Source organism: Papaver somniferum, chromosome 3 (assembly GCF_003573695.1).
Source record: "Papaver somniferum cultivar HN1 chromosome 3, ASM357369v1, whole genome shotgun sequence".
Taxonomy (NCBI): domain Eukaryota; kingdom Viridiplantae; phylum Streptophyta; class Magnoliopsida; order Ranunculales; family Papaveraceae; genus Papaver; species Papaver somniferum.
In genome coordinates this window covers 66,959,004-67,023,543 of record NC_039360.1, presented here as the reverse complement: position 1 = coordinate 67,023,543, position 64,540 = coordinate 66,959,004, and the positions used below count along the sequence as shown (strand labels likewise).

At 38.9% G+C, this 64,540-nt stretch overlaps 2 protein-coding genes and 1 pseudogene across 2 annotated transcripts; all 3 read right to left on the bottom strand.

Moving 5' to 3' along the window:
• Positions 1 to 9,110: 9,110 nt before the first annotated feature.
• Positions 9,111 to 13,891, bottom strand: LOC113356389 (annotated as a pseudogene).
• A 12,986-nt stretch (positions 13,892 to 26,877) lies between these two features.
• Positions 26,878 to 33,150, bottom strand: LOC113356387 (E3 ubiquitin-protein ligase WAV3-like). The gene is made up of 7 exons (XM_026599501.1): positions 33,013 to 33,150; positions 32,730 to 32,869; positions 32,131 to 32,385; positions 31,790 to 31,930; positions 31,390 to 31,704; positions 30,987 to 31,121; positions 26,878 to 28,848 (listed from the first exon to the last, which is right to left on the bottom strand). Exons 2-7 carry the CDS (start codon positions 32,739 to 32,741, stop codon positions 26,893 to 26,895), a joined length of 2,814 nt encoding a protein of 937 aa, XP_026455286.1. The 5' UTR covers positions 32,742 to 32,869; positions 33,013 to 33,150; the 3' UTR covers positions 26,878 to 26,892.
• Positions 32,981 to 34,496, bottom strand: LOC113356388 (chromodomain-helicase-DNA-binding protein 3-like). Its single transcript, XM_026599503.1, has 4 exons — positions 34,386 to 34,496; positions 33,669 to 33,862; positions 33,405 to 33,526; positions 32,981 to 33,297 (listed from the first exon to the last, which is right to left on the bottom strand). The coding sequence occupies exons 1-4, from the start codon at positions 34,421 to 34,423 to the stop codon at positions 32,992 to 32,994; spliced, it is 660 nt and encodes a 219-aa protein (XP_026455288.1). The 5' UTR covers positions 34,424 to 34,496; the 3' UTR covers positions 32,981 to 32,991.
• Positions 34,497 to 64,540: the final 30,044 nt, after the last annotated feature.

Sequence of the window (64,540 nt, the reverse complement as noted above, 5' to 3'; positions counted from 1 at the left end):
CGATTAGAATCGGCTCATGAACATTATAGCCACAGTTTGCATAAAGCATTCCTTAATAATCAACGTTTCATGTTCAGAGCACATCTTTAGACCATAACCTCTTAAGCCACAAACAAGTTCGCGGACTTAAGTTAATCGGTTGAGTTTTCCAAACTCAGCAGAAATTCTCGGGTCGAGAACTTCCGCCAGTTCGCGGACTTAGCACACAAACGAGTTTTGGAAATCCCAGCAGAAATTCTCGGTCGAGAACTTCCGTCAGTTCGCGGACTGAGTCTGCGGACTGGGTTCGCGGACTTGGCAAGCCAATTCCACAATCCTACCGATTTATCTTGATCAACAAAGTTTGAAAAACTTCGGTTCAAGGAATACATGGTTATATAATCTAAACTCTCACTCCAATCATTGAAACATTCTCATAAGGCGATATTCAGTCGTGAAGAATAACAGACCTTTCTCGTCAGAGCAATTTCCAAAGTGATTGAAATTTTTCATGACTTTCGTCACTAGGTGAAGATAAACTTGATCAAAGCGAAACGCTTTACCAACACACGATTTCGAGTAAAAGATAAGCAATGAATAGTCAGCTCCAAATATCAAGTGTATATGATCTAGTCTATATAGCATACGACTTTTGTCTCATAAGAAGTAGGAGAAGAATAGATAGACTTTCGAGTGATAGATAAGTTCAAGTCTTCACATACCTTTTTGTTGATGAAGTTCCACGGTTCCTTGGTGTAGATCTTCGTCGTTGTCGTTGAATCGCCATGAAGTCCTTGAGCTCAACTACACTTTTCCTATCCTAGTCCGAGACTTAGCTAATAGGCTAGAAATCAAGACTTTATAGTTTTGATCACTAACATTGACAAACATGCTTGATATAGCAACGCATGCGAGTTCGACCGAGTTATGCTCTAATCATAAGGAGCATATGGATCCAATCATAAGGAGCATAATCAGGATGAAGATAACATTGTACCAGTACCCTTCAATTTGGACTCCTCATCAGCGCAAAAGGTCGAATCCCAGGTACCCCTCAATCTCATTTCTGCTCAATTATCTTATATCTGCTCATGATTGCTCTAATTAGTTTGTTTGCTTAGATAAAATTCATTTAATTGCCTAGTTTGCTTATTGATTTGATTTACTTTGTTGATAATTGTTGATGATTATTTGTCAAGAACGGTTGACCTTCTGCCATTGTTGAAATTAAAAGCCAATTTCCTAGTTTAAGAACCAATCATGAAAATTATAGCATGGAATGTCCAAGGTTGTGGCAATCCTTTTACACAAAATCATCTTAATCATTTGATCTCTAGAGAAAAACCTGAAATTTTGTTCTTATCTGAAACTAAAAATAAAGGCATCTACTTAAGAAAAATCTTAAAGATTACCCTAATACTCACATAATAAATCCAGTAGGACAAGCTGGGGGTCTAGCCTTAGCTTGGATTGATGGTTTCTACTTTGAAATAGTGCAGTGGAATTTAAATATGATTAATATAATAGTGCAAACTAAATCAACATCTAAGAAATGGCTTCTTACTTGTTTCTATGGAAGCCCTTACCCTAACAACAGAAAGATTGCTTGGGATTTCCTCACTGATATAGCAGAACAAGTAGATAAGAATCCAATGCCTTCGGTCTTACTAGGAGACCTTAATGTGACATTCAACCAAGAGGACAAATGTGGAGGATTACCTTTCAACAAGTCTGAAAGCACTTACTTTCAAGATATTCTGAACAATGCTTGTCTTTTAGATATTGGATTCAAAGGATGCGGCTATACTTGGAATAATCATAGAGTAGGTATAGAAAACATCCAAGAAAGATTAGATAGAGCAGTAGCCAATACAGAGTGGAGTGCCCAATTTCCCAATAGTGAAGTAACACACTTAGTGGCAGCTGGATATAATCACTGCCCAATAGTTCTTACTCTTGACACCTTAGCTGTCAAAGTAACACATACTTTTAAGTATTATGACACATGGCACAAGGAATCCTCATGTGTGCAATCAATCCAAGAATCCTGGAATCATGTTATAAGAGATTCTCCTCCTGAAACTTTAGCACAAAACCTTAAAACCCTGCAGAATAACCTAGATTTTCGGAAGAAAAACATTTTTGGGCTGCCTTCTAAGCAAATCAAAAAAGTGTTAGTACAAATAGAATATCTAAATACCTCCATGCATGTTTATAAAAAGGAAGAAAAGATTAAGGAGAAACTTTCTCTTCTGGAGCAGCTTTATGCAACCCAAGAAGCAATAGCAAAACAACTATCTAGAGATAATATAGTTCACCTAGGAGAAAGAAACACTAAATATTTTCATACTAAAACTATGAAAAGAAGGAAATGGAATAACATAGAATGTATTAGAAAGAGCAACAATGAAGTAACTTTCAAAAGACCTGAAATCCAAGCTACTCTGTCTGAATTTTTTTCTAATTTATTTACCGCCCCTCCCCTAGCATTGCCTAACACTTATCTCTTTGAGGGAATTAATCCCTGTATTTCCCCTGAAAATAATGTTCTCCTTAACTCTATTCCTTCTAGAGATGAAGTTTGGACAGTTGTTAAACAACTCAACCCAAATAAATCACCAGGATCAGATGGTTTTCCAGCTAGTTTCTTTAAACAAAACTGGGAAACAGTAGGAGAACAAGTCATTTCCTCTGTTCAGCATTTCTTCACCTCAGGTTGCCTTCATCCTGATTTCAACAAAACCTTTTTGTTTCTTATACCTAAAAGTAGACACCCAAAAGACCCTAGTGGATTTAGACCCATAGGACTTTGCAACACTATATACAAAATCATAAAAAAGATCCTAGCTAATAGAATTAAACCCCTCCTTAATAGCTTCATCTCCCCATTTCAAGTTGCATTCCTCTCTAAAAGACAGATTTCAGACGATATTATTATTGCTCAAGAAATAATTCACTCTTTCAAGAAAAAGAAAGTGAAACATGCTGGAATGGGATCAAAATAGATATGTCCAAGGCTTTTGATAGGGTGGACTGGCATTTCCTTATCAAAGCCATGGAAGCCTTTGGCTTTGACACTAATTTTTGTAACTTAATCTACCAATGCATTTCTACCTCTAGTATTGCAGTCCTACTGAATGGTAGTCCTGGGGATTTTTTCAAACCAACTAGAGGTCTTAGACAAGGAAACCCACTCTCTCCTTATCTATTCATCATTTGTATGGAAATTTTTTCCAGACTTCATCTCTCCGGAGAAGAAGAAAAAATAATTGATGGAGTTAAAATTACTCCAAAAAATAGTCCTATTTCGCACCTGTTTTTTGCTGATGATTGTCTTCTTTTTATTAGGGCTGATCTCAAGGAAATCCATAACATTATCAAACTTATAGAATCCTTCAGTATAGCTTCAGGACAATTGATAAATTTTGATAAATCTGGAGTATTCTTTAGTAGGAAAGTGCAGCCTAAGCATCAGAGAATGATATGCAAACTTCTCAAAATAAAGAAAATAGATCCTAAAGATACCAATCTAGGAACCCTCTTTTCATAAGTAGAGCCAAAATCCAACTCTTTGACTCCATAGTGAAAAAGATGGAACAAAAAATACAAAGATGGATGGGAAAAACTTTGAATCAAGCTAGTAAAATGGTGCTTAATAAAGCTACTCTAGCCAGTATGGATAGCTATCAAATGAGCTGTTTTATTCTGCCTAAGAAAATCACTAATAAGATTGATGCCCTACAAAGAGATTTTTGGTGGGGTAAGGAAACAAACTATAAAGGCTATTACCCAATAACCTATTCTTGCCTATGTAAACCCAGAAATAAAGGAGGGTTATTTTGTTTTTGGTACTCAAGTTTTGTCCAACTTTTGAGTTTGGTCTAACATTTGTCCAGCTTGGTGTTTGGTACTTGGAAAAGACGTTGACCCACGTTGACTCGGTTAGATGTTGACTTCCGTTTAATAAATATTAAAAACTTAAATAAAATCTAATTATTAATGAAAGTTACTATTATACCCAGTTTACAAAACCAGTCTCTAAATACCAACCAACTTTTAAGCCGTGTATTTTCTACTTCATTTTCTTTACGCCTTCATAAAAATCACAACTGAATAACCCCATGAACCATCTTCATATCCTGATTCTGAAATCGAGAGATGATGAGCGACGAAATACAGAAGAGATTGATGAAATTGGATCGAGAAATAGAAGATTCAGATGCAGATTCAAATGAACTGAAGTCTGTAGAGAGGGTCGATCTGTGCAGAAAAGATTGAATCTAAAAGTTGCTGAGATGGGAATTAGTTGGAGATGAAGTTGTTATTGATTAAATTTACAAATGAAATTTTTTACGAATGAGAAATCAGTGTAGAAACTGAAGCTGTTGATTTGTGATGGGATTTAAGCCCTGGAACGTTTAGGAGAAGAATTAGGGTTCGAAACTACAAGAGTTTGGTTTTGTTGGTAGTAGATATTGATGATATGAAAGAAGAATCGAATATGGGTTTGCCTCAAATTTTAATTCTAAGTGTCCGTATGGGGTTTATTGTTGATGTTCATCTGGTAGAAGGAATGGGTTTGCCGGAGTCACTGACGCAGGTTGATTGAGATTTGGCCTTGATCGAGATGCAATTGGCATTTGTTGATATGAAATTTGGTATCAATTTTGGGGATTTCTAAAAGTGGATTGAATTAGGGTTTACATCAATGAAAGATGAATTTGGGGGTTTTGTGAATTGATTTTGATTTCACAACAAGGAAGTGGAGATGCTCTTGTGATTTTAGGGTTTTCGATGTATGAATGATCTTATGGTTGATTGACAGTGAAGATTTGATGTTCGTTTAGTTTGAAAATGGGTGGGATTAATCTAAATTTGGTGAAAGTGATTCAACAAATAAATTTGGAGAAAATTGGTACCCTGAATTATACTCTCAGAGATTTGATGTCAATGGTGGTTAGATCTGTAACCGCTGAAGACTGACTTCATAGTGGTATTTCATAGGGTTTATGCAACGGGTATTGACCGAATCACAAAGATTTCGTTTCGTGAAATGTTAGTTGAACATAGATGATGAAATTTGGAAGGCAGTTATGTAATCGAAGATGTAGAAAATGGTGAAGGGAAGCTACATATTTGTGTAAATATTTGTGAAGTTAAGGGTATATTGGTATACTTGTTTAGTTATTAGTTTTTATTTTATGTTTTTTATAATTACTAAATAGAAGTCAATTTTTAACGTGGTCAACCCGGGTCAACGTCTTTTCCAGGTACCAAACACCAAGCTGGACAAATGTTAGACCAAACTCAAAAGTCGGGCAAAACTTGAGTACCAAAAACAAAATAACCCAATAAAGGAGGATTAGGATTTAGAAATGCCAGAAATCAACTTAGCAATGATTTCCAAGCTAGCTTGAAGACTCTTAAATGAACCCAATGCCCTCTGGGTATCACAGTTGAAACCTAGATACTTTAGAAAATCCTCTGTTTTTAAAGCAAAAATCCCTAATACTAGCTCATGGATATGGAAATGCATTAGTAAAGGAATTCTTCTAGTAGAACAAAACAACATATGGGAAATTGGAGATGGAACCTCCATTAATATATGGGATGACAATTGGATCCCAAACCTAGAGATCAATCTTAGTAGCCTGAAAACATCTACCAACTCTTATCAAACACTTGTGAAGGATCTAATAGATCCCTCTACTAAGAAGTGGAATTATTCTCTATTATTGACCTTGTTCACCTTGAATATTGCCAACAAAATAAAGAATATTAGGGTAGCTACAGGCAAAACTGATACCCTTAGATGGCTTCTTAGAAAATCAGGAAAATTTACAGTCAAGTCAATGTACAACAAACTCACTGAAAAAACTAGAAATCACTACAATCTAGGTCAGTCTGACTCTTTTTGGAGCTCTTTATGGAACTTAAGAGTTTCTCAAAGGATAAAGATTTTTGCTTGGAAATGCTTACATGATGCTCTAGCAACCAATCTTAAGCTAGCAAAATTCATGGAAGACATTCACCCTAACTTCCCATTCGAATGTAATGTTGTAGAATCAATTGAACACATGATATTCTTCTGTCATGTTTCCAAAGAGGTACGGGCTTCAGAACCCAACCAATATAATTTCAGTTCAATAGTTCTGTAACCTTTCTTGACATCTGTAAAGAATGGTTAGGGAAACAAAATACCATAATACCTGTAGAACTTGCATTGACAAAAGCCTGGTTCATATGGAAAGAGAGATGTAACTTAGTGTTCGAAAATAAACATCAGACAAGTGCTCAATTAAGTACAGAAATAAAAAGACACTTAAAATTTTGGTATAAAGATCACCCCCTACTGACAGAAATGACGATGAATGGCAACAAAAACATTAATTGGATTACATCTGAGAAATCCCAGTTGAAAATCAACATAGATGCAACATGGATTTCAGCTAACTTTCCAGCAGGTTTGTTTCTCTTTAATTCTTAGAAATGATGCAAGAATACTTGAACAAGGAAGAGCTGGAGCCCTCACAGCCTCTACCCCTGAAGAAGCGGAAGCACTAGGACTATTACAAGGAGCAAAGTGGGCAGTGGAAATTGATCTGTTAAACTTTACCCTGGAAGTAGATTGCAAGAACCTTTTTGATTACCTTAATGGACAGGAATCCTTGTTAGAATGGAAAAACATTCCTATTTTAGATGAAGCTGTCAACGAATTAAAGTCGTGTAATAACTTTTTTGGTTTTCATTTTGTACCAAGTTCAGCTAACACTGTAGCTGACTTAATGGCCAAAGAAGCCAAACATTTTAGTTCCTTTCTTAACTGGAGAGAGCAAATTCCAGATTGTATTAAGGTAGCTTTGGAAGTAGATAAATCAAATGTTAGGGCTGACTCTCTTGGCCTAGCATTAGATGGCTCTACTCAATCTTTTGGAAGGGTTTCTAACACCCAAAGTTAGTCTTTTCTATGCATTTTAACTTACAAAAAAAAAAAAAAAACCTTGCTGATTGGGGATCCCAAGATCAAGGTTTCGAATGAGACAACTAATTTGTGGTGGGTAAACGTAAACACTATCAGAGAATTACATTCTCTGTCCCTTCCCTATGGTGTAGATGTGATAGCATGTGAAGGATGACTTTTAATAAGTCTTAATGAGTTCTATAGTTTGAATTTAACATTGAAGTGGGGTGTAGCAGTGAACACTCTTGATGGAACTCACCTATCTGAATGAGGAAGTGTGTCGCTTCCTATGAGAATATGAGCTGATTCTCTAGAGCATTCTGAGAACAAGATACGTCCATAGCCAAAATGAACACAACGGCATGAGCTTGGCAGCAACCTTGGAGATATCATGCGTGGTTGTTATCGCAAATTACACCAAACGTTGGAAAATTCAAGACATTACGTTCACTGGCTAACAAGTCGTTCTGGTAACCTCTCGCTAAGCAAAGGTTCAAGACCTAATGGACACCTTTGCATATTCGTGTATTTTCATTCATGTTGGGGGTTGTTGGAAAAATAAGGTTTTATGTGAATACAAATTTATAATAAAACCGTTTTTCAAAATAATATAAACACCTTCAAAATTTATCTCTTAATTTTTTAGGGGATAAGTTTACCTTATATATTTTGGGTTTGCGTTAGGGTTTTATATACATATGAACCTCTCTTGAATACTTCCTTTTGTTCGCTTTCTATGTTTGATACGAGGGCTTAAGTGCTAACGTTTCGTGAGTTCCCGCTGCCAAGTTCTAGAAGGATAAAGTTTGAATGTGTTATTCAAGTTTTCTTAAGATTGTTGTATCTTGGAGGCAGATGTCCAGTAGGGCTATAGCATCATCTTTTTAGAGTGTAGCCGGGCATTCTTGTCTTAAGGACAACATGTTGAACAAGTGCCTCAATCTACCACTACCAGTTCTTCTTTCTATGGTGTTTAATAGGGATGTTCAAGACATCAATAATTGAACCGGAGACGACACAAAAATCAGATAAGTGCCTCTAATATTAATTAGTTGTTTAACATATTCAATTTTAATTGTTATTTTCCAACAATGAAAATTGCAGCGGAAAACTCACGAAATGTTAGCACTTAAACCCTCGTATCAAACATAGAAAACGATCAAGAAGTACTCAAGAGAGGTTCATCTGTATATAAAATCCTAGCGCAAATCCAAAATATATAAGGTAAACTTATTCCTTAAAAAACTAAGAGATAAATTTGGAAGGTGTATATTATTTTGAAAAACATTTTTATCAATAAAATTTATTCACATAAAACCTTATTTTTCCAACATGATTTATCCTTGGATACTTGGAGAGAAAACAACTTCTCTATTTATATTACACAGGTACAGGTTGCAGGAATTGAATGGATATATAATCACATAAATACATAATATACATAAAATGGGAAACACGAAAATCTTCCATAATGATCCTGTAATATTGGTTCCTAACCTGAACTATGTTTCCTTACGTGGTTGGATACTTGCAGCTGTACAAGATGTCGACACAATATCCTTGCCAACTGCATCACCAACTCAAGATCATAATTTGCAACATTGAGATGTAAAACAAGAAGATAGTGAAGAAACTGAGGTCAAAGTGGAAGCACCCATAGCGCAACCATCAAATATAACTATGCTTGATGACAATGTAGACTTATTTTGTTATTTTAGACTTTTTAATTGTAATTCCCTAAGGTAAGATTGGCAGCCAAAAATGAAAGCGATTGCTTGTACTTGTATGCTACATCCTCCAGAGATGATAGCGGCTCTTTATTTCCGAATTGTAGTACCTTCCAAAGGTACAAAGCCAATCAGGCTAAACCCCTGAATGGCTAGCTTTTTCTAATATAGTTTGTTCCAAGGAAAAAAAGATATGCATCATCAGTTAAACATGGCCTGGCTTAAAGGCCGTAGGCATTCAAAGATCGGTTAGGAACTGTCACTGTATCAATCCCTTGAGGCAGGAGTGGTGGGTCTCATCTGATTTCTCTTATGGTTACATTTACATGATGAGATGGTAATATCTCTAATCCTACTAGAGTGCCGGTGTCAGACATTTTGATATCCAAAATACTATGAATCACGTAGAAGAGTGATTGTTCTAGATTATGATTCTCCTTGTTTTATAATATTTACTGTACATTAAGTAAACGCAAGTAAAAACTAGAAAAAATAGTTATACAAATTTTGGGATTAATCAACTGAGCACAACAGTAACAGAAACATAGCCAAAAATGGAAATTGCTTTCACAAATTTCTTTCCAATACCTGGCTTCTGATTGTACTAGACTACTAGTACTTGTAACTTCTCTTTTATTTATACAGAAAGCACGTTTGCTTGCAAGAATGACTCAAACCGTGGTTCTGTCAGGTCTACTGTCTCGTCGTCTGGGTGCGCATGCCAACTTCTTCCTTTAGAAGTTAATAGAACCAATCTTTCCATATTAATCGGCTGAGAGAGCTACTTCCCCATATTTACTGTTGTCATTTATACATAGGGTACGGTCCAAGCTTAATGGCAACGAACACCTAGGAGACCATCTCTCAGATGTAGTTCGTTTCAACTCCTCCGCAACTGTTGATTTTTCAGTCAGCTCGTCGTTTTTCTCAATTTCGACTGTAGCTCTCATGCTACTACCAGTTGAATTTTCAGTGAGCTCATCAGTCTTGTCAATCTCCACTAAACTTCTCATACTCCTGTTTAAAGAGTTCTGCATGGTAATAGAGAAGGATTTAAGAAAATGCACTAGTTGTAATGGAGAGTAGATGGTAATATTAAGTGAAACTTGGAACATGATGCCCATCACCATAAGGACATAGACGTATTACCTGAAAAAGATTTACAGGAAAACTTCGTCTCCTTGATTTATCTGGAGAAATGGTAGAAAGGATTTGAACAACCTCACTCATGGATGGTCGAAAATCAGGATCCAACAGAAGGCACTCCTTCGCTAAATATGCCATCACCTGCATTTCTTCTTCTGGATAGTTACCTTTCAGAAGTGGGTCAGCAAGTTCTGATATTACCCGCTTACTATCCTTCAAACGAGGGGCAGCCTGCGACAGCAATAATTAACTCAACTTGTTAACCAACAGTTTTTCTTATTTACGTAATGCTTATTTGAATCAGAGTTTGCTTTTTCCACAGAAAACTTTAAGTTCGCATTACCCATATTACAAGACTTTGATCTCCTTTATCAGGTGATTTGTGAATAGGGTGACGACCACTGATCAACTCAAGAAGCACCACTCCAAAACTGAAAACATCTGATTTTAAGGGAGGCCCTTCCAATAATTGCATACTCTGGGGCAAAATATCCAAAAGTGCCTTGCATTCTTGCAGGAGAAGTTGGAGCACTTTGAAGGTCATCTGTCTTAAACCGTTTAGCCATACCGAGATCCGTTATCTGCACATGCAATGAATAAATAAGACACACATAAAACTATCAAGTTATAACCTAAATTTTGTAAGTTAAAGTTATTTGCCTTAGCTCTCCACTTATCATCTAGAAGAATATTGGTTGACTTGACATCTCTGTGAAGAATCCTGGGAGCAGCAGCTTCATGGAGGTATTCCAAACCTCTTGCAGCTCCAAGTGCAATCCTAATTCGCGTCACCCAATCCATTGGTTCTTTCCCTTGAACCTCATCCAAACAATCTCTAAGATTACCATTAGGCATGTATTCAAACACTATCAGCCTTTCAGCTTGTTTTCCTTGGGATTCTGAGCAGTAGCCAAGTAAAGGAATTATATGACAATGGTGGAGTCTGGATATCAGTTCAATCTGTAAAAACAAAGAAAACTAAGTTTCAAACGCAGCGGTGTAAACTAAGTTGTGTTTCCTTACAGGTTATAGACTAGTCGAAATGAACCTCAAAGGAACAGCTAATTAAATAGATCAAGATGAATATTAGAGAAAATGAGGAGCACCTCAGTTAGAAAAACATTATCCGCATCGGGCCCTCCTTGAGTTTTTAGTCGCTTTATAGCTACAGTTCTACCATCTTTAAGCTGACCACGGTAAACATGGCTACTACCTCCGAGTCCAATGAGATTAGACTTGTCAAACTTGTGTGTTGCAAGCTCCAATTCAGTGTACGAAAATTGGTAAATGGTTCCAGGTAAGGTTCCACTTTTGGTCCTAAACATGAAAGATACCTTTCTAATGCATCCTGCAGGATAATTAAAGAATACTGGTGATTTGACTACCTATGAAACATTCAGAATTTAAAATGACCCATCTTATGGTTTCAATGAAATTTGTTAAGCCTTTTCAGCTTCTTAATAGGATTGACTTTTTGCAGAAGAAGACACCAATCAGTTACCTGACAGAGGGTTGACTGAGGAACTTGTATTGAGTTTGAAAGTTGATACAGATGATGTTGATGTTGATGTTGACGCATGACTTATGAGGTTGGTTGCACTATTGCAGCTTGTGTCCTTGTCTGATGAGAATATCGGTGGTTGCATCGGATATTTATCCCTTCGATAAACATAGCATCCCAGAGAAGCAAGAAAGGCAAGAGTTGTGAGCACAACACTCAGTAAGAGAACATAGACAACAACCTTGCTTGTAATGCGCTTGCTCGCTACTTTAGGCTCACCAGCAGAACCTGCACATGATGAAGTAAAAAAATGTCATGGAACGAAGTTCTGGGAGTGTTAACTAAACAGTGAGGAACAACTGTTGGGTAATTTTTCATTGTTCAGATGCAACTACTGATGTCAACTGGTTAAAAAGTTATACCTAATGTGCAGTTGCAGCCTGTAAAACAACTGGAATCGTGGAAGTTGTCAGGCACTTTAGGAAATCCTTCAGCTGAACAAAGACATGTCCATGTTTCTCCACTTGAAACCCCTACAGGTTCTTCTGCCATTTGTAGGAAACACATTCAACATGAAAATATTGCAGCCGGATACAAAATATTTCTCCACACCAAGATGTACAAGAATCTCAGTGTCATATATGCCATAGCAAGGATGATTTGCGTAAAACTAGGCAGATTTAACCCTTCTAATCTTATAAAGACTGTTGCAACTTATCGTTCACTAGCAAACCTCAATCTTACCAGGATTACAATCACAAAGCGCGGAACAGTTTGCAGCAATTGAGTAGGTGGCATTCCCTCGATTAGTGGAGGCACATGAGCATATCCATTTGTTTAGACCAGGCCCTTGAGGTTGCTCATCTGTTAACAATAAGTTATACGTAATTAGAAGACCTAGCTTGAATCTAATTAAAAGATGTGACAACTTCAGGGAAACTCGGTCAAGCAATCAAATTTGCATTACTTGTTATGACCCACAAGCATGATACGTGAATCATTACAGATTGTATCTTGCGAGATTATAATAGAATATATGCTATCTATTTAGAATGACGTGTAGTTCTCTAACGGTAAAGAACAACTATTTGAGGTAAAACCACAAATATGCTTACCGCAAGAAATGCACTGAAGTGAAACAAGGATACCAATACAAGCAATGGTGAGTCTAAATCTGATCTTCATCTTTTTGGCCCTGAAGCAAAAACAATAAAATCCTGTTAAGGGAAAGTTCTGCAATCAGTTCCATATTGGATCTTTAGACCAAGTCCATTCCAATTGTGTATAAATGGAGTTGCAAATTTAATGACATTTTTGGACTGGTGAGAGCATCTAGTATACATTTCGAAGAAAGGCGGTTGTTGAGTTCTGTCTTTCAGAGAGAAAAACCATTTCCCCACAGCATCGTTTGGTTACTACACTTCTGTTTTGAGTCTCCATTTTCAAAAGTCAAAAGTTTAGATTTGTGACACATTTAAAAATAACATGACTTACAGCTTATTAGGGACCTCCAATTCTAATGTTGATGATCATAAACTCTACCTGAAACAAGTGAAGAAAGGAAACCCATCAAATAAATAAACAAACCTAGTATGGATAATAATACGTATTAAGCTGTTTGGTTTATATTTTTGTGGTGATCACAGTAAGGAAATGAACTTCAAAGCAGAATTGATAGATAGATAGATATACATGGTTCAGTTATAGATGTTTGGTTTCAATATTGTGGTGATCATAATAATGAAAGTTACCTGCATTTTTGTTAGTAACCACGAACCGAAACTGGAGACCACCCCAGGTAAAACCATGATTGTACCTTGCAGAATATCGGAAATTGAAAGTCTTCATCCGCAGAGGTCTCCCACCACCACCCACTCTACACTGTCGCCGCAGAAAACAACAAAATTACAGAAAATTCAGATTAAAAAAAACAAAGATAATTTTTTTGAATAAACTTTAGTAACGGCTCTCTGAAGTTTAGGGCTTAGGGTTTCAATTATTCAGACAAGACCACTAAAAATAGTTTCATGATTCTAATTGTAATAAAACGATAATGGTAAATGGAATCTTAAATTCGATTGAATAGGATCGAGCAAAGGAATTCAGTTGAGAAATAAGAAAACAAACCATTTTTCGTTGTTCAATCGATCAAAAAGAACAATGTAGTAATCAAGAACTTGAAAAAGAAAATTCAGATCAGGAGATGAATAAGCTGAAAATGTAGCTAAACAAGAAGGAGGAGAAGAAACCAAAGTAAAATAGTATTGTTGACTTTGAGTAGGAAAATTTACCTAATTTGACATTAGTTGAATCGTTAAGAGATTATTCGAATTCAGATAACAACCACTACTTCACAAGTTTGTATCGGAGAGCTGAAATTGATTATGAAACTCAGATTCTGCAATGTCTGAAGAAGACTCGCAGGAAGAAGAAGAAGAAGGGAAAGTAATTAGGGTTATAACTTTGACTGGATGAAGAAATTTCGTAAAGCTTGGTTACATGTATCAGACTTCAGAGTGAGTGGGAAAGAGAGGCAGAGTGATGAAGCCAGCAAGTAACTAAAGAAGTAGGGAGAAGAAAAAGAGAGCTCCCTCGAGATGCGATAAACTCGCGCTGCGCTACAGAATGTGGTCCCCGCATGCCGTTTCAACTTGAAATATGTGACGCTTTAATGAATGCAAAGGTGGCAACCGGCAAGGACTAAGGAGCCTTTGTTGTGATTTAATATGGTGCTGTATTCCTACCACTACCAGGAGTGTTGGTTTGATATCTTGGATTGGGCAGTGACTCTCCCGCCCGGCCGTTCATAATGCCATTATAAGTTTGCGGATAACAACCGCTATATCTTCTTATATCATGTTTTAAGAGTAATAAGATTAGATGATAGTTGTAAAGTAACGATATAATTATAGTCTGATCTTTTTAAGTACATGTAATACTCCATTCGTTACACATGATGGTGTGGGATTTGGGTGCTTTTATGCAGATTGGGAAATGAGAAGAGATGCGAAAACTTTCGATCCGGGTGCTCGAGAAAAGCCTTCAAATATTAATTGTTATTAGTGCATTTAAATATAAACTTATAGTTTCAAGACAAAATGTTAGGGTATTGTTGGTAATCCATGTCTCGTGATCTGTTCTTCATTCTTTATCTTTTTCTTCGTGCAGAGACTTCCCAACTCCTTTTCTTCTTCTAGGTATTTAATACAGAAAGTTTTCTCTATATAAATTCTTGATGGTATTCACAAAAGATGGATGTATATGCATATATCCGGTACGGTTATAGGAAATTGTGCTATTTTTACGCACAATTTACCAAATAATCTAGTCTAATTAGAGTCCTGATTCATCTCATAAATAAATTCAATTGAAATCTCATCATATTTGTTTAGTGAATAAAGAGTTAGAAGAACTAAAGAATCGAGATCTAAATGTAGAAACATATGAATCTTGTATATATTTCCAATTCGAAGAAAGGAACCCCTTTTCCTTAAGGTTTTACCTATTTCCCATCCCCATTATTCCTAAATCCCATCCCAAACACACTAATTAAATTTTGCAGAACTCTTTTATAATGGGTAAACAAAACTTACCCTACCATCGGCCCCCATCGTTTTCCTTCTTCGTCTCTCGATCTTAACCTAATTACACCATTATTAAAAACTCTGGACGCCACCTTCATATATTACCATCACAGCAATATATCCAGTACCAGCAGTATCCATAGGCATGAAAGGTTTCTATTAGAACTAATCACACAATTGGTTTTTCTTTTTTACTCGACTTGTAATTTGATGCGACTGAACTACGTGTAATAAAAATCAAAATTTTGGAATTTGTTACCTAACGAAACTTTGATTTGGTATTTCCTATTTCAATTAAGTTTTAATCAGATCCCCAAGTTTAACAATTTTCACATCACTGGATTCTTTCTTTACCTGTTCATACTGTATTATACTATGCAAAAGAAATAAAGGAAGTTGCGATGATTTCACCTGATAAAGATTGATATTCGCAAAATAATTTTCAAACTTGATTAATTTAGTGATGGTGTTAGTCATAAGAATTTAGATTAAATTTAAAGTTCATAGGTTATCAGAATTTAGAGTGAGTTTTGTTCACCTAAATCTAAAAAGAGTTGCACAAAATTTCAGTTATGAAGCTGGGATGGGATTTAGAAAAAGTATGGTTAGGAAATAGGTAAAACCTTCCTTGATGCTAATTTTATAAGGGAAGCGGTTCCTTCTTTAGCCAATGAAATGAAGATACGAACTAAGAAAAAATGTTAAACTTCATTATGCAGATTTACAAGATCAGAAGAAAAAGTTTATAAGAAGAAAAAGAAATGATCAGAAAAATAGAAAAAAGTTAGCAAAATGATCTCAGTGATATTAATAGGATCCTAGCATTGAGTATCAGAGAAGTATATATGAATAATAAAGTATTAAAGTTAAATACATATCCAATAGTTTTCTGACATATGAACTTTTCATATTCCAACTTGTATGCATCTGAGAATCCATTAGTCAAAGAAAAAGATACAAATCGAAGATGTAAAGAACAAGTCAGAATATAGTTAGGGTCGGTTCTGGGATCCGTCTTGATTTGGGATCGGTAATGGTACCAATCCTAAATCATATTTCAAATCGAAATATACTTTCCAAGTTCTAAACACACTTGGTCATATACACTTTTGTCTGAGGGAGAAGACTAATGCAACGGGACAATTGGTGCAACCACACATATCACATATCTGCGATGATTCGCACCGAAGCACGCGTCCGGGCAGGCTGGTGGGGCTCGGTTTGAGTGTGGGTCAACCAAAACTTATCTTTTTAGACTAAATACTTTTGAATTATTTTCTTAAGTAATTTAAAATCATATTAAATTTTGTCATAACAATGGGAGCATCTCACTTAACGAAATGTATTTTTGTTTCTGTTATTCTTCTAATATCGACATAACATGTTGAGTTGTTTTTCCCGTTTTCTAAAAATCTTGGTATTAATTCGAATTTATTTTTATTATTAATTCTGATTTTATTCCCTCATTAGTTCATATTAATTGCACATTATTTTGACCTTCTGTCCTATATAAAGCACTCGAATTCTTCATTCCAAGATGTGGGTCCTATCGCTTTTGTTTTCGGTTCTTATCTCTTTGTATGGTTTTTTCTTTCTGTGCTTTGTTGTTGAGTACGTCGAGTGGAGAAGTACTTGACGTTATTTTTCCAGTATTTTATTGTTGCAGAACCACTAATCTATACACTAAAGTCATGAGAATAAATTTTGCATTTATATTCTCAAAGACAAATCAAAGACAATAGTTACTAACTTCAATCCGAAGGATTATGTATTTATTTGTTCTTCAATACGTCTTGGGGTCTTAAATGAGTAACTAGAGCATGTCTTAGCATTTTTATGTCTTAAGTCTAACATAAGAAGTTAACTTCAGTAAGCAATACAAACGTGAGTATTGGAGCTAAATTTGACATACTAACGCTTGGTGAATTCAACCAATCATTACTTTAACACTATGAATGACTTCTTGTTGTTTGTGTATATGACAATTAGAGATGTAATGAACTTGAAATTTCGGCACGACTGGTAGAACAATAACACAATTTTGAAGAAGAAATATTTTAGGCTCACATGCAGCAAAGACGTAACAGTGGGTGAGCTTCTGGATAACGGGCATTAGTGGTTGAGATTTAAATGTAAACATGAGCTTGTTGAAATGATCGACTTATTCGAGCTAAAACATGAGATCAGCGGTGTTGTGATACTAGATGAAGTAGATAGTTTAGCAGATACTTTCAAAGTGGATGTTCTTTATGGTTTTCTGGTGAAGGAGAAAACTGCCTATGACTTCATTGATAATCTTATCATTCCTAAGATTCCTTCTAAAGTTCACTTCTTTTGTTGGGAAGTTGTTCATAATTTTTTTTATATTGAAAAAAAATTATATCTACTGGATCCATGATCCACCCTTCGAGAAGTAGTGATCCACTAAAATTATCATTCTTAATATATGTTTGTCACGTGGTAGAGAAGATAAAACGGTAAATCACTTGTTTGTTCATTATGATTATGCAAATTCTTTATAGTCTTCTATCACCAACGCCTGTGGGATTTATGGGGTAAGTGCAAAAAGAGTGTGTGAGCAGTTATAAGCCTTGATGTCAAGAAGTTTAATGGGAGAAAACAAGCTACAGACTTTGTGAATAGTATCTTTGAATATAGTTCTTTGATCAAGTTATGTTTGGTTTCATGGGGTTCTGCATATGGTGTCTTTAGGTACATTGATATGATCAAATTGTGTTTAATAGGAATAAAAGATATTGTTTCTAGTTTTAGTTTTTATTTTGGATCTTATTGGATCATTGTACTTTTTTACAGCACTGTAAACTTTTTTCTCAAACGAAAAAAAACACCACTAGATTGAATATATAAACCTCTTGGAAAAAAATAGGAACGTTATAATATTCTTCAGTTTGATTGTATCGAACTTTTATTGCGTACTACTATTATTCGTCTATGTTACATATTTGTTTTAACTTTAAATCAAAATGAAACTCCTTAAAGATATATTTAAATTATCTCCAAATTTTAATCAAATGCTAAATCGTAAACAAATATCTGAACATCTTTAATCTTTATAATTAATTGGATCCTTTACTAAGAATTGTGATTTGAGGCTGATCTGCAGGAAGGGAACTTCAACCTGTGAGATCGAGGAGATGGACAATTAATAGGCTGAATATCTTTTATTCGACCAGAAAGCTAAATAGAGAATATTCTTTATCCGACCAGAAAGCTAAGTAGAGAGGACTAGATATTTTCTCATCTTATTTTTGTGAATTTATGCTCAAGAGGCAATTTATATTTGGAAGCAATAACGGGTATTTATTATACGTACACTCTCGTTGTTAAATTATTTAATATTTGGATTGATAAACTAGTTAATTGTGACAAAAAAGATCTCAATATAACCTTACTTAACTCAAAATAAAAAATAATAATAAAAAATAAACTAGATTGAATATATAAACCTCGTAAAAAGAAATTGGAACATTGTAAGTACTCTTCAGTTTGATTGTATCAAAATTTTATTACGTACATTTGGCTAAGTGGGAATATCTTATCTAGTGTTACTTTAGCTACAGACTGCAAGATGTTAGCGATACAATCAATAAGGTGGAAAAGGTCCCAGATTGGAACGCGGACTACACAATGATGAAGACTCAAAATATTTTGCATAAAGTTCCTCAAGCTAAGGTGCAATATATCAACAAAAAATACAACTCAACAGCAGATCAAATAGCAAAAGAAGCTCGGGTAAAGAACCTACAACATTTATCTACACAAATTCAGATAAGGATATCTCATTCTAATGTGATATTAAATATTTTTGAAAAGAAAGATATTGTAAACCTGATGTACTATATTGTTTAATTTATATATTTATCTTTTTCATCAAAAAAAAAAACTTTTATTACGTACTACTACTAGAACTTCACCCGTGCCGTAACGGCACGGCCTCCATAGTAAGTAAAAAAATTATGTCAATTTTAACATTTGTCATTTTTTGTTGGCTCTATATATATATAATGAATTATTCTATATATTCTTTACTTGTTATGTTTTATATTTTTGAGAATTGCTAGGTTGACCTGATATTTATCTTGAAAAAACCATTGGGTGAAACGTGTAGTGAGACTAACTGAAAACCTTTACTACCATTATCATTGTTGGGTTTTTCTCGGGTTGTTTTTCTGAAAAACTTGCAATTATTTCTTTTGTATTAATAACCATCTTATATTCACCTTAAAAATATCAACCACAACATCTATAATAATGTTATTTGTGTCCTAACTACATAGAATAAACATTGCCACTAACATATTGAGCACCTTCACTACTATCACCGGAACCACCCATCATCACTACCTTTTCTACCACCAACACTATCGTCACTGGCTCTATGCACCACCACTCATAAAGACCACCCCGATCATTCGTAATGTTTATCAACAAATTTATTATTTATTTAAAGAAAATATATTTATTAAGACATTTATAATGATATATTAATAAAATATTTATTATGTGAAGTTAATGACACAATAATGATGTAAACAACTAAAACCTTTGATATATCTTCTCCCTAAATAAATCTTGCCTAACTTGTCCAAAGCAAAAGTTAGATTAATACAATTATTTTTGGTAAGGTATGCAAAATAAAATATTATTTACAGTTTATATGCAAATAATTTATTATATGTCAAAAGGGGTTGGTACGCAGCTTGTCGCTCAATTAACAATCAATTCATTGTAAACGTTTGCTCTTTTGTTTTCTAATAAAGCCATCTGAGGCATCTTTTTATGCAAAATAATTTTTTCAATTATAACTGCTCTTTATCTTGGTGTGGTATCTAACTTTTAGAATGAGCTTGGTTTCTTTATAGTCCTCAACGGTTCATCTTCTTTCATGTGCCGACCCAACAAAAATCTGTTCTAAAATATTTATTTTAATTAAAAAAATTAAAAATAATAATAAATAAATTTAAAAACTAATATCAAATAAAAAATAAACCAATGGTAACAAAGTAATTCATCCCACTACCACTACTTATTCCACCACCACCATTAACGTCATCACTCCACCATTCTCACCAACACATACCACCATTATCCCCAACGTTGATCCACCACCCCCACCCCCACCACCATCACAACCACTATTATCCCCACCAAATTTATTATGTACTATATCAATGAAATTATTAGTTTAAATTTAAAAAATTAAGAAAATAAAAGAAAAACAAATTTAAAAACTAAATAATTTATGTACCTTACACCTTCTCATACCACTACCACTACTTCTTCCACCACCATTAACAACATCGCTCCACCATTCTCACCAACACCCACCACCATTATCCCCACCGCTGATCCAGCACCCCACCCACAATCACGATCACTATTAATATCTACTGATTTAATATAGGATAAATTTATGATACTGTATTAATGAAAGTTTTAGTTTAAATTTAAGAAATTAAGAAAATAAAAGAAAAACAAATTTTAAATATTAAATAATTTATGTACCTTACACCTTTCTGATCCCACTACCACTACTTCTTCCACCACCACGCCACGAATGTCACCACTCCACCATTCTCAGCAACACCCACCACTATTATCCCCAATGGTGATCCACCACTTCCGCACACCTTCACAACCACCATTAATGTCTACTGATTTAATATAAGATAAATTTATATGTACTGCATGTATTAATGAAAGTATATTTATTTGATTAATTAAACAAACATTTATTATGACATACTAATATAACATTTATTATTGAAGTTAATTAAACTGATCATTTTATGGCCGTAGATTTAACTTTCCCAATAACGAATCCTGACCGCTCTTTATCTTGCCTAAGTTGTCCAAAATATGCTTTATAAGGGAGATTATTCATCTTTGTTAGATAATTATTTTAATTGTAAACCAAAATGACACTCCTTAAAGATAAATTATAATTATCTCTAAACTTTAATCTAATGTTAAATCGTAAACAAATATCATAATATCTTTTATTTTTTATTGGTTAATTATATGTTTAAGAAAATGCAATTATTTCTGAACTGAATTCTAGTGATTTTGATGCAACCATACATAGATATTACTATAAGGTTGTGTGCTTGATAATTTTAACGGCTTGTTTCTCTTCTTCGATTACCATGTAACAAAATCATTTGATCATTGGATCATAAAAAGAACGAAATTAGGAGAGAAACAAAATATATTCCAAGGATTAAGAAAATTGAACCCTAGTATACAGGACATTAATATCAAGATTAAAACAGTAAGCTTACCTTTTTTTTTTCTTTTTGTTTAAGCATGTTACTGCTCAACCTTAGCATTGATACTACAATCAAGATACCTTTTCGTGTTAATCCCTACTAGTTAATAGTTCTTAGTAGTCAGTACTAAGTACTAGCGCTATTTATTTACCATCCCCAAACATTGAAAGTATTCCGAGTGACAACCAAGTATAATTAGCCAACTTCGGATGGGTCATTTACAAAACAGTGGGGGCAAGAAATGACTCCACTTGTCTCTAAATTAAATTTATTAATCGTATGATCTTATGGGCCCGATCCTTGTGAATATTGCGCCACCTTAGTAAATGTATTCTTTATTTGAAGCGCGGGTTGACTGAGCAAAACCACGTGAAGAAATTAATGATCTCTTATCCCATAATAGGGTCGTATTCTTTTACAATTATGATATATTGTTGGAATTTCATGGATCAAGAAAGGAGTGAGAGAGAGATTCAGACAAAACTCACGTAGAGATTACATCTTATAAAATTTCTCTTAATATTTCATTAACATTGCTAGTGCCTTTTATGGGCTTACAATAAGAATTCTGATAACTATTTTATCTCATCACTAACTAACGTGCAACATGAGTCCCTGTATAATAGGACACTAAAAATATAACCACAACTCCTAGCTAATAGGAATATCCAACCTCTATATTGCCCGTTCAACAATTCCTAAATGTTAGGACTGACAAAACTAGTCATGGCATGTATATTCTGGAGAATAGATATCTTCTTATTAGTAAATCAAATGGTTACAAAACAACCTGTTCTTATATGAGTGAACAGATGAAAATAAGGAAACAAGATAAACAAGATATTACAACATAAAGAGAATATACATGCCTAATGAAAACAATATATACTATCAAATAATATCTAAAATAATATCTCAACAAGATAATATCTTGGAGATAATATTTCTGACACCCCGTCTCAAACTCATGATGGTGCAAAGCACATATTGAGTTTGGAAGCCAAGAACTTCAGACGAGTAGAAGGTAAAGTCTTAGTAAAAATGTCTGCTAGCTGCAATTCTGAAGAAACATGGGGCAATGAGATTGTCAAGTGTTTGAAGTGATGACGAACAAAGTGACAGTCAATCTCAATGTGTTTTGTACGCTCATGGAACACATCATTGTGGGAAATATGAATAGCAGCCTTGTTATCACAGGAGAGTGGAGTTGGCTCAGATGATATAACTCCCATATCTTGAAGAAGCCACCGTAACCAGACAATTTCTGAAGTAGTGTGAGCAAGAGTTCGATATTCAGCTTCAGCACTAGAGCGAGATACCACAGATTGTTTCTTACTACGCCAAGAGATTAATGAGTTACCCAAAAATAGGCAATATCCAGTGGTTGATCATCGATCAGTAACGTCACCTGCCCAATCAGAGTCGGAGTATGCACGAAGACGAAGATCCGAATTACTTGAGAAGTGTAAACCTTGATATAAAGTACCTTTGACGTATCGCAAAATTAGAAGGACAGCAGCATAGTGTGTTGATCTTGGATATGACATAAACTGGCTTACAATATGGACTGCATGGCTGATATCTGGTCGTGTAATAGTAAGATAGTTAAGACTCCCTACAAGCTGACGGTATAGTGTAGGATTAGATAATGCTTTTCCTTCGTAACTATTGAGCTTAACATTCAGTTCTAGAGGTGTATCAACAGTCTTGCTATCAGTTAACCCTGCACGTTGAACAATGTCAGTTGCATACTTAACTTGAGAAATAAAATAACCATTAAAGGATTTATCGACTTCTATCCCAAGAAAGTATCTCAAGAGACCAAGATCTTTCATCTCAAAGCAAGAAAATAGATGACGCTTCAAAGAAAGGATTTCCTTTAAGTCACTGCTAGTAATGATCATGTCATCGACATACAGAAGGAGAATAACCATTCCTTTCTCTGTTTTTCGAGTAAACATGGATGAATCATATGCACTCTGACTATATCCATACTGAAGAATAGCATTTGAGAATTTTTCAAACCAAGCACGAGGTGCTTGTTTGAGACCATATAATGCTTTGTTAAGTTTGCATACTTGATTTGGAGCATGATGTAATCCAGGTGGTGGTTGCATATAAACTTGTTCTTGAAGATCTCCATGGAGGAAGGCATTCTTGACGTCCATTTGGTGAAGATCCCAATTTTGAGTAGAAGCAACATCAATGAGAGTACGCACTGTAGTTATGCGAGCAACAGGATCAAATGTCTCCCCAAAAGTTAGAGGGAACAAAAGCAGAGAGAAGTTGAGTTCTTGATGTCTCAATAATATGACGATCTTTTCTTTCTGCAACTCCATTTTTCTCTGGAGTTTCAGTGCAAGACAACTGAAGTTGTGTACCTTCGGATTTGAGAAAATCTCTAAAAGGATTTGAGATGTATTCGCCTCCCTGATCTGCACGAAAGGTTTTGATAGTTTTTCCAAACTGAGTTTTAATCATCCTAAAAAAATCCAAGTATAGTTTTAGAAAATCTGCTCTTGAGTTGAATAAGTATATCCATGTGAAGCGAGTATAATCATCAATAAAAATCACATAGTATAATGCTCCTCCCTTGGATGGAATGGGAGATTTTCCCCAAACATCAGAATGAATTAGATCAAAGGGTGCAGTGGATAAAGTAATGCTATTACTTAAGGAAAGAGCTGGTTGTTTTCCCAACTTACATGCAACGCAATGAGGTTCTTTTTCTACTTGAATAGACCCTAATAAACCTTTATTAATCATATAGGTAAGACGAGAAAAAGAAATATGTCCTAGCTTGGAATTCCAAAACATAAATGGAGAAATAGTTGAAGGCAAAATAGGAGCAGATGCAACAACTTCTTTATTCATAAATTGCTGAGGAATGATAAGACTTTCAAGGAGATAAAGTCGACCAACTCTACGGCCTATCCCAACTAGATTCCATGTCTTGGAATCCTGTATCACACAACCAGAAGGAAAGAAGAAAATATTAAGTCCTTGATCACACAATTGCCCAATGGATATAAGATTCATTCTAATCTTTGGAACAAGAAGCACATTAGGTACATATATCTTATTTGTAACCTTAACTTGGCCGATGTGAGTAGCAGATATTGCTGATCCATCTGCGATATGGATATTAGGTGTAACAATGGGATGTTTATTCTCAAATAAAGTCGAATCAAATGTTATATGGTTTGATGCCCCTGAATCAAGAAACCAGCCAGTTGAAAGAATACCTGATGGAGATGAGAGAGCAGTAGCTGCTGAGTGATTATTACCAAGTGCTTGTCTGAGCATCTTCTGAATATCAGCTAGACTGGTTTGTGTGACTGTTGCTGATTCTGAACTTTTCTCAACTGCTGGTGTGGCTAATAATGATGGAGAAGGATTATATGATGATGTAGCTGCATGCTGCCTTCTTCTTTCTCTCATATTCCTAGATGAAGGTGATGTACAGTTTCCTACAGTGTGTCCAGGTTCTTTGCAGTAATTGCAATGAAGCTGTGAAGTTGAACTTTGAGACATATCTGATGTTGTTGTGTTAGGTGGCACAATACAATTTTTGGATATATGTCCAGGTTTCTTGCAGTTATAACACACAGTTTGAGTTGTATCACGATGATATTTTTGAGAACTAAAATGATTGTTAAAGCTTGTTCGAGAAGGTACTGCTAGTACGGTGGGAATATCAGGTTTAATGTGTTTCCTAGTTTCTTCAGTGATAAGTTCGAAAAGTGCAGTCTCTACAGTTGGTAGGGGTGATCTATGAAGAATTGATGCTCTAACAGTTTCAAATTCATCTCTTAGTGCCATTAAAAGCTGAACTAATCGTGATTCTTCCCTATATTTCTCCCATATTTCAACATCTGTTGTCCAGTTAGGCTCCATAAGAGATAACTAATTCCATATGACAGACATCTCAGAATCAAAATCAGAAATAGATTGATCATGTTGTTGTTTCAGAGATCTGATATCTTGTTCAAGCTTATAACGTTGAGCAAAGTTGATTTGGGTATACCTTTTTGAGAGAAAAATCCCATCCATCCTTGGCAGTTTCGAATCTGGTAAGTTGCATGCTTATAGAGGTTATTACTGTGTTGCTTATCCATGTGAGTATCTTATGGTTGTTGATCTCCCAGGTTTCCATGCTTTCTCTTGCGGGCTCTTTATCCTTTTCTGTTACAGTTGTATCAGCAGCGTTTGGACGTTTAGCTGTGCCATCCATATATTTCCACATTCCTTTTCCTTTGAGAAAACTTCTCATAAGAAAGGACCAATGATTATAATTTGTTCCATCAAATTTTGTAGTGATGGGTTGATAGTCTTCTCGTGACATTTTGAGGTAAAGATAAAGATGAAGATTTGCGGTTAGGATTTCTATAGTTTGTTATTGATAAGATAAATAGCGAAGACAAGTTGATTGATCAGTGCAAGGTTTTTGATATTTCAGAGTTTATGTTGCAGCGGAAGATGGTTTCTTAGATCTTGCCAGGCTCTGATGCCATGACAAAACTAGTCATGGCATGTATATTCTGGAGAATAGATATCTTCTTATTAGTAAATCAAATGGTTACAAAACAACCTGTTCTTATATGCGTGAACAGATGAAAATAAGGAAACAAGATAAACAAGATATTACAACATAAAGAGAATATACATGCCTAATGAAAACAATATATAATATCAAATAATATCTCAAATAATATCTCAATAAGATAATATCTTGGAGATAATATTTCTAACAAGGACTAGACCACCAGTATCACACGTCCCCAGTTGAACACGTTTGACACTTCCAGATGTGTTTGGATTACAATTCCAAGAGGTTCCCAGTGTTTCTTCTTGTTTTGCTTTGTGTATTGAAGGAGTATTAGAAAGACAGTCGATTGTCACTTATTGTTAATTCAAATGAAACTACAGAACAGGTACTTTGGAATGTCTTACTTCAAAAAAAAAAAAAACCGAAACACTGGAGAAGAATTGAGATTTCATTTAGTGTTCCATAATTAAGCAAATCCATAACAATAGTTTACCGGAAACACTCTAATACAGCCAGTGTTGTTGGATGTGATCTAACTTTGATGGGCACACTAGTTACAGTGGTAACGTACTACTAACTTTGATGCTCCATGTAAAATTTGTAAACCATAGACCAAAATAGGTATACGAGCCTTTTGGGTCCCCTCTATGGTGGTATTGTTTAGGAATTAGCCAACTAGCCATCTCCAATTCACAGAATCCAAAGATCAAAAGTGAAAAGAAAATAAACTGTGAAAGAATCAAGAACATATATATTATATATTTATATAAATAAGTGAAGAATCCAACCCCCAATGTATCCCCACCACCACTACCCAATTACAAGCTTAGAAGTACATTACCACTGTAAACCCCCTCTTACTATTCTCCTCTTCAAAGAGAAACACAAAACTTTCTCCTTATGTACACCACACAACCCCCAAAAACATCAAAACAAGAAAGCAAGAGCACAGCCTTGTGAGCTCTTGATCCACCCTTATTATCTCTAAGGATCAGTTTTTACCCCCATTCTTTTCCTCAGTTATTACTCATTTTTTACAACCAGGTAATTTTAACAACCATGAGACACCAACAAAAACTCTTTCTTTTTATCTCCACCCCCAATTTACCCACACCAAAAGAGAAAAAAAAAAGAGGACTAAATATCTGTATCGTTTCAGAACGAAACTACTTGGTTACCTTGGTTGAGGTTGGAGGGGAATGATTTCGCAGGCCGGATAGATGGTTGAGGTAATGAACCACCTAGTAACATAGTTTGAGATCGTGTGAGCATGTCAACCATGGACGGTGTCTGGTAAGCATGTACTAAGCTTGCGTTATCTGTTGAGTCACCGCGTGCTGTTGCTCTTTGCCATGAATGTGAACTTAGTCCTGAGAGAACATATGCTCTGCCAGATACTTCATACATTCTCCTGGTTGCCATTCTTTCCTGCATCTCTTTGAGCTCTGCATCTAACGCAACACAGAGTCGATCGCCAACTCTTGCAGATATACTCTCTGATAAAGCCCTCCGACAGTTCTCAAGAATAGAAACTGCATTAGTTAAATCACCTTTTTCAGCTGCAGCGCTCGCACTGGCCATAGCCTCTGCTGCTTGAACACGGTTTTGCTGTCTGTCAACTTCAACTGAAACCACTCTCTCCTTCACAGTTTGAGGTCTCTGTATTCTTACTTCTTTGGGTTGGGAATTTAAGGTTTCTTTAATAACCGGATCCGTATAGGCACACTGCACTTTCAACAATGTCATCTCACTGCTCCAATCACCTGCGGGGAGATTGACTGATACCAGGAAATCTCTCTCTTCATCTGCATACAGATCCCCAACGTCTATAATACCTGTTCGCTCATGATTGAGCAGGCAGGTTCCATAACTTCCTGCTTTCAACGGGTTGAGATGTATACCAGGGTATGCACACTCAATACTCACTCTTAGATCCTGCACAACTACACTAAGGAGCCCACCTATACACTGAGCGAAAGCATCCTGGATCACACCCTCAGCCTCTATAAAAGAAAAGGTACCACCAGAATTTTCTGAAATTGAGTGCATTGAGGCTGCGTCGTGGTCTGCACCAAAACCAAATGCGTGCACTGGAATCTGAAACCCTGAGCTGCCAGTGTTCTGCGCAGAAAATGAGAGACGAGACTGGTGGTTGGGCCGAGAGTGTCCCCTATCAGAACCGCTGGCACTATATGTATCCTGCCCATCTGATAACAATATGATGCTGCCAGCGGGGTTCTTTTCCCTGCGCTCTTCCATCACTTTGGCAGCCTTCTTCAGTGCTTCAGCAATGTTAGTTCCACCATTTGATATTAGAGCGTTAACAGCTTGAAGTGCCTGTTGCCTACCAGAATCAGTCATTCGACGGAGAGGGAATATTCGACGTGCCGCAGATGAGAAGGCGATAACTGACAACCTATCTGACGGACCAAGATTCTGTATCACAAAACCCATCGCACGTTTTAGTAATGCAATCTTGGTGCCTGCCATGCTTCCACTAACATCGAGCACAGTTACGAGATCAACTGGAGCACGAGAAGCTTGAGAGACTGGTGGAAAGTTGGCCTGGTTTCTGCTCGAATTATTTCTTGAACTTGTGATAGGAGCTTTAAGATTGATTAATACAGTGAAATTCTGTAGGGTGGTTGACTGCTGAACAGCTGAGACCTCAGGGTACATTTTGATCTCTAGAGGTCTAACGGAATATTGATCTCCAACTTCTCTTATAGGGAAATGTTTATCTTGCAATTGATGTTGGTTGTCTAAAGCTTCATCGTTATTAAAGGTAGTCGGCTCTGGTGCCTGTAAAGCAGCAGCCATTCGCCGATTGGAATTTGCACGACGAGGAGGGAGCCGCCGTAATACTGTCATCCAAGCATCATCTGCGGGCCAGTCTCCTGGGTTAATTCTGCCACTTCCGCTGGGGAGATCTTCTGTGGGCCCTTGGAATGGTACTTCCTTCCATTTTGCTCTGCAAACAGGGCAAACTTGGTTCCCATGCTTCACGTTTGATGCAATGCAATGAAAATGAAATGTATGTGAACATTCTGCGGTGAAAAGAGCATGACCATGGCCAGGCTTCATGGTGGCCAGACATATAGCACAGGTCTTCTGCAAGTTCAGAAACAAAACAGTTGAGAAACCCAGAAGCCTCAGGCATGACATATCAATGACTGGAACTTTAAAATGACATCCATGACACGAGAGAAGAGTCGTCTCTATTCCACAGCCACTCAACTGCAGCTAATCTATATAAACTAACGAGTACCAACAATCTGATTTTGAATGAAAGAAGCATAAATAGCTGAATACAACATTCGGAGCAATGCACGTATATACAATATTTGCAGCTGCAGTTGGATGGTGAACACACCCTAACTGGAAACCTGGTTGGTGCTCCGTAAGTTTGCTGTATGATTAACTATTCAAGGACTTAATTTGTTAGTTTTCTGCAAACATGTTTCCCCAGACCAATCTCCACTCTAAAATGGTTTCAATTCCCAAAGCAACCCAAGAAAATCTAAAAGTACCTATTTTATTGTGTGATAGGGAAGTCTCATAACTAATAAGTTGTGAGCTTTTGAGCTAAAGCTAGGACATTCATACAAAATTTTGCTAACATGCATGAAGATGAGCAAGTCGTCCAAGAAATCAGCCGTTGGATCATTTTATGTTGGCCCACACGTAACTCTCGATACAGCACTTTTGTATGAATTCCATTTCATGAATCTAACATTATTGATGAAGAAGGGCTTTCGAGACTATCAAAAAGAAAAAAAAAGTTGTCCACAATCCATCTATAAAAAGCCAGAGACAGATGATGGTTGATGAGCCTACTGGTTGATATTGGTTTTGTTTTCACACTTTTATTTTCCCTTTGATCAAGCTTAATTGCTGGAAAGACAGCTATTAACGGTCCACAGACTCTCGTTAAAAGAAGATCACTTACCTATGGAAGAGTGTAGTGCTGACCAAAGAAACAACTTTCTCTTCAATGGGTAAGGTTTAAAAGGAAAGTGTACCCATTTGTTCAATCTTTTCTAATAACAAGCCACCCATCACTGGTCCTTAAAAGAAACTACTCCACTTAAACCCCACAATGCTAAAGATGAGTGAAAACTACAAGACATAAAAAATAACAAGCACCCTCCTATCCAAATGTCATCCCTTGCTTAGCATGAATTAGAGCCTTTTCTTCCAACGTAGACGACGAATACAAACGGAACAGTTTTAACTGCTCATGCCGTGAGTCAATTGTGATCCTCTGTAGAACTTTTAAATCATTATAAGGATTCTAGTCACTATCATACAGAATCACAATATCAACTGATGACAGCTTAATGCTTGGGTTGCAAGCACGACGCTCAAGTAGAAACACAACCCTTCCTTTCTCCTTATCATTAAACTTGCTCATGGCTGCTTGCTTCTTTGATGTGACCAACCCACCATCAACACGTTCATAGGAATCTTCACCAAATCTCGGACCGAGTCAGCAGTCAGACCGTTTGTTTTCCATTTTGAGTCAGATCTGACTCGACCTCTGACTCAGACATAACCCCTGACTCGGACTCATTTGAGTCAGGTAACAAAATACCCCTGACTCATGGGACCAAACCACTGACTCACTTATTTCTGAGTCAGATGAGTCAGATCTGACTCAAAACAAACATATCGACTCAGATCCAGATGAGTCAGGTGATTTCACTCAGATCCAGATGAATCAGATCCAGACGACTCAGATGAGTCAGGAGTAAACAAACATGGTGTAAGTCTGTACATCACATTGTTTTGTTTAGTGTAAAATTTGCTTCCACATCATAAAACATGTAATCTAGAAACACAGCAGGAACACAAGGAGAGTCGCTTTGTAATGCTCGTTCACAGGAGAAATTAGCAAGAATGATACCAACCAACCTTCTACAGTAATTTCTATCATGTTCACAGCAAATAAAATCAGTTAGCTGGACCTTGAGCCATTAAAGATGGGGGAGATTTCTATATGTGCCATAATAATTCAAGTTCAAACTAAATGTTTGTGTTCCAGTCAGCATTGAGTCCAACGGAACATGTCAGCTTATACTTTCAAACTGCTTTTACATGCCTACAGAAACACATTATAGTGAGACCCCAAGGAACTTATACAACCAACAATACACGAGCAAGAACATGGCATCCCTAAATATCTGGATAAACACGGAAAATTCAGTAAACCCAGAAAATAGTAAATGAGGCAATAATATATGCTATACCTGAAAAAGGATTAGTACTCTTAAGCCTTGCTTTTTGATCTCCGAAAGAATTTTATCAAGTACTTGTAGCTTGCCACTTGCTTTTACACCAACATTCAAATACTCGGTCACTGGTGGACCATTTGTAAGCATTTTCTGCAAAGTAGGATCCACAAGATATGGATGGTCGCAACATTGCAAAAGTACCCCATGTAAGAAATCATATGCATAAATCACCTGACAGTATCAGCAAGTAAAAGACCCTGGTAATCAAGATAAGTTAATAGCTCCAGCAGATAAGAAGAAAATCGTGTGAAAATAATGAACAGCAGTCAACTAATTAGTGAAACAATAGATGTGAAACTAAAACTTCCATCTAAATCCATACAAACCAACCACTTGCCGCAACAGATGTAGGCCTCACCTTCCTGGTAGAAATAAGAACATTACGGTGGAGCTCAACAGTGTCAAAGCTTTTTAAACATGAACGAAGGAATGCTGAATTAGAGAGTAGCGTATAACAATACTGCTCAAGCTGCACACTGGAAAGCTTGACAGGAACCCAGTATTCGACAAACTTGGATGAGTCTGATTTACGTTCAGATGCAATGAACCATGCAAGCCTCTCCTTCAGTTTCTCAACACTATCGATAGAATCATTCTTACAATAACTAGTACCTTCCTCGTCATCTCCATAACCAAGGAAAGACAGCAAATGGCGGTAATCAACCAAGCTATCCTGTAAAAAATTTGCACTTGAGTCATTGATAGGCTTTAAAGAAAAAATCATCAAATATTTAGCACGAGAACAGCAAAATAGATACCTTCATTGGGGCATTGACAAGAAGAAGCTTAAAGTAAGTGGTTAGCAACTTAATATTCTCTAAAGATTTTGACACTTTGGAAAGTTGACACTCATCAACTATGACTGCTTCCCAACTGACACAATTTAGTGATTCTATATCCTGCAAAAAGATCACAGAAGTAAGCTATCCAACAAATATCACCTACGAAAGAAGCCCCAGTGAAACCCCTGTGCGTACATATATAGCAGTGAAATTTGACATGGCATTAAGTTGCAACAACAAATACTAGATATGTATTGCATTTAGGTATCAGAAACAATAACAAGGTAAATACATCACCAAATTTTCTGTTGAGGTACCTCAACAATGGTATCTAGAGATGACAGAAGTACTTGAAACATTACAGAACGATCCTCCTCATAAAACTCCAGCATTTGTATGCTCTTCCGAGCATCTCTGTTTCCACTGTAAACAATGACATCAAGAGATGGTGCCAAGCGCAGGAATCCAGCTTCCCATGCAGAAAGAGCAGAGGTAGTGGACACAATAAGAAATGGCCGGCATACAACGGGCTGCAGGGATAGGATGAATAAGATCACCCTAATAACTCGCTCCTGCAAACAGGCCAAATGGCCAATTGGGTTATAATGTGCGCAAATGTAGAATCCACCTGATAAGAGTTCTTCAGTCTAACATATATATACATAGAGACAATTTAGAGGATAAAATCATTGACTGCTTAGCGATTTGGTTTAAGCCACTCCTGCGGACAGACTTTCTTTTATGTTTTCAGCCTACCATAATAAATGATATGATATATATAACGGGAACCCGAAAAACTGAGTGGCGCTTAAAACCACTAACAACAACACAAGAATAACATTGAACATCAAGCATAGCACCGTAGATAAAACCAGAGAGAACATGAGGATGCAAATACATAATTTGTAACTGCTACCTGATCCTCCATGAAAACAGCATTTTGTCCCTTGTGCCAATACTCACGAAGCTTGTTCACGGAACATAGATGATCATTATCAAGTCCAAGTTCACATTCCCCTGGCAACTCCGACAATTTAAAGAAGGAACCTCTCCTTCCTGTAATACATGTACCTTGGCAGCTTTAAATCCACATATTTCATGCTCATACAAGGTTGTGATTAGGTGATTTGAAAATGATTTGTACAAGTGCTTCATGTCATACACGTAGAGAAGTATTTTCATAGTAAGATTTGACCCACCTTTTCTGCCTTAGTAGGGTCAGATGCCATTTTTGCCTTCTCAAGACGACATTCATAATCCTTTATAAGCTTCAAAGCTTCGGGTGACCTCAAAAATGGTTCATTCTCCAACTCCCAAGTAGCATCATCATAACCAAGACCACTCCATTTCAAAAACCACTCGAAGTGGCATAAGATGTCACTATGACTACCCCCAAGATATTCAGCCCGCTGCTTTGGTGACATTAACAATCTCTTCCGAAGAAGGCGTTGTGGCACAGCCCATTCCGGTTTCCATCTTACTACCTGAAGGGTGAAACAATAAGACAAATACACCGCCAAGAATTTTAATACGAAGATGATTCTTCTTATTGTAGTGTACCGAGTGAAACAATAACCTTATATCACAGTACCTGGTTCTTCTTGAACTTTCCAACAAGAACTGGAGCTTCAAGAAGAAGCTGACTTTCTGGAATCCAACGGTTGTGAACATGAGCAAGGCATCTATACTTAACCAAATATTGCTTCTGAACTCCTAGTGCAGCAACACACATTCATTATTGCAAAATACAACCTGACTATGTAGGTCGGACCATTAACCCATAAATTATAAGCAGAAAAGCAAAAAGAGAAGAACAAGCCTTTATAAATTTTATTGGAACAAATTGTATTCATACCTTCAGAATCAGCTAACTCCACTTCTTTGGCATCCAAAATGGACCCCACTCCTCGAGATAGAGAATGCACACCTGACTCCACCTTCTTCTTAACACAGCAGACACAATGCCAAACACCAATTGGCACACTCTTTAGGGGTGGATCAAGACAATTGAGATGGTAGCTTTTTTTGCAACCCTCACCGTCGCAACACCTGCAATACACGAGAGAAACATACATTGAGCACGACTTAGTATGGCTAATCACAAATATAATAACTGCCCACACATTTGTAGCCAACCAGCTATAGTGGTTCAGCTATCATTACGAGACTTGTTTTATTAGGGTGTCCCTACTTGCTAGAAGCATTGATATATTTGGGTACATGCCTAAGTAATCAGGAATTGAAATCTAAAGTTTAATCGTGTACCATGGTATCAGTATGAGGTCAACAAATGTTTCGATTAATGACTAAAAAGAGAGGGAAAAAAATCAATGAAATTGCTAAAACATTTGATTTAGCAATATATATCATATATTAGTGTAGCTGAAGGTTAAGCCTCAGTAAACACGAGTTTATACTTCAGAGCTAAAACATGTTCAAAGATCAGTGTTTTTATTTGCTTGTTTTCACAAATGTCCTTCACTTGCCAGTGTGAAGTCTCTGGTTTCACATTTCAGTATTCAAGGCAGCGATAATAAATTAACTGAAAATGAACAGAGCAAAGGTTACTCACAAAGAGCGTTCCACCAAACTTGCAGCTGACACAAACATTACCACCACTTCCTACTGATGTCACCCAGGGAGCACCCCCGAGTTGTATATCCGTGCAGCATTCTTCAGCGAGGTCTCTGCAAACCCTTGCTTTGAGGTTACCTCCATCCTGATACGATGTAAATAAATGGGGATGGAGAAATAAGATCCAAAATGTAGAACACAGACAGGACTGATATAATATCAACCGAACTTAGACCTGCAATGTTTACAAATATGCATATGAAAATTGTATTTACCTCTTCTAGTTCTGAAGGAACTAAGTTTTTAGTTCTGGCAGGCAAAACAGCTTGATCAAGTGCAGGTTTTCTGAAAGAGAACAGAGTGGAGATCCCATTTAAAAGTAAGTAAAAGATATTTAATCAGCGGAAACAAGGAAACCTATGATCAAGCAGATACCTATACAACAGAGTTCTAGTTAAACTGCAACAACAAAAACAAATAGCATGAGAAGAAAATACGATACCTTTGACCTTCAAGTGACGTCTCACAAACTTCTGCAGTCTCTGAATTGTCAATGCTTCTTAGATGGGAAGCATGAATATTTTTCTCAGACCTATCCTTTTGGATGCAACTCTCTGACATCTCACCGTTCTGGGGACTTGTGACTACTGGTGCCTGCACACAACTTACATGCTATTTCATACAACGGAAAGAGGATGGTGCAAGTACAAATGGTTTAGTTTTCAAAAACTAATAGATGTAGTTTGTTTTTCCGAAGATGTCAAAAGTGCGTAGAAGGACAAAGACTCATCAGATAGCAAAATGTCAGCTGCACAATATGTTCGAGGTCATGAACAAAGTCACCTTAAGGACAGGGTCAGCAGCAGAAGCACAAATCACTCCATCTTCCATGGGGACACTATTGGAACTCATTTCCAGCCTTATCCTTTTAGATCCAACTTTCTCAGAAAGCTCAACAGTGTTCGAGCATGAGGGTAGTTTTCCTCTCACTTCCCCAACCTTTACTCCACTGCAATGACCTCCATGCTCAACCTTCGTGGAAGAACCCGCTCCTTTCTCCTCGCTAACCCCTTGAGACAAATCACTGAGCACTTTAAGCTTTTTATCTACAAAAATCAATCAAAACAAAATTAGTTAACCTTGAAGCAATAAGTCTGATGCTGTGATCAAAATAATTTGAAGGTTGGAGCAGAAAACGGAAAGATATAAGCACCGTTACATTTGCACTTCTCATTACTATAAAATTAAGTATGGTACTGGATGCAATTCTAACCGGAAGGAACAAGCTTTAATGATCTAAGTCTACTTATCACTTGGTTCCCATACCTGAGTTCTTATCCTTCTTTCCCTGGGTCTTGAGCAAGGATGCCCTGTACTTAACAGCACTCAATTTCTTACTGGCATTTCCCTTCACATCTTTGGACTTCACTGTGGCCTTTTCTTCGGTTTTCTCTCGCTCCCCTTTATTTCTGTTTTCTAAGGAACTCGAACTAGTCTCAGAGTTCTTTGAACCTGATACACTTAATGAATGGTTTCTGCCATCTTTATCAGATCTTCTCAGTGGGCTCGGCATATTTAGTTTCTCCAGTCGCTCAGATTCCCTCTTACTTGGAGTAGTCTGTGGAATACTTTTCTCAATTCTTTCCGAATTCTTTGTACTGGGAGAACTTGCTGGACTCTGCTTCTTCGGAGTTGTGTCCCTAGGCGACCTTCTTAAAGCTGGCACTGTATCTGCCAATGGAGATGCTGATGTTACACCTTTATCAGCAAGTTGCTTAGAGCTGCTTTCATCATTCACGCCCTTCATTATGCGACCAGAACGTGTTACCTTGGTCATCTTCCCACAAAAAAAAAACATCAAGTATAATTCAAATACACAAATCATTAAAATAATAATAAATAAATAAACAGCAAACCCGAAAACATAAAAGCTACAGCTTATCCCAGAATAATTTCCAATTGAATTCCACTCAAATAAGTTGTTATCTAACAAAAACACTTCAACAAGCTAATCCTGATAACAAAAAACAGCTTTCCAGAAAACATTATACCCAGACTAGCTCTGACATTTTGACCGAGCTCACATCCTTGGAGACACTTTTGTCCAGTTTACATAACAAACTTACAAACACCAATGTAGTTAAGATCGTCTCGAGAGAAGGTAAATAAATCATGCATGCATCATCGACAAACAACAAAATAAATCTGAACAGAAGAAACAATGCTGCCTAGAATAATCACAAATAAACCCTAATTTTTTCTTTTCAAATAGCTTGAATAATGAAGCAAAAAAACTAACGATTAAGCAAGGCCACATGCAGAAAGAAAACATAATGATGACCTTAATGAAGAAACATATACAGATTTGAAGAATATACGATAAGAGCCTCTCCAATGGAACGTGTGTGAAGGAAAAAGTCCCAATTCACGTAGGATCCACGACAATATTTATAAAAAAACATCTCCAACCATTGATGTTAAGATGATGCGGCAAAAAAAAGTTATACATCCTCTAGGTAAACCTCTAGTTTTAGACATTCACTTAGAGGATGTCTTCTCATCCTATTTACACTTTTGTTAATAAAAATCAATGAAAAATAAAACTAGAAAGGATTCTGACCAATTATATGCCTATTTCTAAGTAAACAATGAAAAGTCCATGAACCCATTGGAGATAAAAATTTATTTTTCCTAACATTTAGGATTTTATACTCAAAGGATGTCTTAAAAGTGATGCCACATATAAAATATTCACATTCACCATTGGAGAAGCTCTAAAATAACTGAGATTTCTTACCGAGGGTTTATCGTGAAACCGCCATGGATTGGGCTAATATATCGCTGAAGTTGGAGCAATGAGAAAAGTGTTGGGGAAAAAATAGAAAAGACGAGGCCGAAAATACTACTGTACTTAATCGTGCGATATTTTGGAACGAAAATACCCTCGTGCTTCTAGAGTAATTGCTATAGTATCCTACGAGCAGGTGAATGATGACAATGACCTTTGATTTATTGGCGCGAGTGCACCGTGGAGCAGACCTGCTGTTGAGTTATTATTTCCCAAGGGCAAGCACATATCAATGGTTTTTTTTTTGTTGTTCTTTTTGAAAGGTGCATTTAATTAACGCTAAAGAGTTGTTCCTACAGTGTGGGTGAATGTAACCCCACTTCTATCATCCATTATAATATCAGAAAGGAATGCAGGGTGAATGTAACCCCATTTCTATCATCCATTACAAATCGTTGGAATTCCCAAAGTTACACATTCTCGAAGAGCCGTATATTCTTCTTGCAGGGCATGTGTTATCCCATATTTTTGTAGTTGATGAAGTTAGGTTGTGTTGTTGATGTTCCACCGCTTCGTTTGCCAATTTGTCCGTTGCTTGGTTGACTTCCCTATATGTGTGTTTTAGTTTTACTTTCGGGATTGCCTCCATTAGTCTTACTATTTCTTGCATTATTCCTTTCAGATACCATGGTGCATCTTCTTTTTTGTTGTGAATCAAACGTACAACGGCTATTGAATCCATTTCGAACCAAATTCTAGGCCATTGTAGTTGTATTGCCATCCTTGTTGCCAATAGAAGACCCCATGTCTCTGTCATTATTGTTGTTGTGATACCTAGTGGTGCTGCCATCGTCATCTTGATTTCTCCTGTATTTGATCTTCCTATGAATCCCGCTCCTGCTGGTCCCAGATTTCCTCTTGCTGCTCCGTCAGAGTTGATTTTGATCCATTGTGTCGGTGGTGCCTTCCAACATATTTGTATTGTTGTTGTCGCTGGTGTTGAGGTTGATTGTGCTTACGGTAGTTGTCCTGAATAGATTGGTGCTAGATGTTGTTGTGCCCATTGATATTTTGTAACCATAGTTAGGATTATGCATTTCAGTTGGCTGGATGTGTTTTTTTTTCTTTTAGTAGACTTGGTTGTTACGTTGTAGCCACAAGTGCCAAACCGTGAAGTTGAAGATAGATTTGGTTGTTGTCGGGAGGTTGGTTGCTGTCATTTCCCATACGTTGTGTGGTATGGTTGGTGTTTGGTTTTGATCGGTTGTGCTTTGGGTTGTGTTTGGGCTTCTTGGTAGATGTGTGATGATAAGATACCATACTTGGGTTGCTTGGTCACACTCAAAGAGGAGATGTTGTGCAGTTTCTTGGTGCTGGTTACTCAAAGAGGAGATGTTGTGTTGTTTCTTAGTTGTCGTGAGGTTGATATGATGGAGTTTGTCGAAGGTTGGTAATCCTTCTGTTGATGGTGGTTTTTAGCCTAGGGTTAAAATCGTAAAACTATACATCTGGCATGACGTCACCATGACCTCTAGCGCATTTATTGACCATTAGCACATTTATTGAATCAATCGGCATGCTTACGTAAGAATTACTATGGTACCTTTTTCTGCACGAGTCATGTTCCACGGCAGAACCCTTTGTGTTGACTTCACCTATGTCGAAATCCTAATTCTCATTCTACCGGTCCAAGGCATGCCAACCATGCCAGCCGCACCACTGTGCCAATGGAAAACCGTGTCAGCCACATCTACTGCGCCAAGAAATTCCAACCATGCCAGCCGCACCACTGTGCCAATGGAAAACCGTGCCAGCCACATCTACTGCGCTAAGGCATGTCAACCATGCCAGCCGCACCACTGTGCCAATGGAAAACCGTGCCAGCCACGTTTACCACACCTTGTCGCGGCCGTAGCCATGCTAGCTGCACCATGTGCCAATGACATGCCAAGCCCTTGGACCCATCATGCCAAGACAAACACACCTTGCCACGGCCCTAGCCATGCTAGCCGCACCATGTGCCAACGACATGCCAAGCCCTCGGCGCCACCATGCCAAGTCAACCGCACCTTGCCTTGGCACTAACCATGCTAGTCGTACCATGCGCCAATGGCATGCCAAACCCTTGGCCCCACCATGCCAAGCCAATCACCTTGTCGCACCATGCCGGCCTTCCCTATGCGGCTACCAAAACGAAGGTGTGCGGCAATCAACGGTCCCCCTTCTATCTTGGGAGCAAATCCTAGCCATCCAAGGTCGCTAGCCGACGCATGGACACCTTTGTCCCAAACCCTAGTTTGGTCACGCCCAAACCACGCCAAGGCATGTGGCGCCAATCTCCTTGCCGCGCCAAACCCATGCCATGCTGGCCTTCTCTTCACGGCCGCTAAAACAAAGGCCTGCAACAATCAAAAACCATCTTTCAATCTTGGGAGCAAATCCTAACCGTCCAAGGTTACCAGACAACACATGGTAACCTTTGACCCAAAACCCTAGTTTGGTCACGCCCAAACCGCGCAAAAGGCATGCCATGCCAATGACATGCCAACCTTGTCGCGCCACCATGCTTCCCTTCCCTATGCGGCTACCAAAACGAAGGCGTGCGACAATCTACGGTCACCCTTTAATCCTAGGAACAAATCCTATCCGTCCAAGGTTACCAGACAACGCATGGTAACCTTTGACCCAAAACTCTAGTTTGGCCACGCCAAACTGCGCCAAGGCATGCCAACCTTGCCGCGCCACCATGTTGGCCTTCCCTATGCGGCTACCAAAACAAAGGCATGCGACAATTAACGGTCGCCCTTCAATCTCAAGAGAAAATCCTAGCTGTCCAAGGTTAACAGATAACGCATGGTAACCTTTGACCCAAAACCCTGGTTTGGCCACGCCAAACCGCGCCAATGGCATGCCATGCCAATGACATGCCAACCTTGCCGTGCCACCATGCTTGCCTTCCCTATGCGGCTACCAAACACGAAGGCGTGCGACAATCAACGGTCGCCCTTCAATCCCAGGAACAAATCCTAGCCGTCCAAGGTTACCAGACAACGCATGGTAACCTTTGACCCAAAACTCTAGTTTGGCCACGCCAAACCGCGCCAAGGCATGCCAACCTTGCCGCGCCACCATGTTGGCCTTCCCTATGCGGCTACCAAAACGAAGGCGTGCGACAATCAACGGTCGCCCTTCAATCTCAGGAGCAAATCCTAGATGTCCAAGGTTAACAGATAACGCATGGTAACCTTTGACCCAAAACCTTGGTTTGGCCACGCCAAACCGCGCCAATGGCATGCCAACTTTGCCGCGCCACCATGCTGGCCTTCCCTACGCGGCTACCAAAAAACGAAAGCGTGCGACGATCAACGACTACCTTTCCTCTTAAGATGCAAGATCTCGACCGTCGAAGGTCACCAAGCCAACAAGTCTCCCAGGATCGACTTGCCAGGCGACAACAGTATGCTACATATTTTTCACGAAAACATTCGAGACATCAACACATATCACAAACTGGGGGATCCTCTTTGGGTATTGGTTTGGCGGTTTACAGCATGCGGCGTACACTACGCCCGTTATAAGAAAGTGTGATAAGAATAAGGCGGTTAGTAAACATGGGAAGTAATGGTGAAACGCTTTCTTTTATGGAACATCAATTCCAAGCGTGACCGGTCATTACCTCCTCCCATTTACTCACCCATTTACCATTTTCTTAATGAGATCAGAGTACATTTCACTTCGAATTGTATAAATAGGTCTCACCTATTTACACCGAACAACAAGTTCAGTCAGGAGTAATACAACACTCAGAAACATTTGCTAGCTTTCCATCTGTTAGCTTCCCATTTTCTGATACAAGTCGTGAAACAACTACTCTTCCAGAATCAACCTGGTCTCAACACATTCTTCGCTTCCCTCCCCAAAACCAACCCATTCTCCTCCTCTTTGTGACCGAAGCAAGTCTGGAACGACCATTTCTTGGTTTAGGCTGGATTTGTACAGATTGATCTCTCGAATCTAAAGTACTCCCTTGCAGTACATTGTTTAGGGTTTAAATTCGTTTCTCACCTACACACCCGAAATTACTAAAATCAGCAGAAATCATTTTCAGCCTCAAACAATTGACGACCACAGTGGGAGGTCAATCTCTCGGTTACAATATCAATTTCCTATTTTCAGTCTCATCTTTCAATTCCAATTTCAACATGGTGGAACTCAGATCTAGATCAGCTGCGAGCCACTAGAATGCTAACACAGAATCTTTACCTTGTGTTAACGCGCCTTCCAACGGCATCACTATGTCGCCTACTGAACCCAGCAGCACTGAAAGCACTCCTTCAGGTGCCACACCGCCGATCACCAGGGCTAGAGCCGCTGCCGCCTCTAACGCTCCTACGCAACCTTCCAATCCGGGCAACACTGAAAACCCTTCTCCAGGTGTTTCACCACCAATCACCAGGGCCAGAGCCGCCGTTACCACCCCTAATGCCTCGTCAAACATGGCACCTCCGATCGCCATCAAAACTCAAGTTACCCCGTCAACAGGACGAGAAAACGGAGGGGCCAGAGGGAGTCGACCCTATATCACCATCGCCGATTTGATGGAGCGACAGGAGGTTCTCGTTCGAGCCCAAACGGATATGGTCTCAACTCAAAAATAAGTATTCGTCTTTCTGAAGGCTCTAACAGAACGGCTACCACAGGAGTCACGTCTAGGGCCGACAGGAAACGCCCCCAATACTCACGACGCCGGAACCTCGACAGAACGTGTTGACGTAGATGAGGGTACTCATGCTGGAACCCCGCTGGAGAGAAGCCGACCGTCCAATTTTGTGACACAAGAGGATTTGGAACAACTTCTTCGGAATCAGGTCAAAAGTGATGAAACAGACATACATCAGCATCAACCTCCCTACCCACCTGAGATACAAAGAATTCCTCTTCCAAGAGGGTATTCCTCCCCTCAATTCACTCTGTATGACGACACCAGAAATGCACGGGAGCATATCTCTCGATTTCTGGAGTCCCTAGGTGAGCACGAGTACAATCATGTTCTCCGTCTAAGGGAGTTTTTGAAATCGCTTACTGGAAGAGCGTACACGTGGTACAACAGCACCGCGCCAAACAGTATCCCCAACTGTGTGACATGGTTACAGCGTTTTATAAGAAATTCTTCTTCGTGTCGGAACAAGTTACCTTCTTTGACCTAGGAAGGATGTACCAACGAGACAACGAGCATCCGAATGAGTTTGTCAAGAGATTCAGGGTTCAAGCACTGGACTGTCATGACCCGAACGCGACCGAGCAATAATTGGTGAATTCCTGCATAAACGGTATGGCTCCCATTTACCGCGCCTTGCTGGAAAACCTACGTTTCCGGATATTCTCTGAACTCCACGAAGCTTCCAAGCGATCAGCCACGACAACACCAACATTATTAGAAAGAGCCAGACCAACCAGAACCGAATACATGCGCGAAACTCGCAGAAGTAGACGTCTCTCCGACAAACAGTACAATGCTAGCCCCTCCTCCGTGAGCGTGGTAAACGAGGGAGGAAAAAGAAAGGCCCCAGTTGCAGACCAGCAACCCAAACGTGAAGCACCAGCACAACGAGCAACTCCGCCACGGAAAGCCGCCGCTAAAGCCTCCATGCGTCATCATGAAGCTGAAAGAGATGCTCTGGATTTCCCGTTTTCCATTGAGGAAGTAATCGATCTATTAGAAGCATGGATCCAAGATGATATTATCAGACTACCATCTCCCAGACGCCCACCGATTGAGGCCGAGATGGCAAACCCCAAATACTGCCACTACCACAGTTTTGTTCACCACCCAGCCAGTGATTGCAACAGACTGAAGCATATCTTCAAAGAAAATATAGAAGAAGGGGAACTTCAATTGGGAAGCTAGGGAGTACATCGATACCCTCTTCCAGTGAGGAATTGTGGAGTCTCTGGGGACTCCGTGCACGAGACTGTGCGATCCATGATGCAGCACGTATGCGAAATTCTCTACCTTTCCAAGGTGCAACGCCAAGATATCTCTACGGCTCTCAATCATGTCGTGTCGGGCAAACAGCTTTTTCCCTCCACGGAAGTCACACCAAGAGCCCACGCTCTCCCCGCGAGAGGAATCAAAAAGGACGACTGGGGAATGCTGACCACGTTCTATTTAAGAGATATTGAATTCGACAGCACGCTGAGCGACGAGGCCTCTGACTTCAACATTGTGACTTTCAAGATTCTAAAAGCTGCGGGATTTACGAAACAAGAGGCTACCCATTCCCCATATGTGATTAAGAACCTGGGAGGTGAATCCTTGAACGCGTACGGCTACATTAACCTCGAGATCAAGGTGGGAGACGCTATGATGCATAACAAATTCCACATTGTCAAAAAACTGGGTTACGACATGATATTGGGGCGTTTGTGGGTACTCGACAACAAGGCGAAATTAGGAACGTCCCCTCTACCGATATCAACGCCCGAAAGAATCTCCAACAAACCATCTCACTTGATGCCGCATCGACAAGTTACCAATGGAACCCGGACACCTGGAGATGACATGTTGGCTCTAACTCATAGATTCCAAACACAAGTAAGTTTGGCCGAACGATCTTCTTTACAACCAGTCATTTCTTCTCCTGTTCCGTCATGGGGACTCAACACGATTACTGGCGCGGACGCTGTCAAGAGATGTGAGTGGGGCGTTGAGCCATTCAAGCGCTTTGCAAAGAATTTGGAAGCTTCCATCGAAACCGACGAGACTAAAATTCAAGCGGTTGCACAACCCGAACTCGTTTCAAATCAGAGATATAGTGATCAAAGTGAAGTCATTCCAAGTCGGGAAGATGACGGTGAAGATGATTGCTCGGACCGGTTCACCCGAGGAAAAAAAAGACGAGCCATATCTGGTGGCATACGTCCTTTTGGGAGGTTATTGCAAGCTCATCAACACAGACAAGCTGGGAGGTGTGATAATTCACTCACGATGGCTCAAGCTTTTCAATCCCTAAAAACGCTAAAAATATACCAAACAAATCCCAAACCATTGAGAAGCCATTAACCATCCAATCACAACCAGAAACACCAACTCATTCTAAGGGAAGGCTTGGGTCTTTCCAAAATGAGAATTTTTATTCAAAGACAGAAACCGCAACTAGTCACCGCGAATACAAGGAAGGTAAAAAAAAAAGTCTGCAAAACATCAAGACGACTAAACGAAGAACATGAACAATGAAGAAGCTAGTCATAGAAAGCTAATGCGTGAATTGCCAATGCCTCGGTCAGAACTTTTCAAATACTTTCCCCAACAATCTTTCGGACAGCAAAGGTTCCATCCGGAAGCTACATCAACAATAGCAGCCTCAACATCTCACCCCGAAGTCGTCTCGGCAGCAACATCATCCGTCTTTTTACCAACATCTGCCTCTGCAACCAACCCAGTGTATGCCACTGTAATTTCTCCAATACCACCGACAACAGCGTCGCCGTCTTCTCCAAAAGTTGTTTCAGTTTCATCAACCGCAACATCATCATCCTCCTCGGAAGTCTTCTCAGCGACCGTTAGAGAAGAATTTCCTGATCCATCAGAATCGAGAGTTATGACACCATCCTGGACGGGGGAACTACGTTGATCTTTCTCTAAAATTTTCACAAGCTCGGTCTTCCATCGTTTCAACTGACAAACAGATTGTCCCGCCCTAACAGTGGGTTGTGAAGAGGTTTTGTCGCACCAAACTCTCCCAACACACAGGGGTGCTTCGCAGTCTTCCCGTTCTTCTCTAAAAGGTATGTCCTGAATGATTTCGCCAGCTTCACGAAACAAAGATTCAATTATATTCAACGCCTCCTCATGAGAGGAAGTCTGGTTTTCGTCAATTCCAGGATCTTCCCCTGAAAAATTGGAAACATGTCTATCATTGGAAGATCCCATTATGCGCTAGAAAACCAGAGAAAGAATGGAGGATAGACACGATTTTAGAACAACCGTGCAAATGAAGGATTCAAGATCATCTCTTATAACCAGCAGAGCGATGAGGTCCCGAAAAGGAAAGCCTCCCACTAACCGCGGATTGAGGCGTGATGTCAGATTCTAATGAAACTAATTTATGCATGCGAGCGTAAGGAAATGCTTGGCCACATGAAGCAAATTAGGGTTTGGTGAAAAAACGTGGAAGTACATGTTTGGGACGCGATGTCCCACTTTGCTACTTCTCTGCCGCCAGCACCGAGATTTGGAGAAAATAAGACCGACGAGGTGACATGAGGTAAAGGAATAACACCCCCTTTTCTACGGACATAACACTCGCGGGGTTTTGAATAAGGAAATAACTTCCTATGTGCATCATGTGAGGGAGAGAGGCAATTATGCCCACAAAAGCAAGCCACTACTGGGCCAAGCCGTCCGCCATGCTCTGCCTCACCAAACCGTGTCATGCCTTCCAAGTTGTCCGCGCATGCTTTGCCTCGTCAAACCGCGCCATTTTGCCTTGGCCCCACCATGCCAAGCCGTCCGAGCCGTGACTTGCCAATACCAACAAATTCGCCAAGCCAACGTCACGATATTCCCTAACCCAGCCAAGGTGATGCATGGCCAGACTAAGCCGACAATTTTCATCTCACCACTTCACGGTCTGCACCACCAGTATGATTTATGTAAGGCCTCCAACACAGGAAGCACAAACTCTCTTTATCTCTCGAAAAAGGTTAGCCGAACTTTCCTGACCATCTTATCCTAACTCTATTGTTTCGTTTTTCGTCCTATTCTGTCACCATCTTATGCTTACCTCGCAACAATGCTCCTATTCCGAGCTAAGCAGGGGACTTAATATTGATGGTGGTTTTTAGCCTAGGTTTAAAATCGTAAAACTATACATCTAGCATGACGTTACCATGACCTCTAGCGCATTTATTGACCATTAGCACATTCATTGAATCAATCGGCATGCTTACGTAAGAATTACTGGGGTACCTTTTTTCTCCACGAGTCATGTTCCACGGCAGAACCCTTTGCATTGACTTCACCTATGCCAAAACCCTAATTCTCATTCTACCGCGCCAAGGCATTCCAACCATGCCCGCTGCACCAATGTGCCAATGGAAAACCGTTCCAGCCACATCTACCGCGCCAAGGCATGCCAACCATGCCAGCCGCACCACTGTGCCAATGGAAAACTGTGCCAGCCACATCTACCGTGCCAAGGCATGCCAACCATGCCAGCCACACCACTGTGCCAATGGAAAACCGTGCCAGCCACATCTACTGCGCCAAGGCATGCCAACCATGCCAGCCGCACCACTGTGCCAATGGAAAACCGTGTCAGCCACATATACTGCGCCAAGGAATGCCAACCATGCCAGCTGCACCACTGTGCCAATGGCAAACCGTGTCAGCCACGTTTACCACACCTTGACGGCCCTAGCCATGCTAGCTGCACCATGTGCCAACGGCATGCCAAGCCCTTGGTCCCATCATGGCAAGCCAAACGCACCTTGCCATGGCCCTAGCCATGCTAGCCGCACCATGTGCCAACGACATGCCAAGCCCTCGGCCCCACCATGCCAAGCCAACCGCACCTTTCCTTGGCCCTAACCATGCTATCCGTACCATGCGCCAATGGCATGCCAAACCCTTGGCCCCACCATGCCAAGCCAATAACCTTGCCGCACCATGCTGGCCTTCCTTATGCGGCTACCAAAACGAAGGCGTGCGGCAATCAACGGTCCCCCTTCTATCTTGGGAGCAAATCCTATCCGTCCAAGGTCGCCAGCCGACACATGGACACCTTTGTCCCAAACCCTAGTTTGGTCACGCCCAAACCACGCAAGGCATGCCGCGCCTAACCCATGTCATGCTAGACTTATCTTCACGGCTGCTAAAACAAAGGCCTGCAACAATCAACGACCATCTTTCAATCTTGGGAGCAAATCCTAACCGTCCAAGGTTACCAGAAAACACATGGTAACCTTTGACCCAAACCATAGTTTGGTCAAGCCCAAACCGTGACAAAGGCATGCCATGCAAATGACATGCCAACCTTGCCGCGCCACCATGCTGGCCTTCCCTATGCGGCTACCAAAACAAAGGCGTGCGACAATCAACGGTCGCCCTTCAATCCCAGGAGCAAATCTTAGTCGTTCAAGGTTACCAGACAACGCATGGTAACCTTTGACCCAAACCCTAGTTTGGTCACGCCCAAACCGCGCCAAAGGCATGCCATGCCAATGACATGCCAACCTTGTCGCGCCACCATGCTGGCCTTCCCTATGCGGCTACCAAAACGAAGGTGTACGGCAATCAACGGACGCCCTTCAATCCCAGGACAAAATCATAGCCGTCCAAGGTTACCAGACAACACATGGTAACCTTTGACCCAAAACCCTAGTTTGGTCACGCCCAAACCGCGCAAAAGGCATGCCATGCCAATGACATGCCAACCTTGTCGCGCCACCATGCTGCCATTCCCTATGCGGCTACCAAAACGAAGGCGTGCGACAATCAACGGTCACCCTTTAATCCTAGGAACAAATCCTAGCCGTCCAAGGTTACCAGACAACGCATGGTAACCTTTGACCCAAAACTTTAGTTTGGCCACGCCAAACCGCGCCAAGGCATGCCAACCTTGCCGCGCCACCATGTTGGCCTTCCCTATGCGGCTACCAAAACGAAGGCGTGCGACAATCAACGGTCGCCCTTCAATCTCAGGAGCAAATCCTAGATGTCCAAGGTTAACAGATAACGCATGGTAACCTTTGACCCAAAACCTTGGTTTGGCCACGCCAAACCGCGCCAATGGCATGCCAACTTTGCCGCCCCACCATGCTGGCCTTCCCTACGCGGCTACCAAAAAACGAAAGCGTGCGACGATCAACGACTACCTTTCCTCTTAAGATGCAAGATCTCGACCGTCGAAGGTCACCAAGACAACAAGTCTCCCAGGATCGACTTGCCAGGCGACAACAGTATGCTACATGTTTTTCACAAAAACATTCGAGACATCAACACATATCACAAACTGGGGGATCCTCTTTGGGTATTGGTTTGGCGGTTTACAGCATGCGGCGTACACTACGCCCGTTATAAGAAAGTGTGATAAGAATAAGGCGGTTAGTAAACATGGGAAGTAATGGTGAAACGCTTTCTTTTATGGAACATCAATTCCAAGCGTGACCGGTCATTACCTCCTCCCATTTACTCACCCATTTACCATTTTCTTAATGAGATCAGAGTACGTTTCACTTCGAATTGTATAAATAGGTCTCACCTATTTACACCGAACAACAAGTTCAGTCAGGAGTAATACAACACTCAGAAACATTTGCTAGCTTTCCATCTGTTAGCTTCCCATTTTCTGATACAAGTCGTGAAACAACTACTCTTCCAGAATCAACCTGGTCTCAACACATTCTTCGCTTCCCTCCCCAAAACCAACCCATTCTCCTCCTCTTTGTGACCGAAGCAAGTCTGGAACGACCATTTCTTGGTTTAGGCTGGATTTGTACAGATTGATCTCTCGAATCTAAAGTACTCCCTTGCAGTACATTGTTTAGGATTTAAATTCGTTTCTCACCCACACACCCGAAATTACTAAAATCAGCAGAAACTGTTTTCACCCTCAAACACCTTCTAAGCTAACTTTTCATAAGAAAAGTCGGAGTTTTGGTGGACATTGTACATCCCAGATTGGTTTGTAGTCCACAGATGTTGAGTTTAGGTTTGTGGTTGTGGGTGTTGATGGGTGAGGTTTGGGTGTTGTTGGTTGGGCTTTGGTTATGATAGAGTGTCCAGTTTTTGCCGTATATTCTCCTTTATTTTGAGTATGGCCAAATATATCGATCATGGACAACCTGATTTGGTAGGTGTATGTTGATGATCTTTTGGGCTGTGTTTTGGTCGAAATTTTGGAAAATGAGTTGGTGGTCCCTTGGATTGGTGTCGGTATTGATGAGGAAATGAATTTTTGTATCATCTGGTAGGGTTGTCACTATTGTTGAAGGTAGGTTTGGTATCCATTTGTCACGGATGAGTGTTGATCTCCCATTGCCAATGATTTTAAAACAGTTTTTCTGCAAAATGGAAACCAAGTTAGTTAAATTCTTCCAGTATGGGCTTGCCGACGGAGGGGTTGGGTAGATGTTTTGATGTTCCATAAGCGTCGAATTGTGTAGGTATTTATCCTCGCACATCCTGTTCCAAATAGCCTGTTGATTTGATTGCAACTGCCAAGATCGTTGAGTAATAATGCCTGGTTGTGTTGTTTCCTCAACCTTATGCCCACACCGCCCTCTTTTTTTTGTTCGAGATAATTCATCCCAACCTATTGGATGCGTTTTAGTTTGGTGATTGTGCCCAAAAAAAAATTCCTGGTGATTCCGTCCATCCGCTTGTGTACGTGGTCTGGAAGCATCTGAGTCTTCATTATGTGGTTAGCGGTTGGTATGAGTGAAGTGTTAATCAATACCAACCTTCCCGCTTGGTTCACACATTTTGTGATCCATCCCTGTGCTTTTCTTTGCAGTCGCTCTAGTAACTCCACGTGAATATGTGCTGAGAATCTTCCATTTTTGAAAGTGACTCCTAAGTATTTAGGAGGTTCTGTTGTAGGTGGAATCTAGAATTTCGCCTCCAATTCCTGAATTTTGGTAGGCCATAACTTGGGGTGGTGTATCAGACTTGATTTTTCTCTGTTGATATCTTATCCTGCCGAAGTAGAGTAGGAGTGTAGCAGCTGTTGCAGTACATTGCAAGTTTCCGTTTTGTCCATGCAGGTGATGAGTAAGTCATCTGCATACATCAGGTGTAGGATCGGTGGACCTTTCTTTGAAATTTTTAAACCATGTAATTTTCCTTGCATTTCCAGTTTAGCCAGATAGGTTGAGAGAATCTCAGCACATATAATTAAGATATATGGCGATAGAGGGTCGCCTTGTCGCAATCCTCTGGTTGGCTTGATATGGCCTTGCACATTGCCATTTATGTTGATTGCATAAGTGACTGAGGTGATGCAGGTCATTATATAATCAACAAAACGAGTTGGGAACCCATTTTAGAAAATGTGGCTCTAATGAACCCCCAATCCAGGATGTCATATGCTTTTTTAATGTCCAACTTGAGAGATATCTTTTGGAATTTAGTAGGAGCCGATGTGCGAATATGATGAAAAAGTTCCGCAGCTATGGAGATGTTATCATGGATTGCTCGATTTGGTATGAAGGCGCTTTGAAATGGGCTGACAACAAACTGAAGGATATGCCTTAATCTATTCACCAAGACTTTGGCAACGACCTTATAAGCCACATTACAAAGCCCAATAGGTCGAAAATGTGTTGGGGATGATGGGTTTTGGTTTTTTGGGATTAGGGTGATGTGAGTGTATTTTAAAGGGTATTGAAGGTGATTGTTTGTGAAAAAACCCGTGGACAATTTCCCAAAGGTCTGAGCCTGTTAAATCAAATAATTCTTTGTAGAATTTACCCGTATAACCATATGGGTCGGGAGCTTGGTCTAATCCAATGGACTTGAGTGCTATCTCAAATTCCTCCTGCGTGACTGGTGCTACCAAATCGTTACATTAGTTCGTTGATAGTCTTGTTTGGAAGCCTTCGAAGAGGGTCCAATCAATTGTTATTGGTGCTGCCCTGTATTGTTTATCAAAAAAACCAATTATAAGGTCAGCTACTTGTTGACTAGATTGAGTCCAAGTACCTTGATCCGTCTATAGTTGATAGATGTGGTTGCGCCTTCTATGAATTGAATCTTGGGTATGAAAATAGGTGGTGTTGAGATGTCCTTGTTGTATCCAGAGTACACCTGATCGTTGTTTCAAATACACCTCTAGAAAATATGATAGTGCTAGGTGTGTATATCGATTTTCTCTTTCTTTCATGAGCCTAAAGGAAAAAGTTGGGCCTGATGTGATGGCGCAGTGATGCTGAGCCTGTTGGACCGAAATTTCTGCAGCTTTGATTAGGGATGGTAGGTGTCCAAAAACGTCCTTCGCCCATTGCTTTAAAGATGTATCCATACATTGTTGCTTGCACAGGAAGTTCTTACATTTGTTTGCATTGCTCACAAGGTTCCAGGCATTGGATACTATTTGCTTGAACTGCGGGTGGAGGAACCACAAATGTTCTACTTGGAATATTGTTGAAGAATCCCATTCCATCTTTTGTTGATTTAGAATTAATGGAACATGGTCCGAACCTATGCGTGGTAGGTGTTGGATGATGGCGCCTTGGTTTAAAGTTAGCCAATCTTTGTTGCATATGCCACGATTTAGTCTTTCCATTATGAATGCATCTCCCATCTGTTTGTTAGTCCAGGTGAAAGGGTCTCCTTGGAATCCTAATGTAGATGGGGGAAAACGATTTGCTGGTTTTTACAGGAATTGAAGAGTCGACCGTTTGGAGACTCCTTGAACCAGCGAAATGTTGAACCTCACACAGATGCAATGCAAGAAGGGAGTTCTTTAAGTTCGAGAGATCAATTTGTAAGACTCCGGCCTAAACCAAGAACAATGGTCGTTCCAAAGTCAATACGGTCACAAGAGATGATGGGTTGATATGTAGGAGGGAAGCTGAGTAATGTGTGAGATCAATGGTGATCTGAGATTGTAGGTGTGTTGTGAATTCAGCGTAAGAATGCTCTGAATGATTGAATTTTACTCAATTGAGAGTGATTGCTCATACGATGAGTTCGTGTAGACGAAAGATTGTCTATATGAACTTGCCGAGAAATTGCTTGTTTAGACGAATGTTCGAGTGTTCGAATCTTGTCCTTTCAATCAGGATTCAGAGACATTTTATAATGTCGTAGTTGAAAACACCATGATCCCATGAAGTGTGACAGTTTGCTGGAATCAGAGAGTGGGGAAGTGCGAAATCATGTTAAAACCAGTTGCTCATCGTGCGGAGACTTGGTTAATTTTCCACCCACTATTTTGCTGATTCTTCCAACTGATTGCACAACTTGCTCACATTCTCATCGTGGGTGAACACACTTTTCGTAGACCGCTAGACCAAAACCCTAGTTAATATCCCCCCCATGTGACACGATTGATATCTCGTGATTGTGGAGTCATTTGCTGACTTTATGAGACGATGAGTCCATGTATTGCTGACTTTATGAGACGATGAGTCCATGTATTGCTGAGTTGAACATGATTTGCAGATGTTCTGAAATTCATGAATTAAATATTTCTGCTGAGACGAGGTATTATTATGTTGATTACGAGCAAGCTGTGTTGCTGAATTATTGAATATTGATAATTGAACCAATATTCTTGAATCTGAGCAAACATTGTTGATTCAGGCAAATATTGTCGGTATGAGCGAATGTCGCTCATTTGATGGATTGTTGGTAGCAAGACCAAATACAATACTAATTTAAGATACTGACTGCTAGGTCAAGCAAAATAAATAAAAATGTTGATCATGGAATCAACATAAAATTACCAGAGTATTTGAATCTGCTCAGATCATGTTTCTGCGGAGCTCTGAATTCAAAACCCTAATTTTACTGAAATGATGATTTATTGCAAATCAAGTGAAGCAGGGACCGGCTATATGGGATGATAAGTTCACCATGTAAGCCCAGATGCTCGAATGAGCAAAATACCAAAGTCTCTTAGAGGACCAGTTGGTGAAAGAATGATTAAATGCTGGTTTAATCATTTATTGAAATAATGCTCGTGTGAGCGACAAATAATAAAACCTAGCCATGAAGAGATGAGGAACCGACCAAGAGGTCATGAGACCGGCTCTTGGTGGCCGTGGGACCAATGGATGGTCATTCAAGCAAACTCTTAATTGTTTGGAAGAAGTTTGAACCTAATATGAGCAATTAAGCAAATTAGGTTAAAATCATTAAAACATGTGGGACCGGATGTTTGCAGGCCTTAGATCCACCCTTGGTCGGTCAAGGGGATGTGTTCGTGTCACCATAGTTTCTGTGTCTCAGTCCTGAGAGTTTCAGTATTTTCCGATGCGCATTTGAGCAACATTCTGAGAAAATATGCAGAATCCAGGGTTTTTCTGAAACTAGGAAAAATACATGAGATGATGAAAAATGATAAATAAATTAGGGAATTGCAAGGTGTGGGACCGACCACGTCTAGAGACTGACCGGCCGGTTGACAAGAACGGTCCCGCACTTTCCCAGTTTTATGGGATTTTATGTATTTTCTCTGATTTGAGGGAAATTCCATGAAACTAGAGAGTTTGCCGAAATTAGGTAATTTCCATGAGATGAGAGAGATAAAATAATAATAAAATAGGAAATGATGGAGTGTGGGACCGGCAATGGCCAAGGCATGGATGGCCGGCCAATGGGCACGGTCCCAGAGCACTCTTCCCAATTTTATATAATTTTCATAATTTTAGGGAATTTTCATAAAATCAGAGAGATTTGTTAAAACCAAGGTATTTTGTTGAAATCAGGGAGTTTTCATGGAATCAGGAAAACAAAACAACAAACAAGAATAAAATAATAGGCGTGTGGGACCGACTAGGGCATGGTCGGCCGGTTAGAGCCCGGTCCCACGAGTTTTCCTAATTTTATAATATTTTTCATGATTTTAGAGAAAATTCATAAAATTAAAATTCATGAAATCAGGGAATTTTCATAATTTGAGAGAAATAATAAAACAATGGGACGTGAGGTGTGGGACCGGCCACGGCTAGGGCATAGCTGGCCGGCTGGTGCTCGGTCCCGCGACACCTTTCCCTAGTTTTATTATTTCTTTGATAAAATCATGCGATTAGAGAATTTCCTTGAAACGAAGGAGATTTGCTCAAACGAGAGAATTTTCACGAGATTAGGGAAAAATAATAAAATATGACAAAACATAAAATTGGGCGCGGGACTGGTCACGACATGGCCGGCTTGCTGATGAGCCCAGTCCCCTGGCGCCTTTGCTAATATTTTATTATTTTTTTTTCCTTCCTATTTTCAATAGGTTCATCTTTCATTCATATTTTTGAAACGCTCGTTTGCGCATTCAAATGCTGGTCTGTGCATTATTGCTAAGTACACTTGCACCATTTTAGTCAGGTCTTATTCGATGCTCAGATGTCTGTTTCGTTGAATATTTATCACTAACCCGTGGAATTCTGCTGAGAAGAATCACGAATTGAAGTGACGAAATATAACGAAGAATCGTAGAATATTGCTGGATATTCAAGCGATTAGAGATAATTAACTGATGGCTCTATACAGCAGGGCTTCCTATCTAGGAGCATTAATTATCTGAAGGTTGAGAAATATGAACTTGCTGGAGTGTCATATTCCTCTTGTACAGTCAGGGAAAACATGGTTGCATCCTGAAGACGTTATTGCTCTATACTAGCAGACATGTTGTCTAGGAGCCGTCCAATCTTGCGATTCTATACAATATGAGATGTGTCGTGGTCTCAGCTGGGAGACTACACATCTACATCTTCTCTGAGAGACTTTCTCGATCAGAGGTTTTATGGCATGAGCTTTCACGCTTAAAGACATGAGTCTCAATACTCATCCGATTGCCGGATCCGGAGTAATTACTGAAATTGCTAAGTATTCATGAGATGTGTCGTGGCCTCAGCTGGGAGACTACACATCTATATACGCTCTAAGAGACAGCCTTCTCAGTCAGATATTTATGGCATGAGCTTTCATGCTTTAATGAGAGACATGGGCCTCAATATTCATCTGATTGTCGGATCCGGAGTATAGTTTTACAATTTTACCCTTTGTCGAAAATCCACCATCTACATTAATTCCCCTGCTTAGTGAGGAACAATCATGTTCCTCAGTCAGCATTGAATGGTGATTTTCCAGGTACAAACAGAAATAAGTAATTGAACTTAGTCATAAGATAAGACATTACCGGATTTCGACCGAATGAGCAAACCATGGTTTGAGCGGAAACCCCAATGGCATAATAGAGCATCATCCAGTGAGCATAAATTGGTGTAGAACCGTTGATTCGATGATGGAACCTTGGTCGGTTTATGATTCACGGGTCGGGCCCGAAAAAGAAATCCTTATGGAATTAGGTTTTGGAAATAAAATTTGGTATAAAAGGGATTAATTCTTTTTTTTTTTAATTATTTCTCCCACACGACCGACCACCATCTCCATCTCCCTCTCATCTTCACGTCGAGCATCGGGAGGAAACAGGAGCAGAAAGTCGCCGGAAATCGCCGTCGCCGGTTGTCCGATCACCGTCCGGCCAATTTCCGGCCAACAGTCAGGTGCGCAATTATTTTTTTCCAGAGTTTGCTGATTTCATGAGTTGCTCATGCTTCGATCATGTTGAAATTCTATACATGTGTATATATTAGCGTGAGTTTTGTAGAAAAATCCTTATTTTATTAAACGTATGTTCGTTCGATCGTTAGTTTAAGAAACCAGCAACAATCCCTAACTTGAGAGAGACTTTTCTTTTGAAATAGACCTGTGTCAAGTGATAAAAGTTTGTTTGTGAGCTTTCATGGAAACCAAAACTTTATCTTAAAAGATGTGAGCTTTCACAAAACCGAAATAAACCTCGTTTTAGAGAATAATGCTCATACGAAGGAAAATAATTTTATTTTTAATATATGCAGCCGTGACATATTATGCAGAACTTTGGTTAAAGGAATAAGACTTATACATAACTGTGTTTCCACAACAATGCTTATGTCCACCATTAGTTATGTAATCTAAACTCTTATTCCAATCATTGAAACATTCTTAGAGGACGTTATATAGTTGTTACACCATTTCTCGTCAAAGCAATTTTCAAAGTGATTGAAACATATCATGACTTTCGTCACTAGGTAAAGATAAACTTGGTCGAAGCGAAAAGCTTACAAACACATATTTCGAGATATAGATAGGAGAGGTATACTCGGCTCGAAATACCGAATATGTATAATAATTGGCTATATATATAGCATACGACTTTTTGTCTCAAAGAGAAGGAGATAGAATAGATAGACATTTGAGTGACAGATAAGTTCAAGTCTCCACATACCTTTTTGTCGAGAAGTTCCACCGGTTCCTTGAGTAGATATTCGTCTTGTATGATGAATCGCCATGGAGTCCTTGAGCTCAACTACACTTACTATCCTAGTCTGATACTTAGCTATAGTAGACTAGAAATCAAGACTTATAGTTTTGATCACTAACATTGACAAACATGCTTGAGATAGCAACGCATGCGAGTTCGACCGAGCAATGCTCTAACACTTGTGATGAAGATTCTGTCGTCAAAATCATCTTTGACCCACAACCCTGAGAGATTTCGATCATTATTTTTGGAAAGAGCATTTCCAGGAATATGGCAACCGAATTTGTGCTTTAATGAATATCTTGAGAATATTTTCGGTTTTGGAAATTCCTTGGTGTCCAAACTTCCTTGTCTATAAATACTTGAAGTTTGCCTTTCTAGCAAACTAATCCTTCGTAACAACAAACTTCCTCTTTGTTGTGTTGTTACTGGTGTAGCCGCCTATTCGGAGAGGAGAGTAACCTAATTACGCGAAATCTCTTACGGCCGCTCATTTTAAAGTCTTCCTTGGGATTGAGAAGCTCTACGAGTACCATTGGTGGGAAACTATATAATTGCGGTTTATCTTTTGTTTTCATTGATTTGATTAACTAACGGTGGTTGAACTTCAATTGGACCTAGTTTTTTTATGCTTGAGAATCTTCTCTTCTGATATAAGATTCACTCAAACTAGTTCAAAGTTTCGACAGGTATCTTTAGACTATTGTTAGTTCTAAAGACCATCTTGTGATAATCTATTCCGTTCTGTGCGTGACTGATCACAAGAGATTCAAGTGATTGTGTGCAGGTTTTTATTGAAGATCTAAGAAGATTTGAAGACGAATAAGATATTAAAGATTTCTGATTTGTGGGTTCATAATCTTTGGTGTGCATAATACTTGTTTCGGTAAAAGAGGATCCAATTAATAATCGGTTTATCCTTGTGATAGATTGGATTGATTAATTGAGTAGATCGGCATCAACACAATTATTTGGATTAATATTTTTGTTGGCTTAATCTTAAACAGTTACTTCGGTAATTGAACATAAGATAGATCTAAGGACCTGACGAAGGAGTTTATGTTAAAATAAACAGAAGATCCTTTGTCCAACTCATATCACTTGGTTGAATAGAGTTGATACCAAACAGATTTGTTGTTCCTTTACTGTTTGGAATACAAACCAAAGGAATTGTTCCAAGTACGTGACTTATTCATAGGTCGGAGGCGTGGGAATACAGACGGAACTAGGTGAACTATAGGTTTAGTTGCTTGGTCTCAACTATACTAAGTTAGGTGTAATTTTGTGTAGTCGCTTAATCCTGAGAGTATTCAATTCTGCACAAGGTCCCGGGGTTTTCTGCATTTGCGGTTTCCTCGTTAACAAAATATTGTTGTGTCATTTACTTTATATATCTGTATTATAATGGTTTTATTATAATTAAAGTAAATTACACAAACATTAATTCCTATATACTTGATCAATGAATTCTACTGTGTTTGGTTAAGTCCGAACCTTTTTATCAAGTAACATACTTCGTTGTTGTATTGTCTCGATCTCGTATCCATAGACGATCACACGAAGTGTGAACCGATTAGTTTTATTGTCTCGACTCAGTCCATAGACAATCACTTTCGGAGAAAGAACTTATAGGTAGGAAATTTTTTAGCTTGAGGTATATTTGGGTACCCTCGCCTTTTCAATTGGTATCAGAGCAGGCAAACATGAAAATATCTAACAATCTGTGTTTGGTGCGATCCAACGTATAAGAATGAATCCAAAGGATGGTTCAGTTAACGTATGTCAAGATAATGAGAATAAGATCTCAAGGAAAACCAATGGAAATTGGTCTCGAAAGTCTTTTCATAAATCAAAGAAAAAGTCTTTGATTGTTGACTTGATTGGTTGTCAGGTTACTGATCAGAAAAGAGTGAGTTCGAAACTCAAGAAACATGTTTTGGATTCGACTCTAATTCATAGTGAAAAATCATCTGAAAAGAGATTTGATTCACTAGTCTGCCCAAGCTCTGAATTTCAAAAGATGTTGGAAATATTTTTCAAACATGTTGAAAAATATTCAGAAAAGGGAAAGGTTATTGACAGTCTAGATGATGTCACAAAACTCATTGTTCAACTAAATGTAAGAATATGTGAAGGAAAGCGAGAAACATTCATTCTTCAAAATAATCTGGCAGATTATATGGAACAAAAACTGGCCTTATGCAAGGAAGTTCATCAACAGACTACGGAGTGTGGAATTCTTACTTATTCGCTGGAACATTCACAGATAAGGAATAAGGTCCTTATTGAAAAACTTCTTACTGTAACATGTCTAGAGGTATATCTGAACAGATGTTTAGAAAAACATTTCTAACAAGGAATGAATACCTTAAAAGGACATATAGAACGTCTTGAACAAGAGACATTAGCAAACTGTCGACTGGAAGATCTAGATCACACGGGTTCAAGATCAAAGAACATACAATCCTGGGCACAAGATGTAATCAAGGATATTGCATCTCGCAATTTTCCTAACAAATATGATGGGTTCAAAACCCAAGAAAAGGAACATGTTAATGCTCCAAAGACAAAGGAGGAAGATTCTCCTTTAAAGGTATTTGATGAGGGATTTCCTCATCCTAATGCTTAATCGCATTAGAATGTGCATCTTTACAATGCCCAATCTTCGGATATAAGGAAGCACATGTACCTGGGCAATCTGAATCCTACAAATTTCTCTTATTCAAGATAGAGAGAATACACAATATACCTTACGAATACTTTAATCATTCTTATGTGTAGAAAGGTTGTCTTACAGAAACTTGTGTAAAAAGGATTTGTGTAGCTGTTTGAAGTATCTCTTAAAACCGTTTTTGGAGATAATATCTTTGGAAAATGTTGTGTTTCCGTAACACATTAGATGCGAAAATTATTTTCAAATCTTGTCAGAATTATTTATTTAAGGCTGATATCTATGTTTGGATTGTGTTAAAGGTATTTCAAGTATATGTACTCAACTTATCTGAGAACTTATACAAAAGGATGTATTCTCAAACCAGATCTCAAGCACAACTTCTGAAAGTCTTGAGTGGAGTGACTTCTAAGGAAAGTGTTCATCTTGATAATACCTTCAAGAAATCTGGTTGTGAAAATACCGATAATGAAAAAAAAGATGTGACTCATCTCCTTTTTCAAAATAGCTTGGATGCTAAGGTTGATGTTATCAATCTACGTCAAGCCCTCCTCAATACCATTGAAACTCATCGTAGACGGGCAGCATTACTAAGAACTGTTATCCGTAACCAAAGAAAATTGATTAAACTTGGAATCAGTAATGGGGAGTGTTAAAGCATTGCTCGGTCGAACTCGCATGCGTTGCTATCTCAAGCATGTTTGTCAATGTTAGTGATCAAAACTATAAGTCTTGATTTCTAGTCTATTATAGATAAGTCTCGGACTAGGATAAAAATTGTAGTTGAGCTCAAGGACTTCATGGAGATTCATCATACAAGAAGAAGAACTACTCAAGGAACCGGTGAAACTTCTCGACAAAAAGGTATGTGATGACTTGAACTTATCTATCCCTCAAAAGTCTATCTATTATATCTCCTACTTCTTGAGACAAAAAGTCGTATGCTATATATACACTTTGATTATACACAGTTGGTATTTCGAGCCGAGTATACCTCTCCTATCTATATCTCGAAATATGTGTTAGTAAGCTTTTCGCTTCAACCAAGTTTATCTTTACCTAGTGACGAAAGTCATGATATGTTTCAATCACTTTGAAAATTGCTTTGACGAAGAATGTTTCAATAATTGGAATCAGAGTTTAGATTACATAACCAATGTGGACATAAGCATTATTGTGGAAACATATTTATGTATAAGTCTTATTCCTTGAACCAAAGTTTGCGAACTTTGTTGATCAAGAGAACCAGAAAAATGGCATGAGCCAAGTCCGCGAACTGCCGAAGTTCTCAAACCCGAGAATTTCTGTTGGAGTTGACAAACTAGTGCATGAAGCTAAGTCCGCGAACCCAGTCCGTGAACCGGCGAAGTTCTCATCCCGAGAATTTCTGCTGGAGTTTGTAAACTCTACCCGGTAACTTAAGTCCACGAACTAAGTCCGCGAACTTAAGAAGGTTACATATCTGAAGATGATTTCTGAACTTAAACTTAAAAAGACTAAGGAATGCAGTTTACAAATCGTGGCTATCAAAGTTCATGAACCGATTCGAGTGAATCAAATCATTTTTGCTTCAATTGTGTCTTGTGTAGTTACATAAGAATTCCTTACAATTGAACAACTCTCTAACTAGTTCATTTGAGTCATGTGAACTCGTTATGGTGAAAAAGAACATGGTTTATATGAAATGCTCATATGGCTAACCTTTTGATTAACTATTATTGAACCAACAAGTGCATACGTTTGGGTACGGTTAACAAACCTAAAAGCGTGCATTTCAATTGTGTGTAACAAGATAAGTTTTCAAACTAACGGTTGAGAAATATTAGATTGAATCTAAATCAGGCTTTCATCTAACGGTCGATATTGATTGCTTTGTTACCAAGGTAACTTAATGGAAAACCCTGATTTGAAAGACTATATAAGGGGACATCTAGCATCAATGCAAAACTAATGCCCACACCTTACATGTGATACTAGTTTGCGTGCTAGAGTCGTTTCTCCTTTAACCTTTGGTTTTCTTCTTCTAAAACCAGGTTAACGACTTAAAGACTTCATTGGGATTGTGAAGCCAGACCGATACTACTTTATCGTAGTTGTGTGATCTGATCTTGCATCTTCTATCGTACGAGTACAATCATATTGATTGGCTTGAGATTGATATCTCCTATGGGCAAGATATAAAAAGTAATCACAAACACCTTCGTCTCATCGTTTGTGATTCCACAACATCTTGTTTCGCTACCATACGATTAAGATTGTTGTGAGGTGATTGATAACTCTAGGCTGTTCTTCGGGAATATAAGACCGGATTATCAATTGGTTCCTGTTCACCTTAATTACTATCAAAAGATGGAATGAAACCTTTTAGGTTTATCTGTGGGAGACAGATTAATCCTTCGATAGACTTGTCTGTGTGAGACAGATTTGTTTATCATCAAGTCTTCGACTTTGGGTCGTAGCAAATCTCAGTTGTGGGTGAGATCAGCTAAGGGAATCAAGTGCGCAGTATCCTGCTGGGATCAGAGGCGTAGGGAGTACAACTGTACCTTGGATCATTGGGAGACTGATTGGGGTTCAACTACAGTCCAGTCCAAAGTTAGCTTGGAGTAGGCTAGTGTCTGTAGCAGCTTAATATAGTGTGTGTTCAATCTGGACTAGGTACCGGGGTTTTTCTGCATTTGCGGTTTCCTCGTTTACAAAATTTCTGGTGTCTGTGTTATTTCAGTTTCCGTATTATATTGTTTTATCTTTATAATTGAAATAATACAAGTTGTACGTTAGATCGTCAATTAGAGTAATCCAACCCTTGGTTGTTGATTGTCATTGATTGATCCTCGGATATTGGTCTTTGGTACCATCCGAGTTATTCCTTGTATTTGATTAGAACTCGCAGTTCCTGCTTGTGTAAATTAAATCAAGAGAGAAATATAAAGTCGTTGATATACTTTTAATTGATTGAGTCTTGTTGATTCTATTAAAAGTATATTCGAGTTTGTCCATACAGATTGCTAAGAGAAATATTGGGTGGTGTTGTTAGACCCCCGCCTTTTCAATTGGTATCAGAGAAGGAAAACACGTTCAAGACCTCAAAAGTCTGTGTTTGTAGCGTTCTGACTATATGGACCATAAAGTCTCAATTGACGCTTCACCAGGTTTAAAAACCAATCGTAGAAAAAAGTCTGATAAACTGGTTACTCTTCAAAAGGGGTTGGATGAACAAATCCGGATCAACTCTGATCTTGTTGCCGAAATTGCAATTCTTAAGGATTTGATATCGAGTAATAGTCCCTTGATGAGTCTGAGAAACTCCAGTTGTTCAATTTTAAAGAATAATCATAAATCAAATAGTATTCAACGACCGGTTATTGTGAAAACTGATATGGCTAGGAACCACTCAGACAAACTTCAAAGCTTTGGCTCATATTGTTGTTGTGATTCTTCCAATCATCTTCAACAAGTTTGTATGTCATTTCAAAAGAGTCTGAATGTTGCAAGTAATCTTTGTAAGAAAACTAAACGACGTTTTGTTACTCTGAAAGGACATACAAAATCATCAGGAAACTCTAAACAGAGAAGTACTAATAGTGTGGGTTCCTTTGCTTTAAGATCTACGTCTCCTTATCAATGGTTTCTTGATAGTGGATGTAGTAGACATATGACAGGCGATCTCACATGGTTTGTTTCATCTATTGACTATGAAGGAGGATATGTAACATTTGGAGATGGGAGTTGTTGCTACATCAGTAAGAAGGGGACGATCAAACTTCCCGGTGTTCTAGAAATCCATGATGTGGTATACGTAAAAGGTATGACTGCTAATCTTCTTTCTATTAGTCAGATTTGTGACAAAGGCCATCGAGTTGTCTTCAATGCAAATGGATGTGACATTGTAGACAAAATTGGGAAAGTAATTTTTCAAGGGACTCGTGGCAAAAATAACTGTTATCTACTAGATATTCAGTTTAGAAATCGTTGCAATTTGACTAAGGTGGAATCTACACATCTTTGGCATGAACGTTTTGGTCACATCAATTATTGTCTTCTAACTAAGATCATTAACAAAGAACTTGTTAGAGGCATTCCCAAAATCAATGCAAAGATTGAAGGTGTATGTGGTGCCTGTCAGAAGGGTAAGCAAACAAAAGTTCACCACAAATCATCTCGAGATATTCTCACTAAAGCTCCACTTGATTTAATTCATATGGACCTCTTCGGACCAATTCAACAACCCACTGTTATTGGTAAGAAGTATGCTTTTGTTATCGTAGATGATTACATAAGATTCACTTGGGTTGCATTTCTATCTCATAAGAATGAAACTCTTGGTGAATTCAAGATTATTGTTAAAAGGATCCAGAACGAACAAGGTCGCAAACTAACGAAAATTAGAAGCGATCGTGGAACTGAATTCAAAGACACCAAGGCATTTGAATTCTGTGACGAACTGGGGATCATTCAACAATACTCTCCACCTATTACTCCTCAAGCTAACGGAGTTGCTGAAAGAAAGAATAGGAATATTCAGGAAATGGCCAGGGTAATGATCCATAACAAAAACTTACCATTGAGATTTTGGGGATAAGCTGTTTTTACAACATGCTATTTGATCAACCTTGTGTATTTACGATCTAAAACCCTTAACACTCCTTATGAGTTGTGGTACGGAAGGAAACCCAACCTACACTATCTCAGGGTGTTCGGGAGTAAGTGTTATATTCTGAAAAATCGAGAACATAGAGGGAAATTCGACACCAAAAGTGATGAAGGTATCTTTATTGGCTATGCTTCTGATAGTCGTGGTTTTAGAGTGTTTAATCTCAGAATACAAGTCATGATGGAATCTGCTAATGTTATCATCGACGACATTAGTAACTTTAGTCATGATAATCCTCCTGCTGAATTTCCTCCAACTGAGACAATTGAGAAAGTCAAAGAAATTCCAGAATCAGTTGAAGTCATCTCAATTGTTACTGATTCTGACATTTCTAGTGACGAGGAGAAGAGCACTGATCAAGGCACTTCTGACGAACAAGAACGTGTCCCTCCACGACATCTCTGGGTTCAAAGGAATCATGATCCCAACAGTATTATTGGAGGAAAAGATTCTACAGCCAAAAATAAAGGACAACTTCAAAATATGTGCAATTTTGGTTGTTATCTTTCGCAAGTAGAACCAAGGAATATTGATGAAGCTCTGAACGATCCCTTTTGGGTGAATGCAATGCATGAAGAGCTAAATCAATTTCAAAGACAAGAAGTGTGGGAACTTGTACCTTGTCCCTCCAATATCAGTATTGTGGGTACCAAATGGATATTCAAGAATAAGTCTGATGAATTTGGAACGATTGTCAGAAACAAAGCTAGACTTGTCGCTCAAGGATATTCACAGATTGAAGGAATTGACTTTGATGAGACCTTCGCTCCTGTGGAACGCCTTGAGTCCATTCGTCTTTTGTTAGCTCATGCTTGTTTTCTTAAGGTTAAGTTGTTTCAGATGGATATAAAGTCCGCATTCCTGAACGGGATTTTGAAGGAGGAAGTCTATGTCGCTCAACCTAAGGGGTTTGAAAATCCTGGTTTCCCAGATCATGTGCTAAAACTCAAAAAGGCGTTGTATGGGTTGAAACAAGCACGTAAAGTCTGGTTTGAAAAACTTACCACTT

Bases quoted from the DNA above. Each gene is read 5' to 3' on its own strand.
- LOC113356387 (XM_026599501.1), bottom strand. The intron at 31,931-32,130 runs GTACCTCAACAG...ATCTTTTTGCAG, and splicing joins CTCTAGATACCATTGTTGAG to GATATAGAATCACTAAATTG. The intron at 31,122-31,389 runs GTGAGGCCTACA...CCTACTTTGCAG, and splicing joins TTCTTATTTCTACCAGGAAG to AAAATGCTTACAAATGGTCC.
- LOC113356388 (XM_026599503.1), bottom strand. From the start codon at position 34,423: ATGTTTGTGTCAGCTGCAAGTTTGGTGGAACGCTCTTT. The intron at 33,527-33,668 runs GTATGAATACAA...TTGCTGCACTAG, and splicing joins GGAGTTAGCTGATTCTGAAG to GAGTTCAGAAGCAATATTTG. The intron at 33,298-33,404 runs GTACTGTGATAT...TTCACCCTTCAG, and splicing joins GAAAGTTCAAGAAGAACCAG to GTAGTAAGATGGAAACCGGA.